General features: G+C 26.5%; 1 protein-coding gene across 1 annotated transcript; it reads left to right on the forward strand.

Annotated features, from left to right (window-relative positions):
- Window positions 1–305: 305 nt before the first annotated feature.
- LOC122856564 (protein PFC0760c-like) lies at window positions 306–43,184 on the forward strand. The gene is made up of 11 exons (XM_044158245.1): window positions 306–470; window positions 551–711; window positions 37,460–37,795; window positions 38,095–38,271; window positions 38,367–38,588; window positions 38,682–38,903; window positions 38,994–39,218; window positions 40,451–40,660; window positions 40,751–42,519; window positions 42,829–43,072; window positions 43,133–43,184. Exons 1-11 carry the CDS (start codon window positions 306–308, stop codon window positions 43,182–43,184), a joined length of 3,783 nt encoding a protein of 1,260 aa, XP_044014180.1.
- The last annotated feature ends 28,905 nt before the right edge of the window (window positions 43,185–72,089 follow it).

A 72,089-nucleotide genomic window follows, 5' to 3' on the forward strand; every position in this document is an offset into this window, starting at 1 on the left:
AATGATGATGTTTAATTAATTTTTCAGTATGCGCAGATAGGCAGAATAATTTCTTCTATTCACGCTATGAATCATATAGATTTTATAAGGGTAAAGCTCGATCAGATAAAGAATTACATGAAAAAGAAAATGATTTTAAATACCTAATTAATCTTTGTGGATCTCATTTGAAGGTTCTAAATGTAGAAGCATATCCTTTTTCTAAAATAATGCCATTTATTAATACTAATTGTCTTAATCTCAATGAACTTATATTACAATTTAAAGAAATTAAAGATCATGATTTTAAAAATGTTTTTTCTAATATGTCATATCTTGAAGTATTGAGGATTAATTGGCATTGTAAAAATTCTACTCTACCATTGACTTTAGTCAAGTCATTAGAACAAGTTGTTGGAACCTTAAAAGAGTTAGGTCTTTCACGTGATCAAAATCAAGATCATCTCTGCTTACCAGATTCATTGGCTTCCGTAAGTTTAAATTTTTTAAATATTATATTACAGTAAAAAATTTTATTGAAATTTTAATTAATAATTTATTTGTTTTACAGGTATTTCCTCAATTAATCGCTTTGAAAAAATTAAATATAATTAATTTTGAGCCAAGCCAATTATTACTCCAGTCGATAAGTGAAATGAAAAATTTGGTACATCTAAGATTCATGTGTTCTTGGCTGAACAATGATCCAGTTTTTGATGAAAAAATTAATATGTATCCAATTGGAAATTTACAAAATCTCGAGACATTTTATATTAATTTTGATTGTGGCGTTACAGATGAATTTTTAATTAATCTTTGTAATAATGCTAAAAAGTTAACGCATTTGGATATAATTGGTAAAAATATAACCGATAATGGTATGATTGCACTTGAAAAATTAAAAAAATTAGAATCACTAAAATTTAATTTAAATGGATTAGAAAAGAATGAGTTTATCACAGATCAATCAATTCAATGTTTAGTCCATAAAAAATTGGAATACTTGAATTTATCCAATTGCACTCGAATCACTAATAGTTCAGTGCTTAAGCTTTTCAAAAATTCGCCAAATTTATATATTTTATATGTTAGAAATACAAACATAACTTTTAAAGTTGCTAGAAAAATGTTAGAGTTAACAAAATATCATAAAAAACCATTATTTGTTTATGTATCTTTTGAAGATCGTGATGATATTTTCAATTTATTAGCACAATCAGATGTTTTTTTTAAGTCAAATTTTAATACTCGTAAATACATTGATGTACTGATTTAGATATTCACTATTTTGAATATAAAAAAAAAATTGATTCCGTTTCCTGACATACAAGCTGCAATGGTTCGTTTATTCCCCGAAAAAACTAAAAAAGTTCTAGTTGTCAAAACAAATTACAACTATTATTAAATAATAGTTTACATTATATAATACCATATGGATTAGTAACTATATAATAATTAAAAAACTTGTATTTTATTTAATTTGTTTGCTAGTTTAATATGCTATCTATTTAATAAATATAATAAATAATTTTGAAATATTTGAAATATTATTTTGGACCTACGTCGCGTCACCTACGTATTGGATTTCTCTCCAGAAAATTAAAAAACGCTCACATTTTTAAAGTAATTTTCAGAGACACTTCGTGTTAGGACAAAAAGAAGCGTATTTTTGATCTCTTTAATTTATAATTATATCTTCGATTTTTTCTCAAATTATTAAAGTTACCAGTGCCGAAATTGTTAAAAACCTTTTTTTCTTTTTTTTTTTTTTAAATATTAAATAACTTTATCTGTAAGCGTGATCGATTTGCACTGACTAATTAGAAGTTAGAAGAAGAGAACTCATAACTCGTAATCTAAAAGAATAATTAAAAAAAATCATCCTTTATAGATCGTTTAGAATTTAATTTCCAATAATAATCCACGAGTGACCTCATGTCTATCTGCAATAAGTAGCGATGAAGAGAGGCTTGAAATCACATAACAATTTTTCAGTCGGGGGCCATATTGTGTGTCATTTAAATGAATATTTTAGTAAAATTTACTTGAAAACACAGTAAACACTAAAACATTCAGTACGAAAATTTACCGTACTAATAATAAATACAACGCGCTCTAGAGAATACGAATTTTTACTCATTTTTTTGGCCAGTCACAGAAAAAAAATTAATATTACAAATCACAAATATTACAAATCATTGTAATATTTTTCATAAAAAATTCATAAAAAAAAAAAAGTAAAAATGTTGACGTAAAGAACATACATAGTCTATATTTTCATATATACACCGTAAAATTTTTCAAGTTAATATTTACTATATTTATAAATGTTTTGTATATAAAAAGGCAATTTTTGCACGTAAAAGTTGGCACGTGACGCAAACTAAAATTATGGAAAATTCATGCAAAATATACAACTCGATAACGCACTCAACTAGCACATGTGCATACGAATATTCAAATAAACATATTCACAAGTGTAATAGAAATAAATATCACTAAATATATTATAACCTCATATTAATACAAAATAAAACAATCAATAAATTTCAAATATAAAAATTTAATTTTGAACCTATCCATTCAAAATAAATAATATTTAATTAAAAAAAAATTATGACAAAGAAAATAAAAAAAAAATATGCCAAATATTTTGAATATAAATATAATATAAAAATAATAATTTAATAAAGAATCTCATGGCCTATTTTATAGGTCATTCACCAGTAAAATGAAGAGCATCGGAATTTTTCATTTTCTTTTAAAAGCCCAGGTTTTACATCTCATAAACGAATACCGGTCTTTATTCACGAGAATTTTAAATACGAATAAAAACCCTGTGTCCAATACATTTATATTTCAATCCTCAAAACCCTCCTTGACCCCCCATTATATTGGGCATATTTAATGTGTATAACCATCAGGCGCCACTGTGCCAAAATTTAATATTTTCATGACGCATTTTTATCTACAATTTCATTTATCTAATTCAATTGAAAAAATTGTATCAATAGTTGTTTAAAATCATTAATTTATGTAATTTTTTCAAAACTCTGGAAAAAAAAATATTTTTGTGGTAGGTTAAGGTACAATTGTCTTTAGTCATTCCTAATTTTTAAATTGTCAAAAAAAGCTCAGCGAGTTTTTTTCTGATGGTGACTTCAATATCTCATGTATTTACTCACTGAAGAGTTTCAATATTTTATTTCTTTCTACGGTATATTTCCATCTGCGTTATTTTAATACTTGAAAAAATAAATATCACGTGGAAAAGTATAATATAAATTATATATAATATTTTTCAACTCGGGCATAGATTATGTATAAGTTTTATATAAATAATACATAGTTTTGGGCCTATATATTGAGTATGTATAATCTATATATAGTTTATACATAATCTACATAAAATATATACAAAAATTTTTTTTTTTTGCTAAATTTTACTTATGTATATAACATAAGTGTATTTCAATAAAAGCAGAATTTTCTCAAGGCTTTTTTTTTTTAATTTTTTCCTATTAGAAAAAGTACACTTGACCGCTTTTATTCGTGATTTGATTTGATAAAAATTTTTAGCATTTGTAAATATTAATTTGAAAATATATCTTTTGGAGAGGCAGCTGGTTAATAATCTTTGATATTTTTAATTTTTCATATTTATTTATTCATATATTTATATTATATAATTTATTATGAGTATATGTAAATTTTCTCTTCAAAATATTATATACAAATTATGCATAAATTATATATAGACTACAGGTTTAAAAAAAATATCAACATAGATAACATACTATTCAGGTGTTTCATATATATTATACGCGTGAAGTTTTCAATTTAGAATTGTTTGTCTTTTAATTTTGGCTAGCTTTTTTTTTTTCTCAGTTATTTGTGTTGAGACGTTGCTAGGGTGATCAACAACAAGTTGGAAAAAAATTGATCGTCAATCAACATACATCAAATATCATTAAAAAAATTTTTTTAATTTTTAATGTTTTTTTTTTTTGTCTCAAAAAGCTATTTTTTCTTCAAAATGATTTCGAAAAATAAATTTGCATTTTCTTTCTAAAAAAAACTATATTTTCTATATTTGATAAATATTTTTTTTTATTGAACTACATCCATACTTTTATTATTAAAAATGAACAAATTTGCTAATTCACATCATTTTCTTTATTAAATTACATACATAAAAATTTTAGAAATTTTTTTTATATATAAATTGTATTTAGATTATGTATAAATTATTTATAGATTATACATACCAAATAGGCCCAAAACTATGTATTATCTATCTAAAATCTATACATATCCTATACAAATTTTATGTATAGACTATTATTCTGCATTTAATTTTATTATAATTTTTAATTTCATTATTTACATTATTAACATTATTTTTTTTTTTTTTTGTGTATAAACAGCAGAATTAATTATCAGCAATATTTAAACAATTAACATTATCATCAATATTTGATTTATTTGTTGTTGTTAATGTTGATGATTAATTTAGGAAGACTCCTTCTTACAATAAATTAGAATAATATACCATAATCATACCAGTATTTAAAAATGGTTTGAAAAGACCAAAAACTTGGTAAAAAAAAGAGTTCCCCTGCCGGGATTCGAACCTGGATTTTTTGCATACCGGGTAAACGCCTTGACCTCTAGACCATGTTTTCTATTTTTTTTTTTTTCAAACTATTTTTTTGTTGCAGTAACTTACTTGTATACAAAAGATCCGGGTTCGAATCCTGGTAGGGGATTTTTTTTTTTTTTTTTTCAAGTTTCCGGTCCTTTCAAACCATTTTTTTCTAGTAAATCTCCAGTAACTCACTGGTATACAATAACATTGGCTGTGTCTGATGGGAGGTCTCGGTTCAGTTCCGTCTCACTTAAGGCGCTTCAATTGTACGGTTAATTGGAGAACTAAAAGTAATGCGCCAATCGGGTTTTTTCATCACCTGTAATTCTCTAACTGACCGTACGACAAAAGCGCCATAATTGAGACGGAACTGAACTGAGATGTCCCATCGAACACAGCTAGAAAACTAGAAAACTTCTAGAACATAATTCTTTGGGCCGCATGCAAATAAATAATTTGCGAACATCGTGCAATTTAGTTGTATGGTCTCACTCAACCTGAACGGTTTCATAAACGCTGAATATACGTTTCATTAACACCTTTTCAACAAATAAATTTATCAATTATTTTTCTATATTTAAAAAGTTAATTTTTATTAAACAACAAAATGCGTAAGTATTAAATAACTTGTGTTAATTTCCGTTGTATAAATTTATTAAATTTTATATTAATTTATTTTTTTTTTGTTTTTGAATTCAAAAAAATAGCTCATTATTCAAGCTATTCATCATTAGTTGAAGGCGATGTCATAATGTCTTTATTTCATCAAATAAAACGTGACAATGGTTTTTATCAATATAATTTTAAATTTGTTTCTACAAAAAAAATTCTCGATGAAAACATGTATGATTTCAAGAGTTTCTTGTATAATTATGTTGACCAAAGAAGATCTCTCATTATTAACCACCAATTTTTAACAATTGTGTTAGGAGAAAAATATCAAACACAATGTGTTGTCAACTTAAAGAGCAAGTCTGTCATAAAATATCCAGATGTCTGTGAAATTGGAACTAAAATGAAAGATCGCTTACAAGTTATACTTGACTCAGATGAGTCAATGTAGCTTATAAATCTATACTCCAAATAACATACCCGGTAAGTTAAAAAAAAAAAAAAAAAAAAACTTATATTTAATTTCAAAAAGGTTTTAGGTTTTGCTAATTTATTCTTTTGTTTTTTTTTTTTGCAGCACCAAAAAGACATAACTCTGTTCAACTGAGTAGTTACATACTGGTATGATTATTAATTTTATAATAAATGTGGATTTCCAAGCAAGAATACAAAAATTCGAATTTATTGTAAGAATGAGTCTTCCTAAATTAATCATCAACATTAACAACAACAACAAATAAATCAAATATTGATGATAATGTTAATTCTTTAAATAATGCTGATAATTAATTCTGCTGTTTATATACACAAAAAAAAAAAAAATAATGTTAATAATGTAAATAATGAAATTAAAAATTATAATAAAAATAAATGCAGAATAAAAGATATGCATGCGTTTAATAAAGAATGAAATATTATGTATGGTAAATAATTTGTAAATAATTATTTTATTCAATATATAAAACTAAATAAATTATCTTTATGTTTTTATATTTGAAAAACATAGTATAAATTTTTCATATATGTAACTTGATTTGACTCAAGTGACATAATCCTTTTTTTTTTCTCCTTATTTCGTAGAAAGAAAGTTAGTGTATATTATTTATTTTCTATGAATATAGGTTAAAAATTAAAATAAAATTTTTATATTTGGAATTTAAATTCCAAATAATTAATAATTATTAATTGTTTTATCTTGTATTAGTATGAGGTTATAATATATTTAGTGATATTTATTTCTATTACACTTGTGAATATGTGTATTTAAATATTCGTATGTATACATGTGCTAGTTGGGTGCGTTACCGAGTTGTATATTTTGCATGAATTTTCCATAATTTTAGTTTGCGTCACGTGCCAACTTTTACGTACGAAAATTGCCTTTTTGTATATAAACATTTATAAATATAGTAAATATTAACATGAAAAATTTTACGGTGTATATTTTTGCGTCCAGAAAATATAAACTGTGTATATTGTTTACATCAACATTTTCGCTTTTTTTTTTTTTCATGAATAAATGTGACTTGCTGGGTCAATGAAAATACCACCCACATTTTCCCTTGAGAATTATCATTTTCAGGGTTGGAAAAGTTTTGTATAACCATTGCCTCAAATTATTTAAAGCTATATTTACCACATGTAATCACGAAAAATTAAATCGTAACTACGTGAATTGAATATAAATTTTCATTTATTTTTTTTATTTTTTATATACTAAAAATAAAGAATATTTTATGAGTTATTAAAATTTAAAATGTCGGTAATATTTGCTAAACAATTTAGTTTTATAATTACATTAAATAAATTTATTTGTTTGTTTTGAAAATATTTATTTATTTATTTAAAAAAATAAAACAAAAATAACATTTTACTTTGAATAAATTTATAAATTTATTTTCAATTATTTTAAAAAACTATTGATACAATTTTTCAATTGAATTAGATAAATGAAATTTTATTAAAACGGAAATTAAATTTTATAAAAAGTTTTTTCGAATATCGTATTTTATTTTTTCAAGTATTATTAATAACGCAGATGGAAATATACCGTAGAAAAAAATAAAATATTGGAACTCTTCAGTGAGTAAATACATGAGATATTGAAGTCACCATCAGAAAAACTCGCTGGGCTTTTCAGTCGTAAAGGTACTTGAAATATATATAAAAAAAAAAATAGCCATTGCATTGAGAGTTGAAATAAAAAATAAAATGTAAAGAAAGTTAGCTGAAAATCTACTCTGAAATTCTGTTTGACAATTTTTTTTCATTTTATTATAACTGAGTATACTAAAAAAAAATGTTGACTGTATATAAAAATACAGAGAAAAATAATTTTGTGTTAGCTATCGTCTATCGAAAATTCAAAGAACAAAAAAGCACTTATAAAAGTTGAGAATCAAAACAATGTTTACAAATAGACAAAACAATAAAAAAAAAAAAAAATGAATATAAAACATTAAAATGTACAAAAAGTATTTTTTATTTTTATTTATCCATTAAAAAATCAAAAGTTAAAAATAAATATATAAAAGTAAATAAATTATCTTTGTGTTTTTATATTTGAAAAACATAGTATACATTTTTCATCTATGTAACTTGATTTTATTCTTTTTTTTTTCTTTCTCATTTCTTGCAAAGAAGGCTAGTTTATCTTTCCAGAAGAGTAGAAAATTGTAATTTATACAATGTGACTCCTTTCTCGTCCACTAACATTGCAATAATATAACGGCATAATTTGATTTTACCAGCAGCTTATACTGTGTAGATTTTGCGTGAGAAAATAACAAGTGAAACAACAACAACACACCACTAAAAATACCACAAAATAATAACCCAGATGATAATGCATTGTTTTTAATGTATAAAATATATATAAATTGTTTTTTTAAAATAGAAAAAAAATATTTCGACAAATAACATAGAGCAATATATATACTATTATTGAATTGAAAAATTTTCAATTGTTGATAAATCTTTTGAATTTTTTTTTAATATAAGAAAATAAATAAACAGTAAAAATATTTCAAAATGAGAAAGCAAAAAAAAATAGCTAAAAGCAGCACATTGATGTTGTTTGATCGGCTTTATTAAACTTTAACGTGACAAAGATATTGGGATATCATAAAAACAGTCAAAAAGAATGAATGGTGGTGTTAAAAAAGGGATGGAATATCGCTAAAAAAGCCAATATGGATGCATGAGACAATATTACAACCAAACAGACTCACTGTGATGCATGAGAATGAGAAGATTATATAGAAAAGTCTACAGGAATATAAAAAGAATATAAAAAACAAGCGAAAAAAATAAATAAATAAATAAAATTGGGATGAAAAAGGTCGAAAAATAATCCGACAAAAGCTCACTTAATCAAAAGCTTTCAAAAGCTATAAAATTTGTTACAAAATTATATATTTTTTATATTTTTTTCTTTGAAATTTTTGTATAATTTTTTGCACAATTTAAACTTAGTTATTTAGAGATTTTTAAATTAATACAATAATAAATAATTGTACTAAAAACACTATTGAAAATAAAATTTATTTTATTATTTTAAAATACACAAGTTTTTCAAGTTAAATTGTAAAATTTATATGACGTTTCCCAATTAGTCTTAGTGAAAAGCTCAACTTAATTAAGATAACATAAAAATTTTTCTAAAGAAAAATAAAATGTACGTTTACTTGATGAGTTTACACGTAATAAAAATAAAATAAATTTTTCTTTAATGTAAAAATCATTACAAAAATGATGTTAAAAACGAAATGAAAAAAATTTAATTAACCCAATATTTTTATAGCGAAATAAAAAGAAATTTTAATTAAAAAAAAAAAAATTCAAATTATTGATTAACTGCGAGTAACAATTGTTCCACAATTTCAGTGAAAATTTAATAATTTTTTTTTTCAAATAAACTTAACTTTTAATAAGTCTAAAATATTTTAAATCCAATGGATATTAGTGTCCAGTATTTCGTTATAAATATAACCATAAATACAGTGTTTAAAATATTTTTATTAATCCCAAAGTAGAAAACGAGGGATAACAGCAAAAGTTAGTTGCCAAGTAATCGTTTCATATATGTATTTGTGTGAGTGTGTTGGTATTTAATTTAGCCTATGTAAAAATACATAAACATGTAAACAGAAAAGGTTTTAAAGTACCAAAGTAAAAGGGAAAGTGCCAGCTAGACCGAAGAAAGTGTGATGCAATCATTGTTATGCAAGGGGTTGAAAAGGTCCTGTGGAATCCGGATATAGAGTGAAACGTTTTACCAACATGAAGGGTGAGGGGGACAGATGAGGTGAGGTTTATTTACTTTATGAGATTACGTGAATACGAGCCCTTCACGGATTACTAACCCATAACTTTAACTGTAAATATTTCAAAGTAAAAAATACCAAAAAAAAAAAAAAATTATCTGCATAAAAAAAAATATAAATTTTTTACATAATTTATGTTCTTTAATTATATTTTATTTGTCGACTTTTTTCATATTCCTTTGACACTTGTCATTTGATTTTTATATTTTTTTTCAACGATGAGTTTTACTAATTAACGTTGATACTTTGTAATTGACATTTTTTAAAATTCAAGTAAAATTTTCTCATGTGAAAATAATAATTATTTTATCTCTGTAAAATATATATTTTTTTTTTTTTAATTTTCATTTAAGTCATGATAATTTTATTAAACAAACAAAATAAAAATAAAAAATAAATAATATTCTTGCTTGGGTAAAATTTTACAGCCATGAAATTTTAATCAGAAATCTTGTCTCGTAGTTGACAAGAGATAAAATAAAAATATATAGAAAAAGTTTCTTTGACAGTGTGTCTGGGTATATATATTTTCATGATATAAAGTAATTTGCATTATGAAATTGCAATGTCTATTTTACGTGAATTGTATCTTGATATAAAACTTTGATATATATAAAATACAAAAACTCAAGTAAATCTATATGCATATTCAATAATAAATTTTATATATTTTTGAATAATTAATTTACCTTTTAAAAAAAAACACAAGAAAAAAAAATTAAATAAATTTATTTAAACTGATTTTTCAACTTTAAATGTCACTGCTAATTGACATACATATATCAACTCATTAACAACTTAAAAAAATAAACAATTAATGATGTTTAAAAAAAAAACTCATCAGTGATACAAGTCAATATTAAGTCAGACGAGCTTTAAAGAGTCATGAAATAAGAAATTAATGATATTTAAAAAATTTATCAGTGATACAAGACAATATTGAGTCAGACAATTGGATAAAATACCCAAATAGTAAATCAAGTTCCATTTAAATTTTTGAAATGACATTTAACTGAGATATTTTCACGTGAATTTCAAATATTATCTGTACAAATACCAGTAATAGATATTATTTTCAAAAAAATTTTAAATATTTATTTATGTATTTCAATTGGTATTTACCTGACCACAATTTATTTTATTTTATTTATTTGTTTTTTCATTATGAAGACTAAAATATTTTTCATTTCATTTGCATTGTTTAGTAGTGGTTTTTATTTTTTTTTTATCATTGCCATGAGCTTCTGAAACATTTTTAGTAAATAAGAGAAAAAGATACATATGAAAAAGGCAAAAAGGTGGATTGCGTTACAAAAATGTCTGGGTTTTGATAATGCTCTATATATAGATATAGAAATTTTCCACTGGGGAAATCGTTGGTCTGTGGCATACGGATAACGTGACCATCGAGCCCAAGAGCATAATCGAATTCGTACGAGAAAAGCACTCCAGCGTGAGTGTCCATCAGAGCTTTCAGAAGCCAAAAAAAAAAAAATGAACATAGATAAGAAAAGGAGAGAAAAAGTAACAGAGAAAAAAACATACTAGACTGAAAGCCAGATCGTTTTTTTTTTTGTAACAATAAAATCAAATGGTTCGCTTTTTCTTTTATCTGGATTTTTTTTTTGATTGCGTATGCAGTTGTGTATTATATTAATCTACTTATCTGTGATATCTTTTTTAGCACTGCACTCGTTGAAAGTATTTAATCTTCAACATAATAACCACTTGAAGTGAAAAAAAATATAAAAATAAATTCTATTATCCTGGATTATATTGATAAATTATGTGACAGACACATTACCATTTTCAATATTATTATTTTTATTTAATCGTTTGGTTCTAACCATATTACAAGCATTCAACCGCATAAAAATCGTTAAACTAAATTTCGGTATATTGAAAGTCGGTTACGGAAAATTGCATTCGAGTTAAGAATGTTGCAATTTATACAGTGGTGTATATACAAACTGAAAATTCAATTCAATTCAAAGAAATTGATGAAAATAAAAATAAAAATTTTGAAATACAGTTAAATTGTTTAATAAAAAAAAGAAAAAAAAATTAAAATTGGTATATGGTCTTGATGAAATTTCATGAATAATGCAGTTGGAAAAATGTTGATGAACATTTTTTTGTTTTTTTAATTTTTTTTTGTGTGTGGTGAAAAACCGAATGAAACATGGACGATAAATTAAATACCCTTGTTGAGAGGTGAAGTCCCTTCATCACGTCACACACTTAACAAACTACAATTCGACGTGTTGCTATTTCCACAAATTTATTGTGAGAAAAAAGAAAGTATTTTCTTTTTTTTTTTAAATGCCATGTTGGAGTTTAAATAATTTTTCATTTTTAATTTATATTTAAATATAAATAAATATAAATAAATATAAATTAAAAATTAAAAATTAAAGGTTGAAAAAAGTGTTACCAAACAAAGATCATTCAATATGTAGTTTTGAATTTTCCAATATTTGGGTTGACAATTTTTTTTTATAATCAACCTCGAAGTTTTAAATTAATTTTTATTTTTTTCATTTGTAATTTTATATTTTTACATGTCTGTCAAAAAAATATTTCTAATCAAAATTTTAATGAAATTATGCTTCTAGTATTAAGACAACACTTGAATATAATTACTATAAAAATTTTAAACGGTAACGCTATTGGTACCAAATACGGGGAAATTTACGGGGACATTTATAAAGGCTACCGAAAAACTTACGGTAAACATAGCCACCATTGTGTGTGAAACTCATAAATGTCCCCGTATTTCCCGTAAATTTCCCCGTATCAGTGCCAATAACGATTTCGAATTTTAAAATTTAATTTCAATTTAATTTTTTTTTCAATTTTATATTTTCCGTTACCTGTCAACGAAATTTGACATTTTTGGCTGCAGGGGATTTTTTATAATCAACCTAGAAGTTTTATAAATTAATTTTTATTTCTTTTTGTAATTTTATATTTTGGCAAGTGCAGTGTTGAAAAAATATTTTTAATCACCAATTTAATAAAATTATAAAACACTCAAATATGATTCTGCAACGTTTATAATTTAATTTCAATTTTTGTGAATTTTTTTTCTATTTGAATAATTAAATAATAATTTTATTGAGGTTACTTTAAAGTCGAATTTTACATGAGTAAATTATTTCAAAGATTACTAATTAGTAATGAGTAAATTATTTTAAATATTACTAATTACTAATCTTTGAAATAATTTACTCATGTAAAATTCGACTCGAAATCAATAATTATAAATTTAAAAAAAGACTTAAATTATCGATGATCAAGTTGACTAAAATATTAATCTATCGAAAGAACTAGAAATCAATTTGTTTCTAAACTTGCTTGTGTTTAAAAAGTTTGATCCATCATCCCTCCATAAATTTTCGCTAATCATGATAAATTTAGTAGTTTCAAATAACACGAATCCACCAACTTTTAAATGTAATATTAACAGCTTGTATTGATATTTATATACTGTACTTAATAAATGTCCTTGTTTTCTTTCTTTTAGCTACTTAATCATATTTTTTCCTCACGTATTTCTCATTAGTTTCTTAAACAACGTGCAATGTTCATCGTTGAAGTCACCAACTTTTTTATACATCGTTAATAGAAACTTTTCATAAGAATATTTCAGCACCTTGCCAAGTGTTAGTCAAGAAGTGAAACTAAAGAGAAAAGATGACTTTTAAGCTAAAAGAAAATAAAAAAAAAAAATACAGATAACGATAAGAACTAGTTTTCAGCGACCGTGGCATTTAGATAACGTCCACAAGAAAGTAAAACGATATTTTTGAGCTGCAAAATTTTCTTCCTTGAATATTATACTCTAAACTCTATCTATATATATAGATTAAGTCTTGGTAAGAATAAAAATAAGAGAAGGGGATAATTTTAAATGTTCAGAGGATAGTTGTTGGACGATGATGATGGTATAAGGGTAGTAATTAAGCTGAGAAAATATTGGAGCGTATAATCAGTATAAACGTGAGTCGCTCAAGTGACTTTTGCACTTTTGTACCCTCTCTATCTATTGATCATTTTATATCTTTTGTGTTTATTCATTCATCCGTTATACAAAATATAATTAATTACCAAAAAAAAAAAAAAAAATAATAAAATACAATCATTTAATTATGAAATATTTATCAAAAATACGAGAGGCTATTCATCGCTAGTTGTTTTTTATTAAGAATATTTATTTACACATTTCTACACGTTAATATTTTTTGGAGAAAAAAATTCTTGCCTCGATTCTCTGCATGGATCAATATGGAAAAAATTAGGAGTAATCACGGAGAAATTCCAAGTAATCGCGAAGAAACTCGGAAAAATATATAAAATTTATTTTTTTAATGTTCAAGTTTATAATTTATATTTCAAAAATATTATTGCAATGTTTTTTTGTATTTAAAAGTTTTATTTTTTATAAAAAAAAAAAAAGTATTTACTAAAGTTTATAAGAAATTTAATTTATATATTTTTGAAAAGTAATTGTTGAATTATTGTACAGGGAAAATTATATTACTTGGTTGTCTGACACTTTGAAATTCATGTGTGTGTGTTGCTATGAAAAATACCACACACTGTTACGTGAAACATGGAAAATTATGAGAAAGGAAAAAGGTCCTTACGAGACATGTCTGCCTTTGCGAACAATGCTCATGAGGTTTAATTTAATGAAATAATACAATTCATCCTGTGACTTTATTTCCTCTTTTATATATCTGACCTCTTTTCCAATTTCTTCTGATTCTCTTTCTTTCTCTCTTTATCCCTCTTTTGCATTTATTATTTGACATGTTGAAATTATTTTTGAGAATATATTTTATGCAAAAGTTTAAATAAATTATTAGTAGGTCATTTTTAAAAATTTATTATTCAATTTTCATAATGTTTTATCAAACATTATGCTATTTTAATTTATATATATTCAATTGAATTTTTAATCATTACATTAGTGTCAAATTTAATGACAAAAAAATGTACATTTTTATCGTATAAATTACTGTTGATTAATTAAAATTTAAAATATTATTTTACATCAGATATGTTGAATGAAATATTTATAAATCGTGATTAAAAATTTAAATCACAGATTACTTTTTGATATTCAAGATTTTGGAATATTTTAATTTATTTTCTTTTTTAAACATTAAATTAGTACGAGTAAAAATATATGATATAAAAAAAGAGTATCTAAAAAATACTTGAGACTGAGAATTCTTGCTCCCAAGGTAAACGTTATCTCTGACTATTTCAGCCCTTAACTTACATGATAAAAACATTAATACAACGTGTATATGTTATCTAATATTATCCACCGTAAAATATATTTTAAGTATTGTATAGAAAAATTTAACGTTACCATAACCATTTCATTGTAACGTTTAGCCATAAAAATCAGCCCTCTCTTTTTAAAAAAATATTAAAGCGAAAATAGGAATATAAAACATACTAACGATATTATTATTTTTTATAATTTTTAAACAACAAAAGCTAAAAAAATTATACGAAAGAAAATAATTAAAATTAAATATATAATAATAAATTTAGTGTTGAATATATTTTTGAGTTTTGAAAGACACTTAGCACAACTAACCCTGGTTTTTTTATTTTTTTTTGTCATTTTTTTTCTTTTACAAATGTACGTTAAAGTGTTGAAATATATATACTGTCTAAGACAGTGTAAAATAAAAAAGTAGTAATACCACTTTCTTGCATTATTCTCAATGGAATGAAACTTCTATCCAAAGTGTTTGTTTCTCAGGAAACTTGTCACACTGTCACTTTATCCGGTACACCAGAATCCACCAAAAAAAATTCAACAAACTCTGAAGCTAGATAAAAAAATCACAAAAAAAAAAACACTACTTTGCTCTATCGTAAATGTATTTTATACTTTTTTTAAAAAAAAAAATTTGACCTGATTTTTATCTTTAGAACAAAAAATTATTGACTTTTTAAAATTTTATTCTTTTTCTTTTTTTTATGTTCATAGTACAAAAGTTTGCTCAAACATAAAAATTATTATTAAAAAAATATAATTAGTTTATTATTTATTTACTTTTTGTTCATAGAATATCTGTAGAATTTTTTTAGTAAAAAAGTAAACCTCAACATTGACCAATAAGTTTTAATTTAATATTGAAAAAAAAAAGTTTAAAAAAATTTTTATTACAGTGATATAACAAAAGATAAATTTTTTTATATCCAGTCGATTCAATATGCAATTTTTTTTTTCTATAAAACTATGCATACATTGGAATCGTTGAGCATACATCAGTTGAGCAATCGGAATACGTTATGAGAATCGAATATATAAATCCGACAGTTACGATAAAAATTAGTTATTGAAAAGAATCTGATATATACTGAAAAATAAATGAAAATAAAAAGGCTAGACGAGGGGCTATTCATTGGTATAGTCATGGTGTCATTCTGAGTGTAGTCATGGTGTAGTAGCATGTAGTCAAGTTGTAGTCATGTTTAGTTATGTAGTACTTTAAATTTCTCCGTGATAACTCCAAATTTTTCCCATGTTGTCCCATGCGGAGAAATGAGGAGAAAATTTTTTTCTCCGAAAAATATGATCGTGGAGAAATGTGAAAATAAATATTTTTAAAATTGATAAAAAACTTAAAAAATATAACTGAAATGTAGTAAATAGTGTAGTTGACATATTTATGTTGGTGTAGTCATAGTAATTATGGGTAAAGTGTAGTAAGTGTAGTACTTGTGTTTCTTGATTACATTTCGTAGTCGTGGTGTCACTCATTCTGGCCCCTCGATAAAACATATTTCCGAAATTTTCATTTTGTACAAAATAATATTTTTACAGAAGAATGCTCGATTAATAATAATTTTGATTTTTTAACATTATAATAATTAATTTTGTAGTGTAGAAAAAATATATAATGTATAAAATATATATGAAATATATATAGAATATGTATGGATTCGGACGTAGATTTCTTATACATATTCTATATATATTTCACATATATTTTATATATATTTTAGCCTTGAGGCTATAATTATTTTTGAAAAAAAATCAGTGACGCTGTAATCAACGTAATATCTACGTGAAGAAAATTACAAAAAAAAAAAATATATAAAAAAAAGGTGTAAATACTTTAACGTGTAGACGAAACGCGATAAAAATCTTATCGAATACAAAACGAAATTACATTTTCTTGAGATTTCATTTTTATTTTTTTTCCAAAGGTCGTTTGTTTTATTTAACATTTTTTTTTTTTATTTGTAAAACAAGAATACAAATGGCTTGTATTATTTACCTTGATAAATCGGAGACAAATTTTTTTTATTCTCATTTTTTTTTTTCTTTTGGACATATCGTTTTTGGCATAACCTCATTTTGACTTGCGTTTGACAAACGGCATATGGGATGGACCGGGTAGTCCCTAGTCTATAAAAACAGTGGACAGGTCACTGTTATCAAAAAAAAAAAAATCAAAAAAAAATATATCCAACAAAAAATTCATACACAGATTGTAGAAGAATGAAAAATCTACCCATAATCGATCGTGTGTGTGGTATTTTATTTTTTTTATTTTTTACAAGAATAAATATGTCGGGAAAACTCAATTTTACATGAAAATAAAAATAACTCTGATACATTGGCAATAAATACAACGTATGAATCTCAATTTATTTAAAAATTTTCATGTATATTTATTCTAAGCTACATATTTTTTACAAAATATTTGATTTTTCATTTTATTTTTTTTCGCCAAGTTTTTTGCAAATGTGAGTATTTTATTTTCATGGAAACTTTATATATATATTTTCTTTATTTTCTTTATTTTTAGCGCTTAAAGCCCCTATTTTTTTGGAGCAAAGTCTCACGGGCATTATTTGCATAATATATGTTCAAGACACAGCTGTTAGATTCTCTGTATCACGCACCTTCTCTCATTTTCTTTTTTTTTTTTTTCTTAATCTATCTTTTTTTTTACATTGCATCATAAAAATCCATAATGGTAGTCATATTACATTTTTTTTTTTTTTGAAATTTTTATATCATATTGTGATCTAATTCAGACAAAGATCCTTCACGTTTTTTTTTTTTTTTTTCGATTTGAATTTATTATTATTTTCTTCTTTTATTTATTGTCAATTTTTTTTTTTTTTTATATATATTTTCTTCTTGTGTATAAGTGTAGTCTCTTGAAAAATATTGTGAATTTTTTTTTGCCAAGAAAATGATGATTTCAAAGACATTGGAAAGTGAAAAGAAAAAAAAAAAAAATGCCTGGACTTGTCAGGTATATATTTTTTTAGCAGCAAAACTTGAAGGATAAGTCTCTTTTTATAAAATATATATTTTATGTGGAAAATTGCGTAGCATTTTTCCTTGGCTTTATCTTGTTTTTCTCTTTTATTCTGAACCATTTGTGAATCCGTGAATTTTCCAATAATTTGCAGCCCGACTTAGCTCGCAACGTCGCGACTTCAACGTTCGAATAATAATGAAAACCCTGTTGGAATATTTCGATCACACTCCAGAAATTCCATTCCGATTGAGTTGACATACCAATGGCACACTCAAATAGTTTTTTCAACAATCAAATTTTCGTCACCGTTGAACAATTAAATTAAAAACCTCCAATTGATCATGAAAAAATAAAAATTATTAATAAAAATATCAAACTAAAATTAATGCAGTATAATTAAATTTTATCTATTATTTTCATTCAAATTTTCCCAGACTATTAAAATGAAAATCAATAAACTAGTGACTTGAAAAAAATTGCCTAAAAATTATTTTTAAAATTACGCGAATTTCTCAATTAATATTTTAATTTTTATTTCCAGAATTTCAAAAATATTTGCTGGAAGTTTTTGGAGCAGTTGCTGATTATGGTGAGTTTTAATATTTCAAATATTTTTTCTTTTTAAATTAAATATTTCTTTATTAAACAATTGAAATATTCTATTGTTTAAAAATAATTTTAATTGTAAACAATTTACACATAATTTTCAAGATGAAATTCGTTTGACTGTGCAATTTTTTTGTGCCTCCCAATTCTTGCGTGAAATATAATAAGAGGATAAAAATTTTCTGCTTGATAGATGAAAATAATTGTCACAATGTGATTATTATATTATTGGAAAAAAATATGACGTTAAAAAAAGGAACAAATATAATAAAGATAAAAATGAAAAAAGTAATTTTTTCGTGCCATCAGTGTGATGTGTCTGAGAGATCGTCAGTCTTGGCTGGTTATATTGACCAATCTCAGTTCATCCATCAAGTTTTCTGTCAGGCTCTAGCCTTTCTTTGAGATGTCCTTTATTTTTATCCATTTTTTTTACGTATTTTTTCAGTAACCACACACCGCAAACACAACCCAAGGGATTCACATCATTGTTCGACCCTATCCCGACACTTATATGATCTGAGTGTTACATCACACACAAGCCTCCCCCAAAATATCATTTTTTTTCTTCTTATTCCCTCTTTTTTTCTTGATATCATTGAGTTAAAATCCCTCTAGATGGTTTTTGCACTTAGGTCCAGAGTTGAAGCATTGTGTTCCCCCTATCGATCTGTGTGTGTGAGACAAGCAAGCAAAAAATAAAAGAGTGAGAGTGTTGTCCACTGTGTCCTCAAGAAAAGAGGTGACCCAACGAAAATGAGAGACGTAAGAGATTGCTGATGTCCTTCCGGGTTTAATAAAAAAAAAATAAAAAAAAATATAAAAAAACCCCAAGTGGTATACTCTAATCAAAAAAAAAAAAAAACTAAAATAAAAAATAAATATATAAAAAGTAATTCTAAGAGCTAATGGCTTGAAGCATCATGTCAAGTTTCAAAGTAACTTTTTTTCCCCTTTTTTTTTTGTTTTTATATAAAACAAAAAAAAAATGATATCCAATATTTTCTTGAGGCACGAAAATTACATTCGAATCGTATCGTGTAATGTGAGTCTTCTGGTTATCAAAATGAAAAAAAAAAAAAAAAATAGAAAAAGATATGGGGAAAAATAATGGCTGTCTATAAATATATAGAGTGCATCAACGCTGGGGTTGAAGCTGTATCTACCTTTTTTAGTTTGGCTGTATGTTGTGAGGGTTGAAGCCTCAGGGACTCTTCTATAATAATCAAGAAGACTTCTATTGACAATATAGATACAAACGTATATTTATATGTATGTTTTTTTTTTTTGTTTTTATTTTTCCAATAATCCCAAAAGGATTTACAAAATAAACTCATATTTCCTCTTGTCATTATTTTCGTTTTAACTTTTCCAATCTTTAATAAACAATTTCATTTATTTTTATCACAAATTGCAATTATTGATTTTCATTATCAAAAGTACTTGAATTTTATTTTTTAAATTTTCATATGAAAATGTTTTTATGGTTTTTTTTTTTTTTTATTTTTCAGTTAATTTATTAACTCATTTACAAATTGCTGCGACCCTTGAAATCGTAAATACACTCAGTTGGAATATAAATACAATGAAATATACCATTAAGTGAAAAAAAAAAAAAATATGTTTTATGGTAAAATGGGCGTGTAATTGTAGATGTAGAGCACCATCATGCTGACGATTAAATAAAAAAAGATAATAAAATAAACAAGACAGTAAACATCGTTAAATTTTTCAATCAACTTTTTTTATTTTTATTTTCAACAACTAATTTGCATGAATAAAAATTACAAAAAAATATAAACAATATACCGTATTTCTCAAAAAGAATATCCTTTATTTATTTTCAATATCAAAGTTGGATAAAAAAATTGACAAAAAAAAATAAAAACAGTCATGATAATTACGTGTTGAACTGTTGAATAAATAGGATGTTTCAAGTAATGACTAGTGACTCGTATTCAACGAGTTAGTTCTTCAATTTTATTTACCGAGTAACAATTAACGTTGTCAAATAAATACACTGAACTTTTTTTTTATTTACTGTGTCTTTACATTTTTAATACTCTTGTTATACAGTCAAATCCATTTGATGATCTAATTACATGAAATGACAAATCAAAGGGTTCAACTCTGTTTAATTGAACATTTCCCTTTTATTTTTTTCATCTTTTTTTAGCAAATATAGTTACTGCTTTAAATGTCGATGTCAGTTTAAACTATTCTATAGCTTTTTTTAATGCTTTACCTTTCACGCGTTGGTGAATCATTCTATAGAGATAAAAAATTCTACGAAAAAAAAATAAAGGGTTGACTTTTAACCCTCATCTTTGGGAATCTTGAATTTCTTTTTTTCTTTTTTCACTATCAAAGTTGGAATCGCAATCAAAAGTGTCCATGTTTCAACAATGAATGGTGGGAGTTTTTTTTTTTTTTTTTTTAAATAAAAGAAGTGAAGTACAGTGAACGCAGCAACAAAAAAGACTTTAAAAGAGTTGTTTCACTTTTGTTTTAAATCTTTTTTTTTTTTTGTCTATTTTAAATGAAAATAAAAAAAGGAGATATATCGTAGATGATACACCCCTTTGGGAAATGGTGATATACAAATAACCAAGATAAAGTTTCTTAAGGGTGGTTTTATTTTTTCAAACTACAATTCCAAGTGCTATTTTCTATTCTTCATTTGTTTTCTATTCTCAATATTGTCCTCCAACACCAAAAGAATTGCCATATAACTGTGGCTAGCTCGTACATTTCTCAAATTCATCTCATGCTGAATTTCATGTCTAGCCGGCGCCAATTCTTGTGGACTCATTTTGTTTATACATAAACGATTGTGTCTGTGTGTGTCTCACTGAATATATACATTATTACATTCTTTTAACTTTTTATTTTTTTAAAGTTTAGAAATTTATTTTGAAATACAGGCTGATGGCGCCATTGGTATATTGAGAAAAAGAGCAACACCCTTTTTTTATTTTATTTTATTTTTTTTTTTATATATATCTTTACTACCCTTGGTATTTTGGACTTGCAGACTGAAGAAGTATATACAGAATAGTAAAGAAACACGCCTCAGCCAAACCACCATGGACAGCATCGCATTTTAAGTAGGATATCACGTTTTCGTGGTTGTAGATAGTAGTAGTGTTGGTGAATGTAGTTGTAGTAGTATTTTGGCTCTCTTGTATTTGTGGGGTAGTTTGGTGTCAAGAACAGCCAGGTCTTCTCTTGAATTATATGTTTCTGGCTTCCAGTAACCACTAATCTAGCACCTCCATAGAATTGTCGTCTCAAATTCAAAATTTCAAGTGGGTGTGGCATGTATTTTCTCTATCATGTAAAAATACACACTTATATTTGTATAATATTATAATAATAATAAATAAAAAAATTGTATCAAACTATGTAGCTGATAAAAAATATTGACTTGGCAAAAAAAAAAAAAAAGTATTGACTAAAAATATGACCTCATTTTTTGATATTGTTACTTGATATTTATACATTCAAAAGTCGTATAGACGTAGGCACTTTTTCTCTTTCGTATCGTTGATTTTTATGCTGGTGACTTTTATACTTTTTAAAGATTCACTATTGAATAGTAGCTATGTATATATTGGACATGGAAAAAGTCTCAATGGTAGTGTATCGTCAAAATCTAGATGACTATGGTTATTTCCGTTTCTACGAATATCATTTTGATTTTATAATATTATTTCTTGGAAAACCGATACTAACGGAAATCAGATTTTCAAATCTATATTATTGGAAAATATTATTATCAATATTACACTCACAATAATGAATGTATTTTCAATTTATTTTAACTATCTAAAGTCTTGTAAAATATACATTTACCAATCATAATAATTAGTGTGACATTATGCACAGTCATTCAAGATATGATATTGAATTATTATTGGTCTTTAAGTACATTCTACAATGCACTTTGTTATGTCGTTCAACGACCCTGTGTTTAAACACAGCAGAATTTTTATTTATTTATTTTTCAAAATGTGTTTACTGTTTGAATTCAATTGTGGTTACATAGCGCAAAAAAAAAAAAAAAGAGGTAAGATTATTGATTGGTCATAGAACACACAAACACACAATTTATCTACGGACTAAAAATAAAAATCATGAGATAGAAAAAGATGGAATAAGAGTTGGAAAAAAATAAAAATAAACTGAATGCACGTCGAAAAAGTTGGGCGGCATATATACAATTCGTTCGTGACAAGAAATGCGAATGTGAGTTTGCTTTGTGCGTATCAAACCAGGCGTTTCATCTGTGTACCCGATGCCTCAGTTGGTGGTTAAAATATTTTACCTTTTTTCTATATCAAACTAGTGTGTATGTTGTTGTTGTTGTTGTTTTTTTTTTTTCATTTTTTATTTATTTTTATTTAGCTTTCATAGTGCGTGCCAAAAGAAAAACATGCTTGTATGCATTATCCGGTCGTGTAACCATCAGTAATATCAAGGAAGGTTGGACTTGAAGTTTTCCAACGAAACCTCCTCCTACTTTGGTTAATGGCAGCCTGTCCGCGTCCCACGCAATCTTAAATCTCAGGGGGTTGTTTCATCCCTTTTGCAAATAAATGTAAACTCGTGAATGCGCGCACCTGCTTTCTATAAACCCTCTTTCTCTTTATTTTTTTTTTTTATTTTTTTGAAGTGTGTTTATTATATGTGCACACTATGCTGTATTTAAAAAACAAAATAATAACGTTAAGTTGAAAATATATATTCAGTAAAAAATAAAAAGAAGAAAAAAATGTTGAAAAAAATTAGTAAGGCAATAATTAAGCGGTCTCTTGTTAGATTAGTTGTTAGCGGTTTTTCTGACTATACATATAACCAACCTCCCAATGGAGTTTCCAGCGCGTTAAGGCCCGTGGTTTAAGACCTCAATGAATTAATTTAGCGTGTTTGCAGATGGGAGAAAAAAAAAGAAAAAAGAAGAGAAAAAAAAAATGTAATAAAAGTGAGATAAAATAACAAAAGCAAGGTATGAAAATTGACAGAAATATAGAACCTCAAGACACTTTTGCGTGTGTATAAAATAAGGGAGGCTCTACGCGTAATAAAGACCAAATTAGTAAGAGGGTTGTGTTGTTTTATGATGAGGCCCCTTGTTCACCCAGCTCGATTAACCCTTTCGCTTCTCTCTAGGTGATTCGCTCGGGATTTTCCTTTTTTTTTTTTTTCAAACAAAATCATGTCCTTCTATGGTAGAGGAACTCTTGGTGAATCTCTCCTCACTACCCCTTGGTATATATATATTTATTTTTGTTTTTTTTATTTCTTTCAGAGGCTTATAGCTAAATCCCAGTCGTGCCTTATTCTGGCAGAAACCTCCCTCTGGCCGATGTTCCAAAATTAATGTGCAAAGTTTGTCTTCTATGCGCTACATCTTTCTCACTTTCTCTACAATGCCATCTCTTGTTTTCTCAACCAGAATGAAAACTTACTTTACTCAAACAGCTTTATGTCTCACAAATTCCTCCACACTGAATGTTGCTTTTGTGGTTTATTCAGTTTACAACAATCAAGTTCTTTAGAACTCACTTTATTTTCTTAATGTATCGTAATTTATCCATCACTTGTGACATTGAATTATTTATAAATCTAATAACTATTAAAAAAAAAAAAAAATAAAAAAACTATTACTACCTCTACTTTATTCAAATTACCAAGTTATTAAATTTAAATATATTTACAGTATGAATATAAAATTCATTCATGTACAAATTGATGATTTGAACTTTTGTTATATATTTATGTAAAAACAATAATAACAATAATAATATTTAATAATAATAATGTCAATGCAACATAAATTGAGAATCAAGTTTTGGTATATTCAGAATTTGATAGAGAAAGCTTGGTGGCAATCACACTGACTGAATTCATCTCTCATGAGACACGATCCGTCATTAGCAATCTGCAGTCCCGTGTGATTTCAAAATCCTCTCCCAAAAACTCCTTCTCTCTCTGTCTCTAATATATAAACCCACCTACAGTTCTCCATCACCTCTTGCCACCACCCACTTGGCCTTATCCATCATCCAACTATATATACTATCCTTCTCTCAATTCCATATACATATATATAAATTATTATCAATCTCTCACAACAACTGGTACGCACAGATGAAAGGACTATACGCACATTAACATTGTCGTCTATATGAGCAAGTAAATTGACCAATCATCATCAATTCACTATGGATCTGGGATCTGTACTTCAGTATATACATATATATGTAACAATCCAGGGAGTTTCTACATTGAAGCTTTGCATTAAGCCTACATACAGAGGGGTTATTTCTACTATAACATTCTAACCCCAAATCTATGCCACCCCCCCTTCGACCTCTCTACTTTCCAATCTCTTCATTCAAGATTCAACTCTATGATTGCTTGCTAGTCCCCTTTGTCCTTCTCTTTATATAATCATCATCATCATTATCGCTATTATTATCATCATCATAATAATAATTATAATCATCTTTCTATATCGCTAATGATTATCATCATTTTCACCACATCAATATCAACATCAACATCAACACGAATTGTTTATCACATATATTTAAATTTCTGTAAATTGAAAATCCATTGAGATCTTTTGATTGCAATCCAATTGGCATTGTATAATCTGATTTTCAAATTAATATTTGTTTAGTATATAAATTTGATCTTTAGAGCTTGACATGTTCACGTGTATAATATATATATATATATATATGTAATACACTTGTCTACATTGTAGTTTACCTTTGGTATTGTATATAATATGTGTATATTGATATTAAAGCTTCAAGTCCAACTTTATGCACCACTTCTGGTGTATCAACACACTCATGTTATATCATCGATCTTTCTTGCTCTTTCACGTTTAAAATATATTTGTAATTCTAGTGTATATATGTCTATGGTACATATAGTGTTTACGCTTATGGGTATACCACCTTTAGCTTCACTCTCTATATCCATTTGTACATACTGGCCATTCTACTTGAAGCTTTTCCACCTGCTGAATTTAATGTGGATATATATATTCAAATGTTGTAGATCTCTCTCGACCTAATTAGGACCTTACGCACATAGTGAAAATCTCTTAGCAGATTTAAACCCTCTTGTTGTCGGATTTTCTCACATAATCCAACATCCACCACACCTTGAAATATATATTTTTTTTTTTTTTTAAACTTTTATCCTTGGATTGTTTATTTTTTCTTTATGTTATTTTATTTATTTATTTTTTTGTTTTTTTTTTTTCTATCAAGAGAAAATGTTTCTTGTGTAGTAAGAGATTTTTAGGAAAAAAAAAATGAAAAAAATTGTTAAAAAAGTTTGGTCAAATATGGTTATATGAGAAGAAAAATTTTTTAGACAAAGAATAAAAGGTTATAAGCCAGTTGTAAATGGAGACTTTGAGTATAGGTGGTTTACTTTGGGGAATTTTAGTCCCGCGTCCATTAACAATATGTATCGTATTTCAAAAATTTACGCAAAAACTTCTTGGCAATGTGTTTACTTATACACTTTTGCATCAATGACGTCAAGTTTAACTTAAATGAATTTTCTACTTTTGACTATAGATTGTTCAATGTATATACATCAAAGTCTTTGCTTATTTTACAATACCCCCAAGGGCTTTTAATAATTTAACAATTAAGTTAGTTTAAATAAGATCAGGTTATCTTCCAAAGCAACTAAACTATTAAATACATTTTGAATATATTTCCATGAACAACATAAACAAGTATAAATATATTTTAAGAAAAAAATTTGAATTATTCAAAATCAAATAAATGCCAAACACATCCAACAAAAATTTATTAAAGATTTATTTTTGAATAATTTTTTATCATATGATAATTCTTTGAGAGTTCATCTATTTTTTTCTTGTAAATATTTAAAACACATTGGATATCTGATAAGTTTGAGTTTATAAATATTTTAAAAGACAAGTTTCAGGAAAATTTAACTGGACTTATTATAGTCTATGTGTTTAATACCAACTCAATCTTCATACATGCCAAAACTATAAACTTACCGTGCGTGCAAAATATTATGCTAAAACATGCTTGGCACTTTGATGAAGAAAGTTTTTAACTTGTTCCAGCGGTTCGACCTACATATAACCATAGTAATATTGTGCCAAGAAATTTTTAAAATTTTATATAATATCTTCTTTCTATATTTAAATATTTTATGATGAAAAGTAATTTTTATTTTTTAGTGATTCATTAAGTCTTAATTGTTCTGTATAAAATAATCCAACTTTATTATGATGAAAAAATTTATTTGTCATCAAACAAGAGCCAATTACAACCCTCTAATTATTTTTTACAAAGAAAAGAAAAAAAAAAAGAAATTAGTCTTTATATTAATTTATATATTTTTTAACGAGAATATAAATTATTATTATTACAAGTTGAGAATTTCAAGTATTTTATAATAATAAAAGTTTATTAGTTTTAACTGTCTTATACAGTTTGTTTAATAAATTTATTTTAAATCAAAATTTAAACAAAATTTTCCAAGTTTTCAGAAAATTAAATTTCGTTAATTTAAAACTCCATGAAATTATGACGTAGGTCAAATTTAACTACAATTAAAATTCATTATACAATGTTGGTTTATTATTAATATTCAAATTTCAATATTAGGATAATTAAGCTTTTGTGTTGAGCAATATGAATGCACATGTAAAGCAAATTAAAATTCAAAATTTAACATAAAAAAATAGCTGAAAAAAAGCTGAAAAAACCTTACCAAGTTTATAAATAATAATAAATGATAAATAAAATTATATTCAAGTTTAATTTGAACGTAATATAACGCACTTTATATTGCCATGAATTTTAAGTAAAAGTTTTTTTTGTAGATTAGTTTCTTAAGAATATAAGAAAGACTCATTTGGATGGTATTATAATTTTTTTTAAGAGACATGAGAATGAGACATAACGAGTCTCATTTTATTTTCATTTCTTAATGGCGTGAAATTATCCCCTTGGGGTTGTATCTAGAATATAACCCTTAAACCCCTCAAGGCACTAAAAGACGCTCCTAGACTTACGAGAATAGATTTCTTCTTTTCCTTCTTTTTTTGTATTTTTTAAAAACAAACCCGGTCTTTATTTTATTTTTTAAATCTCCATTAATTAGGTGGTTATATAAAAATTTTTTTTCTCTCCTTTAATTGGATGGAATGGAATAAAATAACAAAAAAAAATAAAATAAATTCATGTGCAATTGGAACAAGAATTTCTGTGGAAAAAAGCCAGTGATTTTTTTATTTTTCTGGCAAATAGATATAATACATACACAAGCTAGCTGACTCAAAAGATTTATCAGAAAGTGTATATAGAATGGTTCAAGTGCGCTTTGGTAATTGCACCATTTATGTGGGAAAACCCACACATATACTTTCACATACATTATGGGTTTTTTATTTTTTTATATTGCTTTACTTTTTTGCCCACTTGTGTGATGGTTGGGCATTTTTAAAAAGAAGATATCTAAAAACTTGCTTCTGGATAGTGCAACTCGTCTAATAGCACTTACACACGATTGGACTTTTCAACGAAACTTTTTATCAAAACTCGGTCAAGATATAACTTTTCATAAAATGTATTGCATTCTCTTTTTTATTTAAAGCTTTATGTCGTTACTAATAACAGCAATAATTCATGGAAAAAAAATTAAATACTATCAGTAAATTAAATTTTTATTTACTTTTTTTTTAACTTTCAGTTTAAAAGTATTATCAAAATTTTTTTTTCAGTTCAATTTCACTGATTACTGTATGAAAAATATTAAATAATCTTTTTATAAATATTAAAATTTCTAAAAAAAAAAAATAATTTTTCAGATTTATCAAAATTAAAATATAAATAATATTCTTGAAAATTTTTTCATAAAATGATTAACTTTACACTGTTTTTTCGCACCCCTCTGTTATTATTATTACCATTTTTTTATTTTTCAAAATTTCATCATAACATTTTACAACAAAAAAAAAAATACATGAATAAAAAAAAAAAGCTCGAAAACAATTTATCATATGTAAAAAAAAAAAAAAAAAAGATAAATACAGTTGAAAATTCAGAAAAGCTCCATCTACGCATACAAAAATTCTGTAGGTTTTATTAAAAAAAAAAAAATAATAATAATAACAACAAAACTAAAAAATTCGCATAAATATACAAAAATATGAAATGTCATTGTTATGTATATTTTTACCTTCTCCATACTTGAAAGAAAAAAAAACCCATACATTTGAAAATATGTAAAAAGAAAAAAAAGAGACAGGTCATATCACAAGTTAAGGGGTGGTATAAATAAATAAATTTCCAAACGGATGAAAAATGATAGTTATGTTGACGGACAACTGATGCCCTCCGGCAAATTAATTCTGAATATATATCTAATCTTCGAGACAGCCAGCAGCCCCAAAAGCTCTGACAATTTAGATGAAATTTATAAAAAATATATTTATTCATTTGCACACAGTAGAATGAATAGAAACAAATTGTCGATAGGCTGAATGTTATATATATTGACAAAATTTAATACTAGTTTATAATAATAATGTGTGTGTGTGTGCTGGTATTACTGGACAAAATCGACGAGCTTTATATTCAGTACGAACAAAAGGGCGATACGACCCCTATGACCAGTGTCGATTATGTGCAAATTCGACGACTACTGTTGTATGCTCGCTCACCAGAGTTGTGCTGCTTTTACTCGTCGACTATTTTCATCTTTTTTTTTTTTGTATTTTATTTGTCTATATATTCATTTTTTTATTTATTTCTTTTGTATGAATTTTTTCCTTTTTTTGAGACCATTATTGTGTACTCAACGTGCGGCTCAATTTGCCTAACGAGCCTCGAGTTGCATATATCCATGACTTCAAGTTGGCTTGCTTGGATACATCCACAATCCAATTTAACAGTGCAGTAAATGTATATTCTACATGTCAACGTATATAGAGCTTTTTTTTTTTTTTTTAAATCTTATATTTTGCCAAGGTTTTTTTTTGTTTTTATGCGTTTTGTTAGATCCTGCCAAAAAATATTATTTCTTGTATTTCATATGTATTTTATTTGATGGAAAAATTGATATACAATTGTTTGATGTCTATTTTTATTTTTCAAAAGATCTTTTTATTTATTTATTTATGTTTTTTAATTTATTTCTTTTCTTATTTATTGATGGGAAATTTTTTGATATATGTACTTTTATAGCGATTGTAATTTTTGAAAACAAGATATTGAAAAAAATAGATAAAACAAAAGAAAACTATAAAACAATGCAATTCGATTTTTCAAGTAGTGGATTCTTTGTTTTGCAATTTTTTTTTCTATTCATTTTACAACTGACTGAATTTATTTTATATATTTTTTTAACCTTTTTTTTTTTGTTTATTTTAATTTGTTATTTAAGCCAAGTGATAATAGATTGTATTGAATGGTTTTTTAATTTTATTTTTGCACAATTTTCTTGAGATATTTGTGAATTTTATTTACCCTTTTTTTCTTAAATGTTGAATAATTATTATTATTATTTTATTTGCGAGTTTTGTATTAAAGCCCCTTTCGAAATATATATACATGTATACAAAGAAAAGTTATTTTGAAAAAGCGAGAAATAAACGTCTCACAATCCACAGGACTTTTGAATGTTTCTATCCACATCGTTGAATCCCTTGTCCTTTCTGTTTCTTTGTTTAATCGCATTCTGCCGCTCGAGTAATTAAAATACTCAGAGTTTTCCTCTTTTTTTTTTTTACTTTTTTCGGTGTGTTTCTTCATCTCACGTCTACTATTCGAGGGTTAGCCAATCTTTTTACTCTTCTTTCTGGTGTTTTCTCTCGACCAACCCCCCAATTTTTTTTTTTCCTCATTTTTTTCCACTCGGAATTCAAGAAAGCCTAGCCCAAGGCTTGTAACTTTTATTTTCACGTTTTTATGTACGTTTCATTTTTCTGTAGAGCTTTTAAAATGACCGTGAAGAAAAAAAAAATACAAAAAAATGTCACTATGTTTTTCCATCTCAACAAATCTTCCATTCTCCATATTTAAATGTTTTTTTTTTATTTTTAAATTTATTCTCTTTAGCGTGAAAAAGTTAACAATTAGCATATTTCAAACAAACAAAAACTTATTTTCTTTTAAATTACAAAATATCATTCAAATAAGAAAATAATAACAAAAAAAAAGAATATTTATATTAATGTTTTGTTAATTTTCAATTCATGCGAAAAAACAAAATATGATTTATCATGAAACTTTTATATTCATTACTTTTACTTTGGAGTATGAAAAAAAAATTAAAAAATTAAAAAAAAAATAATTTTTTTATACACAACCCTCGAGTCTCCAAAGTAATTAATAACTTTTATTTATTTTTTTTTCTCTGATGGGATACCACAAACTCTGTCTACTTCATGGCTTTGTCAGGCGTGAAAAAAAAAAATGGAAAATAAAATTTTTCATGTATAAAAAAAAAACGTGTAAATAAATGAATATATTTTATAGGAAATTAAAAATAATATAATAATGTGAGGTATGTGAAATGTGATTTTGAAAAAAATTAAATTTATGAATGGGCAATAACTTGATTACGTAACGCTTTCACGTGATTACACTATTCAGTGAAAAAGCTTTGATAAATATACAATGTATGCTTTTCATAAAAATACCAAACTGTATATATTGGAAATAAAAAAAAAAAAGGTAAAAGAATAAAAGAAAAAAGGCTTTTGCCATGGGGATTGAAGCTCACGTGAGGATCATATGCGATGTGTACTTTTGAGCTCTTTTTAAAATTCGATAACATTCTCATCCTGGCCATCTGAAATAGGATCTATCTCACCATTTTCAACATGGAAAAAAAACAACAAAACTCCCCAAAGTATATAATAATTTTTTTTTTTTTCTCTATTCAATATCATCAAACTCAATATTTCAATTTAAAAAAAAAACAAAGCTGATAATACAACTAATAATTTTATTTTCATTTTTTTTTTCTTAAAATAAAAAATATATAATAGAAAAAAAAAAAAAAAAATTCTATTCTCTCTCTAAGTATCATCCCCTAAATTCTGATTTTCATTTTTTCACATTACAAAGTATTATACTTTGGGATTTGTTTTTAAAATTGGATGTCAACTTTTTCAAATCATTTTCTTCTATAATATATTTTTGATGCAAGAAAAATAAAAATAAAAAAATAAAAAAAAATCAACCAAATGTAAGATCATAACAAAAGAATTGAAAAACTAAAAAAAAAATAAATAAAAATAAAATAAACATGAAGAAGGTAAAGAGTCCACATTTCCCATCATGACAGCAACGAATAAGAAAATAAAAAAAAAAAAAAAAAAGGACATGAACGTGAAAAGGCCAGGATGAATGAAGCGAGGACAGTGGCTTGACTTGTACAGTCAAGGGGGTCAAAAAAAAAAAAAAAAATTCTAAAGAAGGATAGATGAAGGGTGGATGAGGGCACACAGAAAAAGTAAAAAAATAAAACATAAAAATAAGGGATAAAAAGAAAATGAAGTAAAATATATGCGTTGGGTTTTCCGGTATCGACCTGTAGGGCGTGTCTCAGCAGGGAATCGCGCATACCGTCAACCCCATACTTCCAACTACCCTCTACCCTTCCAGACACACCACGTTCATGTACAAGGAACCCCTCTGTATGAATCCAATGGATATAGCACGTGGTAGTAGTCTAACTCAGTCACCCTGATATCACATTTGCATGTGTGTCTACTGACGTATACATATTCACATTTCACTGCTATTGTATTTTTTTTATTTTATCATTCTTTTTGCTTATCAACCCCTATTCCATCACTTACTCCCATTATAACACACTCTCTGATATATTCCTTAACACAGTCTAATCCTCAATTTTTTACCTTTTTTTTTTTTTCTAAATGTTTTTTTCTTTTTCAATTTGTTTTTAATTTTTTTTTGCTTTTATTTTTACTCTCTTTTTTGTCTCTCATTCACAGTTTTGGAGAAAAAGTCCACGCGAAATATCTCGTGGGACTGAATTTATATATATATATGTATTTTGTGTTCCCAAAGTGGCAATAATGGAATGGGCGTGCGAGAGTTTTTGCCGAGAGGGTGAGGCACAAGTGGGGTATGCGTATATTCATAAATTATTTTGATTTTTGTTCACAAGGGAATTGCAAATAGAGTATATATTTTTTTTTTTTTTGAATGGGTGTATGTATATAGTTAGTGGGTATGAAATAAGTATGTACATGAGTTTTGATCATTCTGACAGCTTTGTGTCTTTATTTTATTATAAAATGTATATATTTTATTTTTATTACTTTTTTTCTTCTGGCAATTTTGGCCTTTTATATTCGGAAGAAATTATTATATTATACCCATTGGTGGCAGATGGCCATTTGCTTCTGGCTTGGATCACACACAATTTTTCATTTTCATTTAGTTTTTAAACTTTTTTTATTTTGGTAGATAATGGTTTCATGGTTTTTAGTCATTATTAATTTATTTAGTTGGTTTTTTTTTTTTATTTTCTTCAATATTACTTGAAAATTCTAATTGACAAATATTGCATTTATTTTTTCGTTAAATTTTTACTTAAATCTATATGTTTGCGAAAAATACCAAAAAGAAAATAATTATAAAAATGAAAAAAAAATAAATATAATTAAAGGTAACTTCTAAAAATTTCAGGATAATAATATTTAAATATTTTTTAAATAATAGAAAATTATTTTCATGAAAATTTTACGTAGAAATATTTTTTCGATAAACTGCAAGTCATGAAAAATTATAAAATTTAAAAATAAAAATAAGTGAAATTAATTTCTAAAAATTTTAAGACACTTGTATTTTGGTGTTGTTTAAATACTAGAGAAATAATTTCGTGAAATTTATATTTGAAAATATTTTTTTAACGATGAATTTCGGTAAAAAGTGGTGAATTTTAAAAAAATAAATAAATATAATTGAAACTTTATGAAACTTTATAAATAAAAAAATAGAAAAATTTCATTATGATTTTTAGTATTTCTTTATTCATTTAGTTGTATTGTATTTGTTTTTTTATTTTTCATTTTTTCTTCAGGACTACTTGAGACTTTATTGCTAGCAATATCGACCGTGACTTTTGTTTCTCATGATTATTAGAGTTACATAACTCGCAAAACACTCGGCTGTATACTGGTGTTTCGTAAACGTGAACCTATTCTGCCACTTTCACTTCTTTCAAAAATTCTTGTTAAAAAATAATAATAAAAAAATTAATAAAAAAAATAAAGCTCTTTACGTGAAACTTTTTGAAAAGCAAATGATGATGGTGAAAATGTTTAGATTTGTTTTAAAATTTCAGTAATAAATAAAACTTTTATTTTTTTTCTTTTAAATTTTAAAAAACTTTAAACTCAATAAACTCATAAAATAATTTTCATTTAATATTATTATAAATACCCAAATACAAAATAAAACAAACAAATTATTTTTCATAATTTCATCATATAAATTTTTATTTTTCATATATCAATCTATTTTATTAAAAAAAGAAAAAAAAATAATCTGTTATTTCTATAAATAAAATTGAAATATATTCATGCAGTCCATCGATATGAAAAAAAAAACAAAAAACTAAAGAGAAATGTTTGAGTTTGATTTGTTGGTGACACTCACAAATCAATCAACATTTATATTCCTAAAATTGAACTCTAGACCGATTTTTTTGTTTTTTGTCTCTCTAAATGTTTTATTTTTTATTTATTTTCGATTTATTTTCACTGTATACCAATTCTAACATTTTTCAAATGTGAAAAAATACAAAAAAAGCATTGAACAAACGAAAAACGAATAAATAAAAATAATATTATCAGAGAAAAATCCTTTTAGTCTAGATTGCATGACATGAAACAAACTAGTCTCGATCGAAAATGCAATGTCGCATAATTTCTATGTAAATTTACAAACAACAAAATATGTGTAGTTATATATATGAAGGTACATATAAATTTATAAACATGCACAATTAAATTTTCATATATACAAGATGTTAAAATTATACGAGCGATGAAGGCGCGGTTTATCAATGGCTCGAGTCATTATATCAATGTCTGTTGACTGTCCTCCTTTATCCCTTCTTTATACAACTTACGGATAAGATATTTTCAAATGTACTTTAATCGATGTCATATGCTCTATACCACTATACCTTCCAACAAGTATACATATTTATGACTATTTCCTTTTTTTCATATTTATTGGCGGAGGAAAACTATACATCACATCGTCTCAAAACATTTCCGCAATCATTTTAAATTTTTTATTTTTTTTTCTTATTTTTAATTATTCATGCAAGTTGAAGAGCTTAAAAAATTATTTAGATTAAAATTTTTTAAATATGATAATTAAAAGTTAAAAAATTATTTAAATTTATTTTTATAAATATCATTATTGTTATTTAAATATATTAAATAAAAATTTAAAAATTAATTAAATTTAAAATTTATATTTTTATTCATTGTTGCCAAAAAAAATTAATGAAAATTATTTTTAATTATATTTTTAATTCTTAAATTCTCAATAATAAATTTTATTGTTATTTTTAATAATTTATTAAAATTAAATTCATTAATACAAACCTTAAAAAAATTAGCAAATTAAAAAATTTTCAATCTTAATTTTCTAATTAAATAAATTTTTTTTTTTTTCTCTATATTTATATTTTATTTTAAATCCATTTTTCTTAATATATTTTTTTATTATATTTTTCTTTATTTTTATTTCGAATTTTATTTCTTTTTATATACACCAGTCTACTTACCATTAAAGAATATATTTTACAATTTTCTCAACTAATGGTTCTCTGGGGTAAATTTAAAAAACGTAAAAAAAATGAAAAAAAAAATAAGGGAAGAATAAAAAGCGATAAAGAGATGAAAATTTTCAATGTGAAATATCATATTTATATATAAAATGGATTATATATACATGTATAGGGAGGAAGTGAGGGGAAGGAGGTTTATATATTTATATACATGTATATACAAAAGTAAGTATCACAGTTTACCCTCGACTGAATGTGCAAAGGTATATCATCAGCGACACTATATATATATATTTCAAGTTTTGTTGTTGTGAAAAAAAAAAAAAAAAACTAAATCTTATTTTTTTTTTTTCTCAGAATTCCTTGGTCAAGCATTTACCCCACACATTACAGATACTTCAGTATTTTGTAATGGAGCTCCTGTATGGTTGGCACCAGTTGACATAATATTTATTAGCCAATTGCAAATTACAAGAGTTAACCCGTAGGCTCGTGCCTCTCTCCCCCCACTCGAGTCCATCAAGACAATATTTTTTTTTTTTTTTTACCACTCATCGCCCCCATAAATATCACATCAAATCTTAAATGGTGATTTTTGGCCAAGTAGTGAAGTGTCGTTATCAAGAGCTTTTTAATTATCCTCTGTAATCGTGCTGGAATATTTGAGCTGATAAGACTAAAATTATTTTGTAATAATAAAAGTGAATCCTGTTTATAATAAAGGTGAAAAATTTATCAATATTTACTTTTTTTTTAATACGAAAATTGATAGTGAAAAAAAAAAAGAAGCAAAACGGACGCCAGCGTCTTTTCGCATATAATTTTTTTTTTTTTTTTTTCTATTTCATTCGATAATCGGAGTGTTTATTTATTAATTGGAGTAACTAAATTGTATTAAAAAAATATTTTAAAATTATTTGTTAATTTATTATTATTATTATTTTTTAATTAAATTATATAAATAAATATGGGTGAAGGGGGAACAGATCGGGACTCATAAATCTTGAAGTGGACGCTATTTTTTTTCTCTCTTACACACTGATTGTCTCGCCCGCGTCTTTTTGCATATAATTTTTTTTTTTTATTCTCCTTGATAATCGGAGTGCTTATTTAATAGTAGAAATAATTAAATAATGTTAAAAAAATATTTTAAAATTATTTGTTGATTTATAATTATTTATTTATTATTATTTTTTTTTTTTTATATAAATTATATAAATAATTATGATCTGAGGGGGGCTGGAACGGGAGACGTGACACCAACATAAGATTCAGATTGAAAACAAAAAAAAAAATCAAAACGGACGCCAGTGGGACGCCAGCGTCTTTTCGCATATAATTTTTTTTTTTTTTTTTTATTTCATTCGATAATCAAGTGTGTTTATTTATTAATTGGAGTAACTAAATTGTATCAAAAAAATATTTTAAAATTATTTGTTGATTTATAATTATTTATTTATTATTATTTTTTTTTTTTATATAAATTATATAAATAATTATGAGCTGAGGGGGGCTGGAACGGGAGACGTGACACCAACATAAGATTCAGATTGAAAACAAAAAAAAAATCAAAACGGACGCCAGTGGGACGCCAGCGTCTTTTCGCATATAATTTTTTTTTTTTTTTTTTATTTCATTCGATAATCAAGTGTGTTTATTTATTAATTGGAGTAACTAAATTGTATCAAAAAAATATTTTAAAATTATTTGTTAATTTATTATTATTTATTTATTATTATTATTTTTTTTAAATTAAATTATATAAATAAATATGGGTGGAGGGGAAACAGAACGGGACTCATAAATCTTAAAGTGGAGTGTGGACGCTATTTTTTATCTCTCTCCCACACTGATTGTCTCGTCGGTATAGAAGGGGTAAAATATTTAGTTGGTAATGTGCTCACTAGAGGAACTTTAAAAAGAGCAGATTTTTTGAATTTTCATTTAACAAAATTTAAAAAAAACCTTGAAAAATAAATTTAAATTTGATAAAAAATAAAGCAGGAAATTGATAAACAAATTTACTTAAGTAATAATTTTATTTTTTTTTTTTAATGAATAAAATTAATAATTTATTTTTATTTTTATTTATAGTGAAAAAAAATGTCGGATAGTGATGATGATGAAGATAGTGGCGAGGACTTTATGCCTGAAAAAATTATAAAAATTCCATATTCAAAAATAAAAAGTAAACACAGTATGACTGATGTTGATAATAATTTTTTGACCGATGATGATAATGGTAATGATGATGATGACAATTGTTTGTCAGATGATAGCAATATACGTGTTCCTCAGGGTAGATGTATACCCAGACCATTGAGTTCAGATTCATCACAGTCATCATCAAGTATGATTTTACCAATATCACAAGATGAAAATGAACAAGTTAATGAACTGGTTGATCTTACAGATAATTGTCAATCACCACCGAGATCACCAGTAGAAAGGTAAAATTAAATAATTAAATATATAAATATATAAAATAATGATAATAATAAAAACTGAAAAAATAATAAACTCAAAGACATTTTTTTTTATTTATATTTTTAAAAAATATAATGTAATTTTTGTTGTAAATAATATTTTTTAGTATCAACCAAATTAATTAACAAACTTATTATTTTTTTTTTCTATATAAAAATAGTTTAATTGACCTAAAATTTAAATAATTCAATAAGATTATCAGTGTCAAATCATAAATTAGTTTTTATATCAATATTTATATTATTTTTTATATTTTTGATAGATCTGCACTACCACTAATACAAGCTGGAAATTTAACGCCACAATCAACAACTGATTCATGGAAAAAGGACATGTTCAGTGATGACGATCATGAAGATTTGGTGGCCACAATTAATTTGCCATCAACATCATCATCATCAAATACGAATACACCAGCTGTTAATTCTCCAAGTAAAAGGTAATATTATTATTATTATAATTATTATTACTGATATTATTGTGAAATTTTTTATCGTCAATGCTAATTTTTTTTTTTTTTTTTTGTATTAACAGTGTGACTGATGTTGATGATACTGTGTTGACTGATGATGATGATGATGACGAGTATAGTTGTGTATCGGATCATTCAAGTATACCACCTCTTCATCGAAGAAAAATATTGAGACCAATCAGTCCTTCTGATAGTGAAATTAGTTGTTTGACTGATATGTTGGCTAAATGTACATCACCATCATCTTCAAATACAAATACACCTGTTAATTCTCCATGTGAAAGGTGGTATTCTTATTGTTATTAATATTATTAGTGTTTATTTTCAAATTTTTATCGTCAATGTTAATTTTTTTTTTTTTTTTTTTGAATTAACAGTGTGACTGATGTTGATGATACTGTATTGACTGATGATGATGATGATGACGAGGATAATTGTGAATCGGATCATTCAAGTATACCACCTCTTCAACGAAGAGCAATATTGAAACCAATCAGTCCATCAGAAAGTGAAATTAGTAGTTTGACTGATATGTTGGCTAAATGTACATCACCATCATCTTCAAATACAAATACACCTGTTAATTCTCCATGTAAAAGGTAGTATTATTATTGTTATTATTATTTATGGTATGATTTTGAAATTTTTAACGTCAATGTTAATTTTTTTTTTTTTTTATTCAATGACAGTGTGACTGGTGTTGATGATACTGTATTAACTGATGATGATGATGATGACGAGGATAGTAGTGGCTCAAATGATACAGCTATACCTCTTCATCGAAGAACAATATCGAGACCAATTAGACCTTCTAAAAGTGAAATATGTAATTTAACTGACTCGATGGCTAAATGTACATCACCATCACCATCAACATCAAATACAAATACACCTGTCAATTCATCAAATAACAGGTATTATTAATATTATTATTATTTTTAACTTTTTGTTTTTATTTGCTGCTTATTTTTACTTTTATTAATCTTAAAAATTATTTCTTAAATTTGTATAAAATTAAAATAATTGGTTAAATAACATTAAAATATGGTAATTAAATAACAATGATTTCCATTTACTTTGACTGTTAAAATATTTATATAAATAAAAATATATATTTTATTCGAAATATTATTATACAAATGTCTTGAAAAAAATATTTCTTAATTTTATTTATTGTTATAATCATCAAAGATTGATTATTCAATTGTTAGCTTAATTAATCAAGACAAATTTTTTTTCTCTTAGTAAAATTAAATAACCGAAAAAAAATCATCAAATAAAAATAATAGTAGGAACGTTGAGTCAAAAATAAAAAAAAATATAAAAGTCGTCCCACCAAAAGAGATCTCTCAAGAATACTTGGAGTGTGTAATAATTATTTTAAATTAATCGTATATTTTTTTTCATAAAAAAAAATATTTAATTTTTCTGGGATTTGGAAAAAGTTGTATCAGGTCATTCGACGATTAATTATCATTTGCCAATTTCTTGATTAAAAAAAAAAAATCTTAGGAATATTCCAATAATTATATTTGAGTGTATTTAGTTGAAAATTTTTATAAATTCAGTGACTCAGCTATCATCAGCATCGTCAATGATTTTTATTGACAATTTTTTTTAAATTATATACAGACTAAAAAAAAATATAAATTTGATATTTAAATAATACAAGTTATTTTACCTTTGTTAAATTTTATTATATTTAATTATCACTTTTAACGAAAAAAAAAAATGTATTTCCAAATTTGTATTGAATTAAGTATCTAAATTGATTCACTCAGTCATTGACATAAATTATTTCAATTTGTGAGTGCTTATTAAATTATTATAAAGCAATTGATAGACATTAGAAAGAATTAATTGAAAAATAGCTTTTACATTTATAAATAAAAAAAGACAAGTTAATCATTTGAATATTATTTCAATCTTACAAAAAATTAGTATTCAAGTAATTTTTTTTTTTTTTGCTTGATTTTAAGCAAGCAACGTTTAACCAAGTCAATATTATAAATAAAAATATAAAAAATTATTATTTAAAAAATTTTTTCAATTCAAACACAAATATTTCTCTACAACAGTTATTATTTTTTATTTTTTAATTTAATATTATTAAGATTATTATTATTATTTTTTTTTTTTGACTTAGTTATTCAAATTCAACTACGACAAATGTGAGTTCTCAAACTACTCATGAGAATGATCATGATGATGGAAAAGACAAATTTATTCCATACAAAATAAAACCAACACCATGGAGTCCTAGTAACATAAATTTTATTGGATATAATGAGTTGACAGCTACACGTTCATCTAGTTTTATTGAATCAAAACCATTTAATAATTCACAATCACAAAGGTATAATATCATAATAATAATAATAAAAAGAATGTTTATTATTTTATTCTATTGTTTTTATAATGACTTTGTTTTTTTTTGTGTATTTAGTTCAGATCAACAATCATCAATTGATATACAAAAGAAAAATATAAACACATGTTCTAATCAAAAACGACTATGCAAAGCTTGCGGACGAAAAGGTCATGGAACAAAATTTAGCCAAAGGTGTATCAAAAATGTTGATAATATACCTTTGGCTAAAAGACTTGAAAAAACAAAATTAACACAAGCAAATAAAATTGATAAAATTAAAAATTCAAAATCAAAAGAGGCCAAAGCACTTCGACAATTTAATTATCAAAAAAAAAAACGTGTTGGAAAATTAAAATCTGGACAACAAAAATTTTCAACAATCAAATCAATTAAAATGAGTTTAAATAGAATTATAAAAAACCAAGAGGTTAAAAAAATAATAATTGATGATATCAAAGTGTTATCCAAATTGTTTAAAGAATTTTCTTATTTTGTTAGTTTTTGTTTTAATCATGAACAAAATGAGGCGATTAATGATATTGAAAAATTGACAAATAAAAAAGAATTTCATTTAAATAAATATTTAAACAAATTGACTTACTTCAGAACGAAAAAACGAAAAAAAGAAGAAGATTTTATTGACAAATTATTTAAAGAATATCAAATTATTAGAAATGAAGTTGGTATGCCAATAGAAGGATATTGTGGAGATTTAAGAACCAATTTAATATCAATGAATTTAATTAATTTTGAAACAAATTTCATGAACAATATCATAGTAAATTGTCGAGTTAGAATTGGTAAATATTTAAAGATAGTTGGTAAAATATATAACAGAAGAAAAAGAAAAAAAATGTTGGACAACTTATTGTTTAAAAATATCAAACCAAAAGATAAAGATAATAAAATAATGGACATATTTAATGATTTCAATTTAAACTTCACTGAAATAAAATACAAATGGTGGAAGTTTATGGGATTTTTCAAGAAGTTATCCAACATTGACCTCATGAACTTTCCATTAACACCAATTTACAAACCAGGCTTGAAACATTTCATGTATAGTACCAGTTCTGTGTGGCAGTTAGCAAATAGAGTTTTTGGAAATAAAAATAAAAAATTGGTCAGAGATTGGAATCAACAAAAAAAGATGTTCAACAATAATTATTATCATATGCAAAAATTCATTTGGAAGCAATGTTTTAAGATAAAAAAAAAATTAATTAAAAAAAAATTTAATTTTACAATCAGTACGAATGGTGTAACTGTTACAATTCATCTGATGAAAGAAATAATTAATAATAATTGTAATGATAATAATTTATCAAAAAAAAAATTGAAAACAACTGTTGGTGCTGCTGCTGTTACTTCTTCGACTACTACTACTACTACTGCCACTACTACTGCTACCACTACTTGTTCTACTGATGACAATATCTCAAGTGATGAAGAAGATTATGATGATATTAATGTTTTATATAATTACACAGATATTGATGAGAATGATGATGATAATAATAATATTAATAATAACAATAATATTATTGATGATAATGATGATAATTCTAATCGAATATCTGATGAAGAATATGATAGAGGTATTGGACTAGACCCAGGGAATAAAAATATAATAGGTGGTGTAATTGTCCAATCACTAAATGATATAGGTAACAAAGATAAAGAAGAACGTTATTTGTTAACAAGTAAGGCTTTGCTTCATAAATCAGGTCATTATACACGTCAATTTGTTATTAAAAAATTAATTAAAAATGTTGAAAAAGAAAAAAAGCAAGTTTATGATCAGTTTGTAGAAATTAAAAAACAAGAATTTGAAAATATTGTTGGTGAAATTGAAGCTGAATATATTAAAAAAAGAAAAACAAAAAAAGAACGAAAACAGCTTAAACAACAAAAAATTGAAAATAATACAAAACATGATGATGATGGTAAAACAAGAAATTGGAAAAAATGCAAGCAGTTGTTAAAAAACAAAAAAAATAATAATGTTGTACCAAGTGAATCAGCTGAACCAGCTCCATCAATTGAACCACTTGAACCAAGTAAACTAAAAAAAAATTCAAGACAAATGATAAGAAAAAAAACATTACTGGAAAATTTTGTTATAAATAAACCAGACAATTATGTCTTATCAGCAAAATATAATCTGACATGTATGAAGCTAGAAGAGCCTGTATACAGTTCACGACGATATGTAAGACTTCAATTTGATAAATTTATAAGAACAAATGAAGCAGTATCAAAAGAAGTGAATTACTTGGAACATGGTACATATGATGGAAAAAAAACAAGTCAATTAGAAAAAAAAACATTGATTTGTGGTGGTCAATTTCAAATATCAAAATATATGCGAGGCTATCCATCAGCACCATCATCATTGTTGAAAAAAAAATTACAAGAAAATAAAAAAATTAAATTGATAATTGTTGATGAATTTAGAACAACAATTTTATGTAATAAATGCAACAATCCATGTATAACAAGTCAATAAGTTCAAGTTGCTTTTATTTGCTGCAGTTGTTTAAAATTTAAATTTAAAAAAAAAAAAAATAAATATTATAATTTGGTGAGTAACATTCAATTGTTTATTTTTTATTTTAAATAATATAATTTATTAATTAATTAATTTGTTTATTTATTAATATGTTTCAGTTATTTTACAAATTGGATAATAAAAATTATCAGGGTAATCCATTGTTAATCTCTGATAAGACGATCATCCCGTGATCGTTCTGCACGCTTTCATCCTTCACTCACGTGATAGGGGCTTGATAGTAGCCTGGCGAAAAAAGTGGCGAAAAACCAATTGAAGAAGTTGATGTTTTTTTATTTAATTTTATCAATACAGAATAAAATGGTATAGGGTATTTTAAAATAAAAAAAATATAAAATCAATTTAGTATTTTATTTCTTTTGTCTGGCATGGAAGTGGCAAGTCCCTGTGCTTCACTTTGATTTCATTTTCTATTTGACAGTTGGAATACTGAATCACTTTGTACCCATGAGTATAGAAATGCAATGTATATAATGTATACATTTCGATTGAAACATACATGTTCTTATACTCACAAGATAACGTGTTACTTGATATTTGAATTTTATCTGGTAAATGATTTAGTATCAAAACATTTCAAACACACACACGCTTTCTACATCTAGCATCGAAATAGCTATCAATAATCCCTCCGATTGATCATCCAGATACACCAAGTATATTTTTTAAAATAACATTTATTTTTTTTTATATATTCAATTTCGTTAAATTATATCAACATTGTGCAATATTTATTTATCTGTATGGCTGTATTATTATCATCATCATCGATATTGTTTTACTTTTTTTTATTTTTTTTTAATTTTATTTTTTCAATAAAAGCACTTTGGAAAACACAACTCACTGAACTATTCGTGTTTTCTCAATGCTGATCCTGTACTCTAACTCAGGACAGACGTAACAAAGAAAATAGCAGATAAAAAAAAATTAAAAAAATATAAAAATTGAAATAACGGTTCAGATGTTTGGTGTCTGGGGTTTCGAGTCGATGGGAAAAGTGTCTTTCATATGCACGAGATCTCTTGAATTCACTGTTTATCGATATATAGATATAATTTTTTAGCAACGATATTTTTTCCTTCACGATTGGCAGTTTGCTTCGTTGAGTGCAATGATAAAAAAAAATTTTTTAAATATAAAAGACGAATTTTTCAATTTTTCATTATTATTATTGTTATTATTTTTTAAATATTTTGTTTGATTTTTAATTTTCATAAGAATCCCTTTTTTATTATTATTTTACAAAATCATTCTGTTGAAAATTTTTTACAAAAATTAGAAAAATTATTCACCAAAATATTTCGAAGATTTTAAATTCACATTCAACATTATTATTATTATTTTGTTCGATAAATTGAGTTTATCAGAAAATTATTTATAAATAATTTGGAATCATTCCATTAATTGCTGCGGTTGAAAGCCATTTACAAAAATAGAAATATTTTAATAAATTAAAAAAAAATTATTCAGCTGAAAATTTTGAATAATTATTATTGTTATTATTATTAATTAATTATTAATATTATTTTTTTGTTAATGAATATTCTGGTTAATGTTTTATTAATAAATTAAAATCGATGTAATTTTTTTCGTTTGGATTATCAGATAAAAATTGAGTTTATCATGAAATTATATAGACGATTTGAATTTTTTTTAAAATGCCTGGTTTTATCTATAGGTCACATCAATTTTATTTAAGGGTTGAAGACTGTTTACAAGTGTGGAATACGTGACTGAGTGTTTAAACGAGCGTGAAGGATGTGACCTACATGATATATTAAGGGTTTACATGTCCGATCACAGCGCAAGCGTCTAAAACATGTCAAAATATACATATCGTCATTCACCATGAATATTTTCATAGCAAATATTTCTTCTCTTATTTTTTTTATTTATTAATTTTTTTATTCACTCGATACACACTCTCATTTCAACACGATACATTCACTCCCAAAAAAAACACACACAAAGAGAAAATTAAAAAACTTTTCCTTATATTTATTTAAAAGTTTAATATTCAAGAAAAAAAAAAACACATTTAATATTAATAATGATAATAATATTAATAGAATAAAATAATACTTAGAAAAAAAAAAAAAAAATTCTATTAAGTTGAATTTCGTTTATCGTGGGCTTTATTTCTTTTGCTTATTTCATAGTGAATAAAATTTCAATTGAAACACAAGTTTGTTTTTGCCACTTTTTTTACTGCTTAATCCAAATAATGTTTCTTAGTTTAGAAAAAAAAAATAAACCAGCAATACACATACACACAGAGAGAAAAGAAAAAAATTAGAGTCAAGCGAGGTAAAACGACTTTAACGAAAAGTTAAAAATACGATATATATGATTATATTTTTTTTGGAGAAAAATAAAATAAACCAAGATGAAGGAAAAAGCCAATGGCAATTCGCTCGTGCTGTTGCTTTTTCATTTCACGGCTTGGCGCGCCTTGCATTTTAATCAACGTGACTTCGAAGTAAACAGTTTGTACTATCACGATATCCAATGGATACCTTGACTACCAGTCTACCACCCATTTATTGATTACATTTTATATACAATACATGTCACGTTAAAAGTTATTACACAACAAAGATAATCGAGATGTCATGTCAAGTGATTCATTAATGTACACACAAACTAAAAACTATAACAACATAAAGGAAAATTTATAAACATAAAATTAACAAAAACATAAAAGGATAATAAAATTAAATAAGAAAATTAACTATTAAAAATAATAAAATGATAATGTCAAGAATATAATGCAAACAAATATATGTTTAAGCATGAAAAATAAAAAATAGACCATTGTCTTTTATATATTATGACAATAATATATAAGATCTTGGTAAGATATTAAACGAAACAAACTGACAAGCTCTTTAATCAGTGAATAGAAAAATAATCTCGCTCGTTGGATAAACGCCAGTTTGTAGAGAATGAGCTTTAATAGTTTCTTTGTCTAGAAAGATCCACAAAGTACTTGGAAAAATAAAAAAAAAAAAAAGGATAAAACAGAGAAAATCCTACGAGACAAGTCGACAGAAAGATAGTGGACTCCTCCGTGACCACTGTTAGGGAAAAAAAAAATAACAAAAAGATCCAAAAAGCTCTGTGATAATACGACAGTATGTATATACTAAATATATACACCAAATGGAGAAAAAAAAAAAAAATAAAGTAAATTTTCCAAATTGAGATAAATAATAGAAACAAAGAAAATTTGTTTCTATCCAAACGCCTGGGGTTATTTGTAAATCCAATTCACTAAATATAAAAGTTTGAAAAAATAAAATAAATATAGATAAACTATTTGAAAAAGAACATGTGGAAAAATTTTCAAAAAAGCTCTGGACAAATTTTTGAATAGAAAAAAAATATAAAAAAGCTTTTTTTCTCTTGGTGTTGAGTTTAGTTGAATTGTTGACTTGCCAAATATCGTATTTGCATAAACCACATTGACACAATTTGCTTTTGCAAAATCGATATCCCTTTAGCCACACATATTTTATACTACAACAATCGGCTATATATTGTTGAGCCCAGGGGTTTTACAATTCCAGAGCTTTTATCCTTTTTTTTTTTTTTTGCTATTCTTCTATTTCAGTATTCCCTTCTGACACGGGAGACACACGCACGTGCATGACGTTTAAATAAAAAAAAAAAACAACTAATAATGATAATAATAATAAAATAAAACACGTCACAGTATATATGTTATTTACGTTCTCATTTAAAATACACTAAAGCACGTTTTTGCAATTTTTTATATTTTATTTTATCTTTGGTTTATTTTTATTTTTTTATTTATTTTTTTTTACTCTTGTGGTTTGTTCGTGCACTGTTCAATTTTTAATTTATTTTTCCAAGCATATACTGACCCCCAATCGAATTGTTTATTAAAAAACCAGAGTGGAAAAGTGGTTTTTGAAAAAAAAAAAAAAAAAAAATGGCATTTATAAAAGTATGATATAATTGGTTTTTTAAATTTTATAATATTTTTTTTTTTGTTTTTTGAAAGGTGATTTTAGTATTTTACTAATTTTACACCGTTGTATGAGCTTGGTTGAATCACTAATTGCCACTTAATTTAGCTTGTACAAATTGAACTCACAAAATAGTTAGGTCATCGGAAATTACTTTTTAAAATCTTGTTATTTATTTATTTTTTTCATAAACTATATTTTTTTAAAAATATTTATTAAAAATAACTGATAACGAATACTGAATACTATTTTTTTTTTTATTTTCTATTCATCGATTTATTTTTTTTTTTCTCACTTATTCCATTATCGAGGAGATTAACAAAACATGTTTTATTCCGGAAGGTATGTTATATATAAAAGTAACAACGGAAAATAAAATAAAAAAAAAAATACATAAAGTGATAAAAAAAATCTGATAAAAATCACAATTTTCCATAGAAGCTAAATCGATTTATCTTTTAACGAGTTAGAAAAAATATTGACTCGTGTCATGGGTGTGTGTGTGTATTATCTTATCTCATTTACAAACAAACTACATCTAATAATAAATTTAAATATTTTTTAACTTTTCTGCAAAAGAAAAAAAAAAGTCAATTAACAATACAATTTAAATGTAAAAAAGATTAAAAAATAACAATCAATCTTTAAAGCTTGCAACAAAGATAATTGTATTTTTTATTTTTTTATAGTGTCATTTACCTGACATTATATACTGGCTAATATATAAAGCTTCTATAAAGTGTAAGGATTGTCTAAATCCAAGTGCCCATCAGTTAAATCCATTGTGTATATTATGAAACACAGTTGTCGGATACAAAACATTGTGAATAAATAGAGGTCGTTGTCACTTAGCTTTCACGTATAAAATAAGTAATGATAAACTTTAAAAGCCAAGTGATGTTTTAACTATATAATAGTTGTCTGTCTGTTTGTCTGTCTATATGTCCATCATTTTGACTCTACATAACCCACATAAATATCTCACGTGTATTGAGCCTCTTTAATATTTAAAAGGGTCGAAAAAAAAATAAATAATAATTGCACATAAAAAACAAGCACAAGTATATGGTTTGTTTCTTTTTTGCTTTATTTGTTTGACAAACGCGTAGGCACATACGTTGACCTATACTACTGCAAAGTCCGAGTATACGCATTACCAAAAGCAGTGGTTAGATTCACGGCTTTTCAAGTCTTGTTTATAGCCCAGAGGCTTCGAATCCAGAAGCAGTATAAGGGAAGGTTAGCTACCAACAAGCTTCCATAAATTCATTAATCGCCCTCAGGCCAGAACAAGAGAGAGAGAAAGAGGTTTCGCAAGGTTTGTAAGCAGGCACGTGTATCGAAATATATATATGGTTGTCCAAAAGGGTCGAGAGTATAAAGTTGTGCGGCGGCAACAAGGGATATGTTGAGTTGGTGGATAGGTAAGTTGGTTGCTTGGTTGGTTGCTTATATAATATGTATATATCATAACCAACCAACACCCTGTGCCTGTTTGAATAGGGGTTGCGCGAGATTTAAGCAAATTGCAATTACTCCGTTAGCTAAATAAGATTATTAACCAGCCGGTCTTATTTATGCCTTCATGAAAATCGTTATTCAGATGAATTGTGTGTGATTCATTTGTAGCTTATGTACACTCTCTCTCTCTCTCTCAAAGCCATCTATATGACTCTGGGCAATATGGCAAATTATCAACAGAGAAAATGTACAACATAGAAAGAGACACAATGTAAATTTGTATTTGCTTTTACCACAGGTATATTATGTCCAGCTTGTTCAGTCATTGTAATACGCGATGGTTCTAGTCCAGTTGTATATATAACCACACACCTATTTCTCGTTAACGTTACTACTGTTTATAATCATACTACTCTCTATACTCTCGTCCCATCTCTCTATATATATTTTAATTAAATAGTCAATTAACAATTGTACTCATCTATACAGTCATTTATTTAACCGTTGAAATATTCTATCTTGATTATTAATTTATTTGAAATCAATGGAAAAGCTATAAATTTTCATCATGTTATTATTTTGCTGAATTTATTATTATTCATAATTTTAACATGACATTTATGATAATTGAAATGTTGTTTATTATGTATAATTGTTCGAGTTATATATTATTTGAAATTATGATATTAAAATTTTAAAAATTGACAGTTATTAATTGAATGATATTATAAACAGGTCAATAGCCTATTTATGGATTTTATTTTTCATTGAGAATTATGGGTTTTATCACTAATCTTCATTACTTACTGTTGGTAAATGTGTGACGTTTCCAGTGTAAATCACTGTTCTCTTGGGAAAAAGAAATGTCTAGCTTTGTTTTCTCTCATACATACTCTGTCTTTTTCAATGTCTTTTTGTATTTTTATTTTTCCTGTTTGTTGTTTCAGCTATATTAACACGCTAATTAAAACTAAATGTTTAATTTTTGTCTCCCAAATGATTTTACCATATTCATCAATTAAATTTGTAGCCAAAACTTTATATCGATCGATGCTTCATTACTGACACATGGTAAAACAGAAATAGATCATAATGATATATCGGAAAAAATTAAAACTTGGATGATCCATCACTAGAGTTCGCCACTGACCTTCTTTTTTGGTTTAGAAATAAAAATAAAAGAAATAAACCAGTTTTAAAAACAAATATTTATTCTTTTCAAATTTATATTTAAAGAATTTTCAATGGTTACCAATTTATGATCGTAAAATAAAATATAATTTGAATAATTTAAAAAGTCATTTGAATGAGGGGGGATTAACTTATATGGATGAATTTTACGATTATTATTTAAAAAAAAAAAAAATAAATTCATATCAATATGATAATCTTAAAATTACATTGATAACAAAAATGAGTAATCCTAGAGTATATTCGTATATGGAGAAAATAAATGGCTATTTACTGTAGATAAGAATTTTGTATGTGATTTGAATGATTTGAATCTAGCTTGCGGTGTTTCAGTGGGAATAGGAGCATGAAAATATTACCGTTGTCATTAAGATCCATACGTGCATGAAACTAATACTCATACTCTCTTTTTCTCTCTCCCTTTCTTTCTCCGTGTGTTGTATGTATTTTTGATGAAATGGTTTACCAGATTGTGAATATTTGTGGTATAGTTTTCTTAACAATAGTTCAATAACAATGCTAGATGAGCATGTGCACTCTCTGTCATCATATCGCAGAATCTTAAGACATACCAAGATAATATCAATTCGAAGGATTTTTATCAAGATCATTCCCTTCGTTCAAATCTGATGTCTTTTTTTTTTTTTTTTTCTCTATTTTCTTTTCTTTATTATCCTGCTTTCAATATTTATTTTATACTTATTTTTTTAGGGGAAAATTTAAAAATTTAGAGAGTGAAATTTATAATATATTTCTAAATCTTAAAAAATAGTTTTATTATTTATCTTTACAGCTATTTAAATATTTATATTTAAATGTTTATTTATTTATAATTATTTATAATCAAGCGAGAAATATACATGTCATAAATTTCTTAAATTTTTTTATAATAAATAATTTTTTTTTTCATATTTAAAAATAGATAATAATTTATTCTATTTATAAATATGAATGTTGAATGCGTATCGTAAATAGCCAAAATGGGCGGGATGCGACACTCGAAAGAAGCGTCGAAAGCGTTAGAGGTAAAGAAAATAGAAAAATTGTCTGTAAAGAGATATATATATATTTTTTTTTTTTTTAGTTAGACACCCAATCCAAGTGTACCCAAGTGTATTGTCACTAGGGAGGACTGGCCGGTTTGACATATTTTTGGGTTCTTTGTATTTTTGTTTGCGGCCACTCAAGCCCACTGATTTTTCGTCTTTTTTTCCAACATTGAAATTCTCTGAGTCTCGTCTAATATATAATACTTTCTCGATCTTCTATATTTTCTTTTCTTTTTTATTTTTTCACTCCTCTCTTACTTACTCATTCCTTTTCTCTGGATTTTTTTTTTTTTTTCTGAAATCTATTGTTGCCCTTTAATGCCTGAAGGGAGGATTCCCACAGTGCCTATAAACGCCATTCCCCTCTTTTTTTTTTTCTGTTTGTAATAAAATCTAGTATACCTGGATCAATTCAAGGTCGATGTCACTGTTGAAAACTATATTCTATTTTGTGTCATTTAAACCTCTACATCCTGCATTATTATTTCACCGAAACTTGTCATAAAGTCATCTGGTATTAAGTTTAAAAAAAAAAAAAATTCTTTAGCAACATGATATGTTTTCATTAGAGCATCATATATATATTAGTTTGGCAAATTTATTTAGCCTGTTGAATTGTCGGAAAATAAAAATTACTAAGCCAAAAAATTAGGGAAAACAATATCATATTTTCGGAGAAAAAAAAAAAAAAAAGTTTACAACAAAAAAACGATTCTTGCGTAATTCATCCGTATAAAATTCAAAGCAGTATAAATTTTCGAAAGCTTCGCGGGCCATTATCCCAAACCCTCTGCAAAAGTTAACAAAATTTTATGATCAGACAAGAATTTTCAGCAACAATTTATGATCCATTCTCTAACATTAAAAAAAAAAACCCAGCCAAATAAAGTCTCTGACTCTCTGATGATGAATGTAAATTTAAAATTGCCAAGACTATTAAAAAATAAATAAATAAAATCTCTTGGGTTTATTAGAAACAATCAAAGCAACGTGTCAAAAATTTATAATAATGAGACAACAGTGTCAGGCAATATTTTTAATGATCATTATTTAATTTGTTTTGTTATTTTTTTTATTTTTTTTTCATCAGTTTCGCCTGTGCCATCCAGAGGAATGATAGCTCATCGCTCTTGAGAATAAGAAGAAGCTGACGAAGATGGCGAAAAATACGATGAAAAAAAATAAAAAAAATCTACGGAAGGAAGCAGCAGCAAGTAGAAAAAAAAAAAAAAATTGAAGAGAAAAGAAAATTTCAAAGAAATAATCCTAGGCGTTTGTGCTCTGGGCAGCAGTTCACTGTGGGCAATATGCCAGAAGGTAAGAAGTATTTTTTCGCTTATGCGATACTTTTATTCATCTTTTATTTGTAATGAAAATAATATTCGTGCTGTCTCTAGAATCAGCCATTTTTTCACTGACGCAAAAACGAAAAAAAAAAAAAAAATGTTTGCGCGTTTTAAAAAATGAAATAAAATAAAAAATTTATACATATAAAAAAATAAATAAGAAAACAGCAATATGATAGCGCAGGAGTTTCGATGCTTCGAACTAATGTATCTATCAGGAGAAGACATGTGTAGAAATAAAGCTGCAGTTATTTCTACCCCCTTTGCCACCCATTCGATTTTATATATTTCTTTGCTGAATGTATTTTATGTATATACATTTAGCAAATTTCATAACGTGACGCGCAATAACTGAGGGGGCCTCTAGCACATGCCCGGCGGCACTTCCTTTTCTTTATCGCAAAAGTCTGGCTGGGACAGACTACCAAGCACACACATTGCAGTCTCAGCAAAGAGCGTTCTTTGATACGTTGAAAACTGTATCTCCTACAAAACCACCACCACCCACCACCCCCCAACTCTCCCCTTTTTCGTAAAATCCATATCTATGTATACCTTTTTTTTTATTTTTTTGTCTTTATTATTATTATCATCATCATCTTTTTTATTTTTCCTCAACTCGTACCATCCTTCTGTGATGTACGTGATACGAATTCAAAATGTATATATTTTATTTTCAACCCTTTCATGCGATGTACGCCGAGTCTCTACATCAAAGTTATATATAATAATATATATATCTATATATTGCCTTTCACTAGCTTCAACTTCAAATTTGTGTGGCTGTATGTATATATATTGCACAAAGTCCGCAACTAGTCAACTAATTTTATTTTTTTTTCATCTCTTGAATAAACCATCAAGATGTGATTTTTGTATGCGCGACCAACTACCGGCTGTTATATTATTTATCATAATAATATAATAAATTAACAATAAAATTTTTTATATATAATTTATAACAGTCACGTTAATCAGTGCAATCAAAAAATATTTTATTATTTATTTAATTTTGTATTATTTAATTGTTTTATTTTTTTATTTTGATAAAGCTTTGTAAAGTTTAACAACAGTGTTTTGTGTCAAAGGGACAAAAAGATTTCCTCGGGGCTATTGTTTCATAGAATCCGCAAAAGGGATAAGTTAGTCAACGTTTCATTGAATTTAACTTCAATGAAATTAACAAACAATGTGTCAAGCATATAAAACACATAATTTTTTTGCAACTTAATTATGAAAAAAAAGAAATTATATTCAACATCAAAAATATATAAAATAAAATATAAAATTTACTTTATAATTAAATTTTTAAACGTGTTTTGAATTATCAAAAAGAATATATAAATTTATTTATATTTTTATCACACATTTATTCTTGATAAAAATAAAAAATTAATATCATGAAAATGAGACAAAGAATAAAATCAACACTTTGTGAGATAAAATAAATATTTACCCAAGAAATAGGGGTGGTAAGAGAGGTGGTTTTATTGAGGGTTGAGAAAATTTTCTATCTGTAGATGTATTGTTCTCGCAATTTTACAAAACGAGAGGCATTTGTTGCTTGTCGTCGGAAGCAAATCGTCTGGAGGGTAAATGGAGCTTGGATAAAAGTTAACTTTGCTAAATAAATAAAACACTAATGTTTTTTGGTGTATATATAAGTACAAAATTTATATATAAAATTACTGTATACCTGAGTAAATTATCTGTGCAAGATTTAATCGAAAAAGTAAAGTCATTTTTGTATATTATCGCATTGAAAAAATTTAATTAAAATATCGCAATAATGCTTTTTTTTTTTTTATTCAAATTCTTTGAACATTGTATGAGCTTTTTTTTGTTGGAATAAACACATTGTCTTGGAAATTGTTGAGCTTTACATATTAATTATTCAGGGTTAATGAAAAGCTCACTTTATATAATATCAAGAAAATTTTATAGTGTGTTGTCTTCTTGTGAGTCTCTCATGTCGGCTTTATGTATATATTTTATGTTTAAAATCGATTATTATACAGGAAAAAGCGTTGAGGTAGAAAACGAGAATGACGGGGTTGGTTGGTTCGAGATGTAGCCCATCAAGTGTTTTGGATTTTCTAACACGATTATTATAGAATGAAAAAAAAAAAAGCTTGAGAAAAAAAAATAAGGTTGTATAGCTATCATACAAGCTTCAAACTATATGGACATATCTACACACACATGCACTTACATTATCAAAAAAAAAAAAAACCAGTTGAGTGGATCAACCCTGTTGATCCGGGTCAGATTAATTCTGGCAAGTCTTTTATTTTTCGTTTTAGACACACTCATCTTGAAAGAAAAAAAAATAAAAAACGAATGACCCATCGATCAAAAAACTTTGAGTGATCTTGTTTATTTTTGTCTCGAGTTTTTGTTTTAAATATAAAAAAAAAAAATATATATGTATATTTAAAATACCATGCATAGATGTATATATTGTTAAACGGAAATTGGAAATTATGCGAGGGTGAGTTTAAGATGATGGGATTTGACGATGAGGAAACATTGTTGCCATTCGATTATATTTAATACGATGAAGATCCAAAAGAGAATAAATTTTTAAAATAAAAAATCATGATGAATCTCGGAATATGTGTCAAGTGAGTATGTGATGACACATCAAAATCTATTCTCTGATGTTATTTCCGGATAAACTTTTTAAATATCATTTGAAAATATCAAAAGTTTAAAATTAAATAATTTTTTTTCATATAAATAAAAATACATTCTATTAAAACAGATCGAATAAATAATTATTGACAAATTGATAATTAATATTTGTCTAAATGAAAGTAATCATTCAGTTATTTTAAATCGCTGTTGAAATAATTGATAACTGGCTGGGACTTTTGTCGCGAGAAATATTTTTAACTTGGCCCGTGGGATTTTTATTAAGGCTATCAATAGCGATATTTATATAATTTTCAAATGGATTTGTATACAAAAATTTCAAAACGATTTTAATATGTACATCAGTTAAATGTTGACATGGCCACACACTTCTTCCTTCAAATGATCTTCGTCTTCTTGATATTCATTTTGTCCGATACACATATACAAAAGCCAAAAATATATTCTTGACTTTAAAATATAATTTCGTTATTTCGCTGAGCGTGACTGCCAGATGCATAGACCACACATGCATGTATATAAAAAAAAAAAAATGTGAATGAAAATTTGGTAGGGCGTGTGTTGTTGAATCGCACCAGCACTTCACTTTTCATATAGACAGGTGACAAATATCATCACTACAAACCAAGATTGGCTGTTCTTTTTTTATTTATTTTTATTCATAGAAATAAAATAATAATCATATGATATAAAAAAAAAATTCTCTATTATATTTAATGGAAAGACTTCATACAGAATAAAACGGGCCATATGCCCATAGGCATCCCAACATCTTTGCTACGCTCGAATGATATTAAAAAGTATCGACCTCCTGCTATTGACGTTATATACGCGGCATTGCCACCAGGGGAATCTTTGCCAATTTCCCTATAGAACAACCATTGTCAATGAAAAAAAATATAAATTAAATTTAAAAAAATAATATACAAAGAAATAAATAATAAAAAAAGGACCCACAAAGAATACACATGTCGAGTCATTCGAAGGTTTTTTTTTTTTTTTTTTCTTCATATTCAACTTGTAATCTATATAGAAAAAATAATTTAAAAAAATTAGTAAATTCATTCAGGAAATGAAATGTCAATAGTATAGATTCCTAATTAAATTTTCAATGTCTATTTTTCGAAATAAAATAATCATTAGTTTTTTTCAGATTTAAATAAAAAATTAATTTATTTTTAAAAAAAAGTAAATAAAAAAGGTTACAGTTATTTTCAATAAATAAATAGAACAATTTTATTGACATTTACAAGTCAATTTCTGCTGTGAAAAATTGTACAAACATAATGAATAAATGATTAATTTAAAAAATCAAATAATTAAAATTCCGGAAATCGAATGTCATTGATAAATCCCAATTAAATTTTTCATCTATATTATTGTTTTAATGTAATGAAAAATAAAAGCTTTATCATTAATTTTATGTTACCAAAAAAATAAAAGACAGAGTAAATACATTTCCAAAAAAAAAAAATCATTAAAAAGTATTTTTATTAATTTAAAAAAAATTTACTTAATTGACGTTTACAAGTTAATTTTGTCCTTAATGCTGCTGAAAAAAAAAAATAAGTAAGCATGTTATAATTAAATTAAACCGCACCTAACACGATTTTTTTTTTTATTCCACAAATGCGTATCATCTTTTGATGAAAAAATACTTGGTCAAAGGCGCCACAATATTTAACATCCATAAGCTTAAAAGTTAAGTAAACACATTGTAAAAGAAAATACACACAAGTGTATATGTACAGCACAAGTAAACACTCTCGTAATATTGTGTTGACAAAACAACCGAATAAAGATCCATAAAAGGATACATAAAAGTATATAAACATGAAAAATAAATAAATAAATGATGTTGGTATGTGTATTTGAAAATGTATTCACACATATTTCACTGTGCGATGGTGGTTAAAGTACTTTGCTATACAAGACATACACTTTTCAGAGACTTCATTCACACTTTTCTTGAGTAAACGCGATAAACAAGAAAATAGGTTTGTTCCGTATCAAAAATAAAATAAAAAAAAAAAACATATTTTGCTGCCTCAGGTTGTACATACAGGTATATTGTACTTATTGTACTACACGTATACATTACGCGTATTTTCAATGACGATGACAATCTTTGAATTGTGCATCTTAGCTGAATTTATAATGCAAAAAAATAATAAAAAGATAAAGCGAGTGTTCTTGGGTGCTGATATATTCTTGTGAATATGGTGTATGGATAAAAAGATGTATGAAGCAAGCAAAGTGAATCCAAACACAGAGAGAAAAATTCAATTTGCAAACAAATATGTCGTCTTATGAAAGGCGATGATCCATGATGCTTTATCCTAGACATACATGAGGAATTTAAATATATATTTTATCCTTATATAAAAATTGAAAAATATTTTTCTATTAAATTAAAATATTTTTAATATCAAAATTTTTAATTTGAATGAATATTTCAATTTTCAAGATGATTTATAAAAAAGAGCTTTTGAAAATAATATTAAATATTGTTTTTTTTTTTAAATTAAATTTACATTTCAATGTGCTTAATAATTATTTAGTTAATTTAATTTTTCTTTTTGTTAGTACCCTTGAGTAGCTTCTAAAAAAACTTGAAATAATTTGAAAAAAAAAAAATCATTAGTCTTATGTTTGGCATGCTTCTGATTGACCATATGTAGACATACAGTAAAAGTGGCTTTTGATAACTCTTGATAAAATTTTCAAGTGGATAGGCGGTCTGTTGAACATGAAATGTAACCGCACTTGAAAATTTTGTGTATGCTTTGACTCAAGAATCATAGAAAATGTCGTTGAGTGGACTCGTGCGTGCATTTGGCTTTATTGGAAGAAATTTTTTCCTTTGGTTGATGTTGGATATCCATTAGCATATACTATTTTTTTTTTTTTTTTGCCTTTTGATAACCGTACTCAGTCACATTTATTCTAGTTTAAAAAAAAATATATGTATACTTAAAATGCAGCCATCAAATCACGTATTAAATTATTTCAAATCCATGTGAAAATATCAAAATTATTCTAGTAAATATGGAAAATTTTTTAAATAAATATTTACCCTTTGGGTTTTTATCATTTTTTTTTTCCATGCACAAAAAGGTTCTTGATAAAAAGTATAAAAATCGTGCAATGATTTAAATGTTACCGAAAAATTTGTATATATATTCCATTGTGAAATACCAAATTCACAAACAAAACTTTATTAAAGAATTTGGCAACAACTGCCTAGCAGTACGACATACCATGCACACTTGGGTAAAATAAATCTGGTTGTCCTGAGAAACTACAATAGAAACACAAATATATATATACCATTGTACAAAATACTTTAAACAAAAACAAATAAAAAAAAAACAAATAGTATTTGTTTTTCCATCTCTTTGGTACAGTGAATCAACCAACCAACTAACTGTTTCTCTACACACAATTATAAAACTGTGTAAAACTCTCTGGATAGTTGCAAAAAGTAATTGCAACAACGTTATTGCAACCGATAATTTTAACCTTGGCAATGTCTTTGTAAACTATTTTTATTTTAAACTCGTAAATTCAACGACTAAAAGTTATTAACAATTTTCCTCCATCGAAGCGAAACATTTGTCAAGAAAAAAAAAAAATCTATTTTAGAATTTTTATCATTATTTCTAATTTTATTTTATTCATTCATTTTTTTTTTTCATTTGTTGTTAACATCAGAAAGACCTACCGCGTTCAAAAATCTATAGAATGTCAAATTTTTATTGAATCTAGTATTTTTTTTGTTTATTATTTTAAAAATTTTTTTTTGATATTCGATCGTTTTAAATGTGGTATTGGTTATGCTATTGACCGATTTAACCCGGGTCAAGCGTGAACAGGTAGTAGAAAGCAAGGCGCATCCAGACCCCACTGAAAAAAAATAAAAAAAATAAAAATTTATATATATTCAATTCTCGCGGCAAAAGAAGAATGTTTCTGCGTGTAACAAATCAGGAAACGATGCCGACACACATCACAACAAAATGAAAGAAAAAAATAAAAAAAAAAAAAAATATATGTATCCCTTGAGCGACACATCCTTTATGTGTGCGCGAACACTTTTGCTCTGTGAATGTAACACAACACAAGATGCCGCTATGGTGGCCCACTCCTCCCTCTCATTCTTTAACCACCCTAAAAAGATCGTTTGACTCCATCATTCCATTCAGTCATCCAATTAGTTCAGGAAAGCTGCAATCTTTTAACTTGTACAATCATTTCTCGCGCGAGTGCTAAAGATTCTATACATTTTATATATAAAATTTTACTCCATGAGAAATTTTCGATACCCATTTAAAAAAAAAAAATATATATACTGCGTAACTAAATGACCCATGTCCCACTGTCATCTATACATATGTACACCGAAAGAAAAAAAAAATACTTGCATATGTTATATTATTTTTTTGTATGGCTTTTTGATTTTGTGATTTTTTCAAAAATACCGCCACCGACTCCATCGATCCATTTGACAAAATTAAAAAAAAAAACTAACTTTAATTTAACAAAACTTTATAATTTTTAAGTTAAATTAAATTTTAAATTTTAATTTTAAATCAACAATTTCAAGATGCGATGATTCATTGATGACTCTGTATTTTATTTGTTAATTTAAAAAATTTTATTATTTCACTTTATTTGTCAAGTGTATTTACTTTACAGTCGATTGGTATATATTTTTTTTATATGGCTGGTTTTTGGTAGATGAAAATTTCACAAGAGTTGAAGGTAATTCCATGTGGTATACGCGATAAAACGTCGGAAGCAATTTCGCTGGTCAAACGCGTTGGATATAAACCCAGGGTGGTATAAAAAAAAGGGGGGAGGGGTCTGGAGGGAACCACGGAGGGATGGGGAGGGTAGAAAGTTAGTACAGAGGGCTCATTTTGTTGGAGAATATATTGCACAATGTTGAGATAGATGAAATTTTAGTAGCGGTCTAATATCTGGTATATACATTGGCCATCTGTACTGAGTTTTAGTACCATCAAGTGGTTCTCTCAGTTGAGTACATAAACATATATATATTTATATGGATACATGTAAAGAAAAAAAAAAGGAAAAGGAGTAAAAAAAAAACCACGTACAAACAAAATGACAAATTGACGTGGAAGGCAATAAGCTGACAAAATGAGGAGGCAATCAGCTTCACTGCGGGAGATGCCACTGCGGATCCTCGCGCGTTCACATTTGCTGGAGACTTTGAGTCTGATGATGGCCACACCAGTTTTCTCATATGGCTTTGATATAAACCAACACACATACAAACATAAATAAAATAAATAAAATATCTTGTATCGATAATTTGTGTGGGCAATGCTGCAAATAAAAAATAAATATAAAAAAAAAAATAAATTGTCAATTAGATATATAATTCTAGTTAATAATACTTTAATCAATTTTATCATCAGTTGGTTGTAATTAAAAAATAATGTCAATGAAATTTGATAAGTATTTATTCAATTGTTTTCTTGTTCTTATTATTTTCTTGACAGCTATTATGTGACAAACTTGAATTACGTAATTTAGTTGAATTGTTTAATAAGCACTTGATTGGATGAAACTGGAGAATGACTAGCTTATCAAAAATAACATTGGCTATATTTTTTTTTTCAACAACAAAAGGTTCATCTTATTTTTTCTCATCGTCATTTGGCTCTTACCTTTTTTTTTATATTTATTTTTTCATTCGTTCACTCGTTCGTTCACCCTTTAACATTTTATTATCGGATCCAATTCGTTCAACCTCAGACATCTTCAAAGAACCTGACTCTCTTTTCTTCACATTGCCAACAAATTTTTGTACTTTAATATATATATACGCGCCTACTACCTGTATCATTGAGAATTGGTTTTTTTTTTTATATTTTATTTATTTTTTCATTTACTTGAACCTTCGTATTCTCGGTATAATTAGAAGCTCGTCCTGTTATTGGAAATCCATGAAGAATGTTTTATATATTCACCTTGATAATTAACTCAATTCGTCCTCGTCATCGTTCAGGTGTATATCCAAAAGATTATCTTTTTATATTCTACTGTATTAATTCTTTTTTTTTTTACCCCAACAATTTGGAAAGTTTGTGTAATATACTGTTATAATTTTTTTTTTTTTAATTTGTTTTAACTGGAATTAAATTGTTTGGTGTAAGTCTCTTTTTTAAAACTTATTATTATCATTTTTTTTTTTCTTTATATACAAAAGATTATTATTGTTGTTGTTATTATTGTTTTTTTTTTTGGAGATCCTGGTGGTCGCAATTCATCATCATTAGCCATCGGTATCATTAGTTTCAATATTCTGAACTTATGGTTTCTTTATATATTTCCAAAAACTTGTCCAGTTGTTAATTTATATATGTATATTGTGTGAATGTGTGTTTCGTTGTCCCTATAAAATTTGAGACACATGTTTCTTTGTCAACTTGCCGACTCATTCGTCCTTCTTTTTATACACAACAAATTTCTTTACGGTAATTTTTGTTTTTTTAGTTATTTTTTTTTTTTCATCATCACATCATTCTCGGTGTGGATGAAAAGCAACGTAATTATGTTGCTCTTTTGAAGAGTCTATAAACAAAAAAAAGAGTAAATAAATATATAATGAATATAATTGAAAGATCCAAAAGCTATGTACGAAAAAGCACATGATGGGATTTCGACGGAAGAACGAAATGGGCTCGTGTCAAGACGTTTGTCTAATTAACTACACTAATGTTTCGTTACTTGGGTCATGATAAATGTACATCACAGACACCCTTCTCATTCACCCCAGGAGCTTTTTTACTTTTTTTTTTTTTTTTAAACTATTTTTATTTATTTGTCACTTTTTTTATGCGGCTACATGCTCTCGCGCCCAAATGGCATGCCGCGCATCGAACAAGAATTCTTTTCACCCTCATGGAGGAAAAAAAAATCAACAAAAAGTAACATAAAATAAAAAAAAGAGACAGTCGTAACGAGATCTGCGAACATTAATACTCCCCCAAAAAGTCTATACAGTTGATACTGCAGTACAAATAGTCTCGTCAAGTTTTAAATTTTTTTTTTATTTCGTTTTTCATTTATTTTTTACCATCATCTACACACATCATTTTTTTTTCCTTCTATATAATTTATTTTTATTTATTTACAATAATGAATAACCACTTTTTTTTTTTTTTTTTTTCAACTAGCGCTGTCTCACTTGTACATCAATCGATATCAGTGTGCGATCAAACCGGGCACACCCGATACCAGCTACAATAAATAAAAAAATAGAAATAAATAATAATAGTTGAATTTAAAAAAAAAAAAATAAAAAATAAAATACTAGAATATTTGAAAAAAGAGAAAAAAATTGGGATTTAAATTTAAGGCAAAGTTATATATTGCTTTTTCAAATAATCCAGCCACATAAAAAAAATAAAAAAATAAAAAAAATCATGATTCATGAATTAATCGCTTTTGAGCCACGCGCGAGGTTCCACAATTTAATGAAAATCCTATCAGCCTCATTCCGTGCCTGTTAAACGCATCCAAATTTATCCTCTCGACCTTTCTCTTCATGATTGCTGTAAATGCCATCAATTATGCTTCTATTATCCACATCTATCCAGTTATTTTCATCTATATATTTTCTTAGCTCACTATTCAAAAGTCCCCCCTCACAATTCTCAGAAAAATATACTTTATGATTAAAAGAAAAATTTGTCTCTATTTTCATACCAACATTCAGTTTAAAAAAATCAAAACAAAGTTTCAATAATTAACTGCCAGATGGTCTTGTCACTGTATTTAGGATCTTAATTATAAACTTCTTTTTTTTTTTTTTTTTGTTTCTTGAAGGGTTAATAAATCTTTGGATGAAACACATGCAGAATATATTGCTTCAAAAATTAATATGAGAAGTTAAATTACTACAAAATTTAATTATGTATTCAATTTTAAAAAATACATTGTATAGTACTTGGAAAATAATTACCAACTATCTATTTATCTTGTTGAAAAAAAAAGCTTGAAAAAAGCTCAAACAAATCTTTCATCTTGGAGTAAATTTAATTTTTTATTTTCCAGATTTTGAACATCTGGAGTACTTGGTGATTACGGTGAGTCACAAGACAATTAATTATTTCTTCAATTGACATATAATTGCATGTAGAAAATATTTTCAATTGATTAATCAAATCAAGTCTATATTCAGTTGAATTGACAGGTGTTTCAAAATTAATTTATGCAATGTTGAGGTCTTTTTAATAATTCAAATTAATTCTACATTTAAATTATTTACCTGTCAATAATCCAAAAGTAATTAAAACAAAAATACTCTACTAATTTTGATTAAATCCTAAACCCTCGAAAGCTTTTTTTTTCCATTGAACAAAAATAAATAATAAGTATTTAATTTGAGTATTATTTCTTGAAGGAAAAAAAATATCAACAAAGCTATTGTTGTCCGTATAAAATACTGTAACTTATACAGATCCTTTGTAGAAGTTTTGGGTGTTTGTGGATTAGCCGAGAGAGTATCTATTGTATAAGCATTTGTATCCAGTGTCTAATCGTGGCATCATGCGGGTCCATCCTGTAAACATTATCTATATCTACACAACAAATAGTAACACCCATCTAAAACAAAGTATATATGTATTATGTATATCCCAATCACTATCATCATCATCATCATCATCCTTATATATAGCTAGTAAATGTCTAGTAGCTAGACTGATGCTTTGGCTTGCTTCCCTCCTTCTGTTTCACATACAACTGATCGGGGTAAACTGACTTGAGACTAACTATACTCGTTGATATATTGTTCACCCAAGCCAACATCAAGTTCCGGAATGATGCTCTTCGATCTGTCAAAATCCTTACGCGCTATTGGACAAGTGATTAACAAACCTTGAATAGTTGGATCGTGACTATCCCCAGTTACGCTTGGCTAACCATTTAATACAAATAATATTTTATTTATCATTTTAAATTACAACAATGGCATTATTGCTAATTTGTCAGGTGGCATTGTGCAATTATAATTGATCAATCATTAGGCTCTTTTATTCAATAATATTCATTCATCATAATCATCTTCATCTTCATTATTGTCATTATCAATTATGGTCAAATTAATAACACTTAATTGCAAAAGACACGTTTGTAAATATTCATAAACAAATAAATATCCATTTCCGTTTATTATTCACAAATTTATGATGCACAAGAAAAAGTTTTGGGTAATTATTTTCGGTCTGAATTTCATGTGTCTGCGGTTTAACCACAGATAGCAATGCATACATTGAATTTATAAAAAACCATGACGGTATAAACCAGTTTGTTCTTTAATTTGGCAGTTGATGCACAGGTGTTTTTTTTTTTTTTTTTATTCATTTTAAAATAAAATCAAATGTAATTGTCTTTTTTGTCTTTTTTATTTATTTATTTTTTTTTAAGGAATTAACAAATTTGATAAAATTATTATTGCATGCATGAACATAAAGCTTTGGTGTTATTATTATTATACTTTTTAATTTGCTTGATGAAGAATTTTAATTTTTATAAATATAATATTTTTTTTATTTAAATTTTTTACAAGATCATTTCATTATCGTTGCTAATTTTTTACATACGAGTATAGAAATATATATATATATTTTTGAAATATACTGCTTGAGATTTTGATGATGATAATGTTGGAAAAAAAAAAAAAAACTTCTTGCCAAGCTAATTGGATGAGTTTTTAAAAAATAAATTATAATTTTTAACATCAAGTTTTCAAGCGAAATAAAGTGTTTGGGTCAAGTTTAAATAAAAAAAAAAAAAAGTAGAGAGTTATAGAAATGAGAAAGAAGAATCTATAGGTATATACAAAACACCTTTTTGGATCATTTCGCATGCCGACACGATGTCTACATGCCTTGAGTATCCGCACTGTAGAAAATATCAGGTAGATGCTCTCTGAATTTTGGGTCATATATCAGAGTCACCAAAAGACCAGAGAATGTTAGCAGTTAAATTACACAATGAAGAAGAATAAAAGAATAAAAAAAAAAAATAAAAAAATCAAGACTAAATTCAAGGTCTTTTTTGATGTCAGTAACAAAAGATTTTTCAGTGTTAAAAAAGAGTTTGTGTAAACGAGTTCTTTACGAGTGTGAAAATGGACATTACACAAATCTAAGCTGATAATCATGCTGCTTTTTTTTTTCATTAATCTTTTTGATATTTTTAAATAAATATTGGATTTGTTTATTTTTTTTTTTTTTATGATTTGCCTCAGTTTAAAAAATAATCATGTAAATTGATGTAGACAAGCATCTAAAAATTCATGAATACTTGTTGTGCCACACTGATGAGAACACTCATAAATATCGATAACTATAAATAATAATTTAAGGGCAAGAAAGAAAGGTTTATATATATAAATATAAAATGTGACTTTTCATTTATGATATTTTTGATTTTTGCCCAAAGGCAATATACATAAAAGGTAGATTTAAAAAATAAATTAAATATAATATTATATACATATACAAATGCGTTATAGGGTTATACAAATTGCAAAAAAAAAAAAATAAATAAATAAATAAAATATAAGTGAAAGAGACTAACTAGTGTACTAAATAAATAACATCATAACGATTCGGAGGCGTCTTTGTGACTTACAGGGCGTGTACCAGTTTGTTAGGGCAAATTATTTTTTATGATAACGTTCATACTGAATTTTATGTGATCATGGATAAATTGATAGAGCTATAGTTTACCCCTGTTAAAAAAATTTACCTTGTGGGCTTTATAATATCATTAAATATTACATAATAATCTCCTTTTTTTTTATTTCATTATTTTTATATTTATAAATGATGCGAATGCATGCAGCTGTATTATCATTATTATTTTTTTTTTTTTTTCAAATCCCAGCTCACTTTAAGACTCATCAAAAACAATCTACAAATAAATTTTTTATCTTTTTTTTCTTGTTTTTTTAACTTCTTGACAATGTCAAAATGACATTTGACTTGAAATAAATTTTTTAAGATATTGAGTTTTGTATATCACTGTCAGATTAAAAATCATTTTTGGAATTTTATTTTTATGCATTTAAAATTATTTTATTCTACTGAGTGACCTGAAAAAAATAAAATCAGCCTTGTAACAAGATTATCTTTTATATAATATCTCAAAATCACAAGCATATGTATTAAAAAAAGAAAAAAAAAAATATATTTGAAATTTAAAATTTAAAACTACATTCAATTATAGATACAGATATATATAACGTATAAATATATTTAGTTGTAACATTCATACCATTAATCTTGCTTCACCGATTTATCCTTCGTATACTCGTAACAGCACGCGCATGCCCTATGTGGTCTAACTTCTTTATAGCTTTTCATTATGTAGCTACGGGAGCAGCTGTCCGGATAAAAAGACATCACACCCCTCTATAAGAGGAAGGAACTTGTTCGCCTTGTCCCTTATTTCTTTCTTCATCCCGCGTATTTTTTTTGTTATGTAATTTTTTTTCCAATAGCTCCCACGAATAGTATATATGGAAAAAAATTAAAAATAAATTTCCCAACTATTTCCCAGTTTGTGTCATTCGTTTCTCTCTGCTGTGCTCTGCTGCTTCTATCGAAAACTTGGACTTTTTTTTTTTCAAATATGAACACCGTGCACTAGCGCCACCAAGCGACAAAACTCCCAACTTGATTTATATATTATTTTCATGAACTGGGACAAGATCGAAGAATCCAAGTGAGATTGTTGGGGACAAAGGAAATTAAACGGAAACTTCGATCATTTGTACTAATCAATCGGTTACGTGCAAATGAATTCCGATGAGTTGTCCAATTAAATGTACAATCGATTATCTGATTTGCAATAGAGCGACCATCGAGAATATAAACGAGCAATGTATTACATTAGTTGAAACAATTCTACAGAATATAAATACACATGTATAATTTGAAATTGTTTTTTCCCCTTTTTTTTATTAGATAATAAAAAAAAAAATTAAATTAAATTTTTTTTCAAAAATATTTACAGATCGATGGGTCAAGATCATTAGAAACTTTTTTTCTTTGTTAATTTCTTGATTCTTTCAAAGATATGTAAAAATAAAATAAAAAACAAAATTTATATTATTAATTTATAAATTCTAGATTTTAGATATACTTTTTTTTTTTGATTATAAATTCAAAACTGTCCCATTAGATGCTTCAAAAGAATTTAACTAATTGATTGAATCAAGCTACCGTACAAGAGAATTTTTAAAAATTAGAATATATTTTTACAAAAAATTATATTTATTTATGGCAATATATATTTGGCAATAAATAAAAAATGATGTAAAAGAGCATGGAGGTCGTGAGATATGATGTTGATCATACGGTGCTTTACCTATATAAAATTCCTGAGGGACATGTGACGAAGCGAGGTAAGCCGCGGGGCTCCTCAATACAATTTTGTTTTTAAAAAAAATAAAAATATTTCAATACACACATATACGTGTATATACCTGATGGATTTCGTAGCGTACAATCATCTCTGGATATCTACGAAGATCGTTGAGGGCCCCGTCGTTTAAAAGTGAGGGTCTTGCTCGCGATGTCGGTAGACCACAGTTGAAGAAAGGCCTTAATGCGAAGATCGGTATACGATAGAAGAGCAGATACTGAAACGATAAGCCTTTTTTTACTTGAACACCATTGAGGAAACTACCAACGAACCAACCAACCAGCCAACCAACACACACAATGATGAAGAGTCCAATGAAACGAGGATTGGACTCTTGTAGCCCTGATATCTATACCATATATTTCAATCATTTTATATTTTTCTCCTTTTTTTTTTTTTTATTTATATTTATTCATTTGTTGGTTGAATTCTGATGCATGTATATATGCACCCGGATAATACGACACTCGACAAGATTTCAAATGGGAATTATGGATTGAAGGCTTGATGGAATAGTATCAAAGGCATAAAGCACTATAAAGTAAACAGGAAAGAGATATATATAAAAAATATTAATGTATACATACATACCAAGTTATCGGTCACGTATCTTAGGTGTCCCCGTGGTCCTGCATTATGGCTCTTTGAGTAATATCGTATGTCTCTCTATACCTTAACCAAAAACATGCTCGTCCACTTTCGGGAGCTCCTACGTGTTTCAATTTCATCTTCTCCTTGAGCTTGGACCCCCGGGATGATTCTCAGCAGCAGCTGCATGTCTCCATGATGATCACAACGTTATATATACCAAAAATACGCATATGAACACATATACATGTGGATGCTTCAGTATTGTATGCATACACTTGAATGCAAAACGTGAGAGATAGACATGAAAGTGCTGCAACATGCAAAGACATTGCAAGTTTTGCTCAGCGGGTTATCAAACATGTGGATTTACTATCGCAATTATAAACTCCCACAATGTCTGCATATGAAACACAATTCATCTTTGGTACGTATACTTTGATGAGAACTCAACTAATATTGACGTTATGAACTCCTTTTGATAATCTTATTTCCAATTGAGCAATTACCATCTGATAAATCAATATGTCGAAATAAATGATTGATATATTTCCAAGGCATCAATCAGATTGTGGTTTTTACATTTCTTTTTTTTTTTTTTTTTTTTGCTTCTAGGATTTTTATTACTGATAAGACAGTACTATACAGCTGTATTTCTGCGTCTATACATTTCACCTGGTTGTTGGTTTTATTGAGGAAAAAATAAAATATATATTATAAAAAGGAAAAAAAAAAAATGTGCATGCGTGTCTGTATGAAGGTGAACAACGAGAAAGAGCTTTATCGTTACCACATCTCGCGTCATCTTGTCCGCATTATGTCCCCTTGGTATATATCTCTACAGGAATATAAGTTTTTCCTTGTGGGATTTTACTTGGTACTCCTAGACTATCTCGTTGATCGCATCTGCGCGCGTCAACATTCTTTTTCTATATATATATTGAAGGCGTCTTGTGTATACATACTCCGCACACACAGACATGTAGTATTTTTGGAAAATAAAAAAAAATAATACAAACTCAGCAAAATACTGGGTTGAAGAATACTTGTAAAGGAAACCCAAGTGCATATCTTGGTGACACACTATTACTAGACCCACCTATTTTCACATCTTATTATTCTTTTTTTGCTCTTCCTGCGGATCTACCCAAAACCTATCTTGAGAATCTATATTCTCTTTTTTATTTTTTTTATTTTTTTGAGGGCACGTGTATATATCTTCATCGTGGTTTGTGTGCGGTAGAAAAATAAAATAAAAAGAATAGAAAATAATAATAACAAAAAAATAAAGGCGGAGGATTTATTTTCAAGAGATCTATTGCAATCATTTTATATTTTTAAGATCGTTTAGCGGACAATTGAAATGTAGGCAAAGAAATTCACTCAAGCTCACCAAAAAAAAAAAAAAATTGTCAACCGGTGTGGTGCACATGTCTCTCTTGAGTCTTGTTGCTCCAGGCAGGTCTGTTGAACTTCCTGTACTCTTCGTGTGGTACCTCAAATTTACCGTATCCCTTCTTACATTCTCTTGTGTCACCACCACAACCAACAATCACGATAGCCTCCTCTTTTTTTTATTTTATTTTTCGTCATCATTATCATCATCATCATCATCATTCTGCATCTCTTCCTGGGACCCAATATGGACCTACGGCGCCGCAATATCATTTCTCCTCATATTCATGCAATCTCAATAAAAAAAAATAAAAATATAATCGACGCAGAACCGGTATTCATAACTTTTTGCGGTTCGTCTGACGGCGAGAAGCAATCTAGCTGCTGTCAAATGGTGTGACTGCCAAATCCGGTTGGTGTTGCTCATGTTCCCAGTTGGATATATACATATATATACCTGAAAAATATATTTGAAGGGTTCTTTCAGCTGTAAGAAGAACCGCGTGCGCAGGTTCTTTCTACATGTATGTATTTTTTTGTTTTTTTTTTATATTTGCCTCTTTTTCCTTTAGCTCAATCACCTCGTTTTGTTCATTCTGATGATGGGAAAAAGAGCACTTGAATCCCATCCGCAATGTACACCAAATCGATTGTCACCCTATTTTTTTTACCCAAAAAAAAATAAATAAATAAAAATATCATTAAGACTAAAACAGCAATAAAAAAAATCCCTATTGTATGTACAAAGTTCCCCCGGAAGTGTCTCCAAATAATATTCTCGTGTAAGATAATTAGAGAAGGTAAAAAAAATAAAGAAAAATAAATAAATAATAATGATCAAGCAATTACGTGATTTGAATGAAAAATTCTGTCAGAAGCATAATAAGAAAAAGAATATGATGATCATACATTTTGCATAAAATTGGTGTATACAAGATATATAATTTTAAATATATTTTTTTTAAATTTAAATTTTGTGGTTTTTCAAATACTCAGAAGTTCTTGTATTGCTGCAGCATGTATATATATACCTGAAGTATATATCTGCAGTGTATATAGACTTGTGTAATTTTAAACAAGGTGCGAGAGAGCGCTTTGTTCTCAATTTCACAAAACACGCGATAACTATTTTCGAGATTTTGCACATGAACTGTAAACACACGTATATTATTGTGACAATGTGCAAATATATGTATATATAATTTTAAAAGATCCCAAGGGATTTTAGAGAAGGTTGTTGTGAAAATAGTTTTCATTCGTTGGAGCTAAACTGCAAGTCCAACTTGGATTTGAGAGAGTAGTTGTGTTGTGTATAGTTGCATTATTGGTATATAGAATTTCCGTTAGCACCTGTGTCTAGGGAGTGTCTGACATCATCATCATCATCATCATCATGAGTAAATCAGTGACTGGGCTATAGTCTAGTAATGGCAATCATTCTCGATCCATTTGTTGTCGTCCCAAGTGTATACTGCAAAAGTCAAGTGAAGATCGACGCATTATAGCATTGCATATACACAAAATCAAATGTTGAAGGTTATGTCTAAAGTGTTTAAATATAGGTATATATACAACAATCAGAGAATGTTTGAAAATGTCGAGGAGAAATGAGAATGACAACAACAACAACAGCAACAAGGAGCAACGAGCAACGTCTCGCGGAGATCGTTCTTAGTTAGATATATTCCATTGTTCAAAATGAGAAGGATTCATTCCACACCACAGTTGAAACAATCGGCGGTGAACGGCTGAATCTGTCCACGTCAACTATGTCTTCTTATTTCCCTGGGTATTGAGTTTGCCGCCAAGTGTGTGAGTACGATTCTTCTCCTCTCTCACCTCTTGGGAATATCGTTGTCCAAGAAAATAACAACAACAATAACAACAACAACAAACAACACACTGAAAGGCTCTAAATTCGCACGTTGACTTTTTTTTTTTATTTTTGTCTCAACTGGTGCACTCTCGCATATACTATTTTACAATACGTTAAGAAGATCAGTTGACTTTTTTTTTTTTTTTTTTTCTTTATCTACTTTGTTGTTGTTGTTGTTTTTTGCTTTTTATTTGTCTTATCCTCTGGTGTGTTCTTGTTCTCGCATTCTCCACTGCTTAACCATCAGACACATATCCAAAAGTCTCTTATTCGTTTTCTTCTTCTGCAAGCCGCATCACGCCTTATATTATTTATTTTTTTTTTTTTTTTGTTCGCTTCAAATGTCGACACTTTGCAGTGTACTTCAGCATGCCTTCACCAACTACCTATATATATTTCCTCGCACACAATAACAAAAAAAAAAATGAAAAAAACAAAATGTACTCAAGTTAGGTAGCCACACAATCCAATACACATATATATGTTTATAAATGCCTGGACGTCTTTGCAGTTTGTGGCATGGGATCTTCCGCCAATTACGAACACGCAGGGCGAATTGTTGTCTGACTTTGAATGTATGCGAATATTCAACTACCATCATCATACAGCATTAATACAACAATCCTCACATTGATGTCGGTATATAGTTTGGTTTTACTCCTCGACAGGAATGTATACCAGACGCGTTAAATTCAACCTGAAGCTCATGGCTTCTCATTAAAATTGAAAATAATTAAACTCACTTTTCTTTCTATATAGTAAAAATTTGCAACTTTTTTTTTCGTTTATTCTTTGAATTCTACAAGATGTCTAGA

This window comes from Aphidius gifuensis, linkage group LG5 (assembly GCF_014905175.1).
Source record: "Aphidius gifuensis isolate YNYX2018 linkage group LG5, ASM1490517v1, whole genome shotgun sequence".
In the NCBI taxonomy this organism is placed as follows: domain Eukaryota; kingdom Metazoa; phylum Arthropoda; class Insecta; order Hymenoptera; family Braconidae; genus Aphidius; species Aphidius gifuensis.

Coding starts and splice junctions, on each gene's coding strand:
- LOC122856564 (XM_044158245.1), top strand. CDS start 306: ATGTCATATCTTGAAGTATTGAGGATTAATTGGCATTGTAAAAATTCT. Junction 37,796..38,094: donor CCGAGATCACCAGTAGAAAG/GTAAAATTAAAT, acceptor TATTTTTGATAG/ATCTGCACTACCACTAATAC. Junction 42,520..42,828: donor AGAATTTGAAAATATTGTTG/GTGAAATTGAAG, acceptor ATGTCTTATCAG/CAAAATATAATCTGACATGT.